The following is a 72,089-nucleotide window of genomic DNA, read 5'->3' as shown; positions in this document are numbered from 1 at the left end:
ATGACAACGTAACCTTTGCAGTATTGCTAATGACGATTATGTTATCAGAGAGAAAGCAGCACCCAGGCCAGCCATAACCTCAGATATTCCCTCGTCTAATATCAAACGTAAAGAAATTACTAGATTATTAGATCGACATGCTCACCCTCCCCCCTCACAAAAAAAAAAAAAAAAAATAACGAATCCAAATACATAAGATCAGACGATTGCCCCTCTTCCCCAGAAAAAAAAAAACACACAGCAAGACAAGATGACCTTTCTCTCCAATACATGACGAAAATAATTATATGATGAAATGGAAGCTAAGAAAGAGGATGGGATCATTTTGAATGTTATGTAACATAGTAGTATGTGTTATATACGCTCGATATAAGAAAGTTGGCCGAATGGATAGCATTGCTTATGTGTTCGATTTCATATTCGCAAAGTGTATGTATTATATGCCTCTTTATTTCAAAATGTCGTTATCTCATGGGTTATTAAAAGTTTGGTTTATTCGGCTTGATTTAGTGTTTTACTTAACAATGTTTAACATATCTGATACACACACATAACAGAAAAGTAACTCCCTAATCAAAATGATGTCACCTTTTAACAAAAAAGGAGGTTTTACGCAAAATTATTTCGCAGGGGTATATTGCTACACTTATTGAATAACTAGCTGTGAAAAATAATAAGAGTGATCTTCATTGTCACAATCATATAGTGATCTCACATCCACGACAATGGTCACTTTTACATTTGCAGTAATAATGAGAGTTGAAAATAACCATTTTCCTCTAAAATTATGCTCTACCAAACATACAAAAAAAGGCATTGAAAAGTGTCAAAATAGATGTAAAGGGGTCAAACGATAGCTGATGAAACAACAACTCTTAATTACTATGTACAATACACAAGCAGCAGGATACTGCACCCCCTCCAAAAAAAAAATAATCTGTAATATACTTTTAAAAATTAACCATTTGCCTTTGATATGTACCCATTCAAGCACGATTCATTAAATTATTCTCATCTTTGTACTGATGTTAGTCAATACGTGCAGACATACAATTGCCATTTTATTTTTGCTCATTTTTTGTTTTCGTTACAAAAGTTATCCCATATCCTGTTTTGTGTGTCGGTAGTGGTAATAGCAACTCATTAATGAAAACATCACTAACATAATGTATGAAAACATCTAAAAATCTGTAATACAACTTTCATTTTATGAAATCATTGAAAAAATGATTTTGATAATGTACCTTAAAAAATTACGACAATTAAACCCCACACCGTCATACAATTTACCGTTTGGATATAATAATCTAAAGATGCAGGCTACCACCTATTAGAATACAAAATAAATCAATTCATGAGTAAAATAAGGGCAAATGGGCAAAAAATAATAATGATTATAAGCGGAAGTGAAGTGAAAAAGTCGATCCCGATCAACACGATTAAGAAGCACGATTAGAAGAGATTTGCTGAGTTTGGATACGATCCTAGACGATCTGATGCGATGATCACGAACAAAAACTAATCGTGTTAATCGTAGAAAATTTTTGAACCGTCCAAAATTTTCCTACGATTAACGCGATTGCCACGATTGACCTTAAGATCTGATACAATCTGATAAGACCATCACGCTTGCTGCACGATTAAGACCACGATTTCAATCGTGGCGCCAATCGTGATAGTGGGAACCCCGCTTTACGTCTTTCATGAAGCATACCACCATCGTGTTACGAATTAAACTATCATGTGTAGATAGCCAATGTCTTTCAAACTATTATTATCAACTAGTAATCATCCACTAAATTTCAAAACACCACTGTCAACATACTGTTCCTCTGGTGGCCAGCTTCCTTACCGTTTCTAGGCTGTGGTTTTCTGTGAATTTCATATTCCTATTTTCCTATTGGAACAACATGTATATCATTTGAAAAGCATAAAGTGTATGCACATAATATGAATATACAAATCACATTATACAATAGATTCTAAGTCGTTGCTGTTGAGTTGATTTACGTCTTTAAGATGGAATATATAGGATAACGTACGTCTTTGCTATTTGCCGAGTCGTGGTCGACGAACAGTAGGGCCAGTGACGACGACGTGGTGGCTATGATCATCGCGGCGTCTGCTGCGTCGCTCTCGGTGTCGCTGGAGAGAAAAGCCAATTTGTAGAAGGTGAGGGCAGCGACCATTTTATCGGTGTCCTCACGCCATCCAAGATCTGCGGCTGCCAATTTTCCCGCGGAGTCACTCGTGAGCTCCAGCAATAGTTCCTGAGCCGAGTGCGAGTTGTCGTCGTCACTATTACTACTCTCATTTCGAACATGGTTACCTTGGCCTTCAAAGCAAACACATGAAGAAACACATGTGATTATGACCTTCTATCACAATGCCATGGAGGAGATTCGCGGTGACCTTATGGGAAAGCATGATGAGGTATTACTTCCTCCCCTCCGTTGATTTCATTTGCGGCATTTATTCTTCTGGGATCAACTGTGAAAGTTACGTATAGTATGTACCTATAATTTCGTAATTCTCTCATTACGCGATGTGTGTGATGAATGTATGGTGAATTCATCGTATCTGCTTCATCAAACGAGTGTATTTCGATTTGCTTGACGCATGGGAGAGTTGAGCCTCTGCGTATAGGTTCCGAAAGATCCACATATAAATAGAACTGTCAATATCGAATGCTTGAGGTTTCTTCCAACTGACACTGATTTTTGCCCTGTGAAAATCTTCCATATTGTTGTTGAGTAAATCCAAGGATCCACCCAACATTTTCTTCATACAGAATAGGATAAAAAGAAATGTTTATAGTTATTGTCTCCTTCAAAAAATAAAAGCTATGCCTATTCAACTGGGTTAGCCATACTTATCCTTATCCATACGTCATCCTTTTCGTCTTTGTTGCAAGCACTGGTTTGACTTCATTCATATTTCTTTGTTTTTTCTTCTTTTCTTTTTGTCGCAATTCATCGTTAAAGCACATTTGATTAGGGCAATCCAGAGCTTGCATTCATTGTCATTTTATAGTCACCTCTGAATTCTACTAAAAGTCACATTTAAAGGATTTGACAGCTGGATTTTTTAAATGGGGCATTTCGATACCATACCTATTGTGTCGTCATCTGTGTCTTCCGTGCTTTGATTATCTTTGGTGACGTCATCAGTTACCGCAATCTGAGGACAGTGCACGTCCCTTACGTCATTGTCAGCAGACTTCGGAGAGATGGTTTGAGTCAGGAGTGGATCTTTATTAGGAAAGACAATGAAAACAAGGAGAGAACACAACGCTGATCTCAACATCATCACCAACAGTTCTTGTGTAGTAAAAATAACGTTGCTACTGATGACGATTACACAACGAACTCTATATTTTATTAATGATTTATTCCACATTGCTGGAGGTCGGCAAAAAAGAAGAGAACCTCAAGCAATCGGTGTGTGTTAATATTCATTGTTATTTTTCCATGAGGCAGAATAAAATAAATATATTTCAGTCGAACCCTGAATACAGTTCACTGCACAATTGTTTCACGTGCAGAATTTTCAAAAGCCTAAAGTGCTATAAATTCATAACTAATTTATAAATTGGCAACACTTCAGAATACTAGAGGTCTTGTCTATTTCTTTTACCAGGATAGCGTTTTACAAGTCTTTCTCTGATTTTGAACGTTTGTAATGAATTCAACTAGTTCCATGAAATAGTTCTCCAAAATGGACTATACAGTGAAACTCAGAGGTGCCATTCAAACAATGAAAAGGGCTTGATGAGTTGATTAATGCTGTTCAAACAGAGCAACTTTACTCCAAATTTGTAGCAGATTCAGGTACAAAAAGTATTATTGTCAAGAACGGTACATGATAACCCACTTATTGAACTTCATGCAAATTGAAAGTAGCATTTCTATTTTAGAGAAAGAGAGAGAGATCGAGAGATCGAGAGAAAGAAAGAGAGAGAAACCTAATGCGTTCTATATATATCGCAATTCATCTTGCTCGTCTGCCAGGTTATTACGGTATAACATGTATATAAATGGCATTATATTAGAATCTTAAACCATTCTACACGCGAGTACACGCAAAGACATGCAATATTGTGTATGTTTTATCTTTCTTTCGCGCGGAAATCTCAACAGGGCGAGATAGACATTACCACTGGCGATGTTTTCATCTTGTTCCGTGGCGTAGCCATGCAATGTCACGTGACCCCCAGCAGGTATATCCACTTGGTCATGTGATAAACTGAAGTCTGTGAATCCTTCTCTGATCAACGCAGGGCTGCCTGTCTCTATCACGTGACTTTCAGGGGAGCCTGCGAAGAAATTGAAAACTTTATGAGTTCACCTATTGGAAAGCTCGAAAGGTTTTATTTTGTTGCTGGAACACACATGGTCTAACCGAAACTGTAGTTTGATTTCTAATGTTGGTGTAGGAACACTATAACTTCGGTAGACGTTGTCATTAAATGGGCAATGCCGTTCTAGTGACGACATCACAGAAAGAGTAGAGAATGGATTTTATTATACTGTGTCACTATAAAGGAAGATACTGAGTTAAGAATATCTAAAAAGTGGGAGCTGCCAGAACAATCGTTTAAATGTTTCCTAAAGTGAGACGAGATAAAGTGTCCTTATTCATGTTTTTTTTTTCAGTATGTTTGCTTTCCTTTATTCATTATGTTCATTTACTTTTTTCTTTCTGGCTATTTGTGTGTGTGTGTGTGTGTGTGTGTGTGTGATTGTTTGTCAGTGTGATGTAATCATTAATTTCTGCTGCACTTTTGGGCTCTCGAATCACCCTAGAAATGAGTGGTTTCGATTTTAGATTCAGCAAGAATGTACACGTTCATTTCAATTCTAACTATCATTCTCAGTGGATGTGGACCTCTTTGGCAGTGCGCAACGTAATACACTTTGTAGTTCTACCTGAAGAGTCAGATTATGTAAAAGTTCAAAGGTGGGACACAAAGTATCTCATTGTTGATTCATCACATGAAGGATTGAAATATTCAAGAAAAGATACACTGTAGCTTAAGTTCATGGTAATTGTGCGAATATTTGTACTGTGTGCATGTAACTGTCAGTAGTCCTTACGCATGAAGTCATCTTTGGCTAAATCCTGATGATCTTTACCCCCATCACACTCCGAGTCTTCTTCCAGCCTCTCGTATGACGTTGAATTTCGATGACCTGTGAGATGTTGGCGAAAAAAAAAGCAAATGTTGATATGACGTTATGATAAAATAACGAGATAGTTCAATTACCAGACTGTCAATGCTTGAAGTATCTAGGGCCTACTCTAGCCCGATGCTTCTTTCGACATGTTATAGGCTAATAGCATAATGCAGATATTGCATAATGTAGATTTTGGCAAAAAGACCCCCAAAACAAGAGTGACAAAAAATCCCGCAAGACAGAATAACATTAACTTAGATTCATGAATACACAATGATGAAATTTTAGCACTTCAAAAACGTGGAACATATCTATTTTTACATGAATTCGAGAAAAAGGAAAACCGCAATGGCGAGAGATTTAAAGAGAAAGAGCATGAGAGAATTGAGTTTAGCTGTTTGACGATCAATGATTCAACGGAATTCTCCACTGGATCCGTGCCGCATTTACCCTTAAATACGTATGCCTGTGGTATTCATTTTTATTGTTTAACTACGAGTACCTTCATTTAAATTTGCAAGATCTTCATCAGAGCTACCGGTGAAGTCCTCTTGCAGTCTTTTGTATGAAGTAGAGCATTCTGTATCTGACTGGGCTGTGGAAAATTCGGAAAAAACACGATAATTATAACAAAATGTCGACGCCCACGAGAAAATTTACAGATACCCATTCCTTGTCAGAAATAGTTATTACTGGATGAAAAATCATCAGTTAATCAACATAATCCAACTTGTTATATATTGTAAAAAGTTTACTCCTTATTTTAACACAAAAAGCTAGACGTGTTTGCGACATGCATGTTAGGCTTCGATTAGCTCGTCATTGCACCAACCAATATCGACTCCATGTCGACTGGTTATTGAACATGGAGAATTATCGACAGATGTCTTCTGGTGAAGTTTTATTACTTCGACAACATCTTTTGGTTTATATCACAAATCTGTCTGTTAAAAGCAGGCATAAAGTCAACACGATGGCTCGTGTGTATTGGCCATCTGTAAAGCAGTGAAACAGGTGTGTTTATAATTATGTTCATTGGCGCATTTTACACACAAATACACACACACACACACGCTACAGCAGCAATTCATTTGGATGGAAATAAGGTATTTATATGAATTCATGTCATCATGTGTGTGTGTGTGTGTGTGTGTGTGTGTGTGTGAGCGAGAGAGAGAGAGAGAGAGAGAGAGAGAGAGAGAGGGAGGGAGAGAATGCATGTTTGTACAAATAGCCACACTCTATTCACTCACGTCAGTGTTCTATGCACATTAAACATCTATGTAGGCAGTAGCCCTTAGCAACATAATGCTGTTTTAGGTCTACAGCAGTAATCAAGCGCAATTATCAGTGTCGCCACAGTGAGTGAATTGTTACCTGAGCTTTTCCACGGGTTGTATGTGCTGTTAAATGGGTCTGCTATAGCACTGCAATGATCACGCTCTTTGGACGATGGGTCCAGACAGCTACCAACCTCTGGCTCATCTTCCAGCGTGGTGTACGATATGCCCCGTACAGTATCGTCGTCGTGTGCGCTGTCGCCAGCGACATGCTTTCTGCCCAGGGGTCGGTTGGCGACTCGTAGTTTGCTCTTCGTATTGCCCATAACACAGCAGGCAACCAATATGCCCGCCTGTCACTCACCTCGATCACAAAGCCATGCTAAGACAATTATTGCATTGGCCGTATATCCTGCATCTGGAACGTCCAAGCATGACTGTATACACTGTAACGTCGAGTATTTGAGTATAGTACATATACACCTACAAGGTAGTGCGAGACTGATATTGATTATGCGCTGGCAAGCTTTGACGGGAGTGATCATGCTTTTATGCTGCTTACAAAGGAAAGCGACACACACCAGCAATGAGATGAAATGCACAGAGCTGTGCGTTATTGTCATCGGTCTTGCACTATCACTACTGACGCCTCGATGCTCAAAATAGCGTTTTACGTCAGCACCCTTTTTATCAGCCATGGAACTGTGGTCGTTCTTCTTCGCAGGCTTTGAGCCGCACGTGTCTGTTTTATTCTGTTCTTTCGTATTGTTTATTGGATGGAGTGGGACAGAGAATTCCTTTAACGAGTGCAGTTTGTGTATTAATAAATGCTTATCATCACTTGGCGAAGCCCTCGCCATCTTTCGCTGTTTCAAGAAAGAAAAGGAAAAAGAAGAAGAAAAAGAAAAGAAAAATACAAACAGAGAAGTTCGTATTATCAATAGTTATCCTAGCTGTTCTTGTGAATGCGAGAGGGAGGGGCGAATGTTTATTTGTGCTTTATTGACCCCTTGATTAGGATTTGGGGAGAAAACAAAGCCTGAAAACAATTTGGATAAACACCTCTGCTTTCCTTCATTTTTCTTTATCATCAAAATATGCCAGGAAGGAGGTATGCAGAATTTAGTCAGTTATTCTTCATATAAAGCAAACAATAATCGCACTGATTCGATATCTTTCGAAGGGATGGAATAGTATTGGTTGAGGTAAAGATTCAACTTAACTTTTTGTGAGACACTTAAAGACCACTTTGATTATGAAATGTTCCAGAGCATACAATTCTACGAGGAATTCAAAGATAATTTGACGAAAATCGGTTTTGAAATGGCCGAGATATCCACAAAACAAAGTAAAGCAAAGCAATCCTAGCAAAAGGAAGGTTGGTCCCACTTTTCATATTACGATCTTTTTGTATTTCAGACATTTCAAAACCAATCTATATCAAATAAACTTTGAATCCCTATATGAATTGTATGCACTATAATCATAGGAAGTTTTGTCACTACAATAAAACACCATCAAACGAAAAGTTGAAGCCCCATCTCAACCGAAACTGTATATAGGCCCTACCATCCCTTAAGAGTTCGTCAGAGTAAAATAGCGTACCGGTATGTAAATCAGCATTGCATCATTCCATGAAACAATGCTTTTCACTGCATATATAGAGTATCACATTCTATTTCATCTTATTGCGGTATCGAAATCCATGCACCTTAGGCCTACAGCAGATCTCCTCAAACAAGAGGCCGTTCTCTTATCCTTATGTGGCTATAGCCACTTGGCAGATGAATGAAGTTGCTTGTTGTCTACAATGCCCAGTGCAATTATGATCGCGGTATCTGGTCTAAACAAGGAGGTTCAAGAGATGGAGTTTTTACAAGTGGCTATAATAAATTTTCATTCAAAATGTATACCGCAGTTTTCTTTTGATGCGCAAGAGGATTTCACAGGAACATTGCTGTGCCTTAGATGATTGGGGTTTGATGTCATCATCTTTCTGAGCAAGCGGAAGATTATTATTACTTGAACGCTATCATTCATTAATATCGGGTACACTTTGCTTGTTTATCAAATGAAATGAAATTTTTCCCATTGATAAAGCATGGGCTCAAAAACTGAAGTCAATCACGTCCCAAAATGTGTGTAAAAGTATCAACCTGAGCAATATGCTGTACATATGTATATGGGCAATTCCATGGGAATGTGGACATGGCACTAAAATTTCAACTTTATCATATTGCATAAGAATTACTCATTATGTATTACCCATATATTGAAGTTAAAGAAACTCAAAGAATTATATCAATCGGTCAAATATTTCCCGAGAAACAGCTACAAATGTTGAAGATAATTTTTCAGTCATCCAAATTGCTAAAATGCATGCTTAACTTGATATAATCTTTTAATAGAAAAATTCTGCTAGCACTTCAATTAATTTATTTTAAAGAAGCAAATTGGTTCTACTTCAGTCTCCCATGAGGAAATTTTTATGCCACCTTCAAAAAATTATAATCACCACGTGAAAGTTCAGCCCTTGAGCCATGTAACGCGAGTTACCGAAACAAGAAATATTTTTCATTCTGAAGGAAGCAGCGGAGGTAATTTGTTGGGAATCATAATTTTCTAAATTCATCACACCATGATACTGTACACAGGATGTTGACTTGAATAAACACTGTTATCACATTAAAAAATGTCAATGAAAAGTGTAACGCGAGTTACCATGTAACGCGAGTTACCGGCGTGTAACGCGAGTTACCAACTATAAACACAAGTTTCCCCCCAACATAAGCAAATTTTAGGACTTAATCGAGCTAGATTGTGGTGAAAACAATCAAATGCAGTGCTATATAGTCTGGGTGCCAAAGCCACTTTTTGGGCCTGACCTTGTTTTACCGTCCACCCAATGTTTTTTGATGGTTCTACCCTATTTCGGGGGTGCTGATTCCGAATCTGGATGATGCAACTCTTGCATCCTTGAGGGTTTTGAGATATTCAAGATGGCCGCCAAAATGGCCGCCCAAACCGGAAATTCCCATGTATTTCCTTCTAGATGGTGAGAAATTGAAAACAATTGATGGTTTTACCCTATTTCGAGGGTGCCGAATCCGAATCTGGATGATGCAACTGTTGCATCCTTGAAGATTTTGAGATATTCAAGATGGCCGCCAAAATGGCTGCCGAAACCGGAAATTCCTATATATTTCCTTCTAAATGGTGAGAAATTGAAAACAATTAATGGTTTTACCCTAGCTCGGTGGTGCTAAATCCGAATCAGGATGATGTAACTCCTGCATCCTTGAGGGTTGTGAGATATTCAAGATGGCCGCCAAAATGGCCGTCAAAACTGGAAATTCCCATGTATTTCCTTCTAAATGGTGAGAAATTGAAAACAATTGATGGTTCTACCCTATTTCAAGGGTGCTGAATCCGAATCTGGATGATGCAACCCTTGCATCCTTGAGAGTATTGAGATATTCAAGATGGCCGCCAAAATGGCAGCCAAAATGGCCGCCAATTAAAACCGGAAATTTCTATGAATTAGCTTTTAAATGATGAGAAATAGAAAACAATTGATGGTTTTACCCTGTTTCGAGGATGCTGAATCCGAATCTGGATGATTCACCTTGAGATATTCAAGATGGCTGCGAAAATGGCCGCCAAAACGGAAATTCTTATGTATTTCCTTCTTATAAATGGTGAGAAATTGATAACAATTGATGGTTTTACCCTATCTTAGTTTTGACTGAAAGATTTCAGGTTTTCGTCAATGGAACAGTTTGAAATTGCTGTATCAGTGAAACCAGCTCTACCGGATATCTTTGAGTTGGTACGATACAAGTGTGCAAGCGGTTCATCTAAATCATATTGTTATAGTGATGTAGAGAAGTTTACTGAAATTACCCAACATTACCTGTCTTAATCCATGAGCAGTTCAAATCTCTTCATCCATGAACACTCAAATTGGTTAATTGGTTTATATTGGTGGTCTTGATGACATTATTGGAGACACGAGTTGGACATTTTTATAGTTATGCTTCATTATTTTTTCGGCAATATGATGTTACATTATATATATATATATATATATATATATATATATACATATATATATATATATGTATATATATGTGTATATATATATATATATATATATATATAATATAATATATTACAAACACACAAGAGGGGATGGACAAATCACAGGTAACGCGTTGTTTAAAAAACTGAATAAAAAACCAAACAACAACATGTAAGGTAATAGTTGATAATCCAGGTTATACTTACGAATATCATAATCGCGCAGAGTGCTTTTGAAATTACCCTTATTGATATCTACTAATCAAAAGTGGTCATGGATGCAACCATTTCCAATGACGCAATCAAAATATGAGACAAGTTTCATAAAAATACGAGGCGAGACTCGTCAGAATACAAGACAAGTTTCAATACCAAATACCAGCATGCTATAATTCAATTTTACTCTATTGATAGCCGAAAAGGATTAACTTCACATCTGTTAAGCCATATTGGCGACCACAAGCATTATCTTATAACAATTATGCATAATGGAATTTTCAGTCGTATCTTTGTGTTTGTACGTTTCAGTATGATGTCAATATCACTTTTTTTCCAGTACGTGTTAAAGTTCCGTTTGAGACATATCGGAATATCTCAGTATATCACAGTATCATTGTGACAGTCATTTTGGATGCCAAAAACTTTTGGCTGATTTGACAAATCCGCTCAACTGAGTTGAATGTAAGAATACGAATTATTGCTTTTCACCCTGGGTTTAATCCCCCGCTTCGCGTTAGAGCACAAGACTTCACCATTTAAGTATAAGAAAATCATCAATTTATTTTAAAATGTTCACCATTAAGAAAAAATATATTAACATTGGAATTTCTGCCACTTATTTTGGCTGTCATCTTGGACGTCTAAAAACCGTAAAGAATGGACAAATTTAAACAACCAAGTTTCGAGGGTCACGGTGCTGAATAGGGTCTAAAATTTTCCAATTTTTGACAGTTATTTTGGTGGTCATCTTGGACATCTCAAAACCCTAAAAAAGAACACGAAAGTTGCATCAACCAGGTTCGGATTCAGCACCTTCAAAATAGAGTAAAACAGTCAATTGTTTTCAATTTTACACCATTTAGAAGGTAATATAGGGCTTACATGGAAAATTTCGTTTTTGACGGCCATTTGGGGGCCATTATGGCGGCCATCTTTATTATCTCGAAACCCTCAAGGAAGCAAGAGCTGTATCCTGGAGCTTCAAATTCAGCAAACTCAAAATAGGGTAAAACCACCAACTACTTTATATTTTACACTATTTAGAAGGACATAGGGGGTCTACCTATGAATTTCCGTTTTTGGCGGTCATTTTTGGCGACCATCTTTACCATCTCTAAACCGTTAGGGATGCAAAAGTTGTATCCTGCAGCTTCGGATTCAGCACACTCAAAATAAGATAAAAACCACCAATTGCTTTCAAATTGTCACCATTTAGAAGGAAATACATGGGAACTTCCGTTTTGGGCGACCATTTTAACGGCCATCTTGAATATCTCAAAATCTTCAACAATGCAGGAGTTGCATCATTCAGATTCGGATTCAGCACCCTCGAATTAGGGTTGAACCATCAATTGTTTTCAATTTCTCACCATTTAGAAGGAAATACATGTGAATTTCCGGTTTAAATTGGTGGCCATTTTGGCGGCCATCTTGAATATCTCAAAATCTTCAACAATGCAGGAGTTGCATCATGCAGATTCGGATTCAGCACCCTCGAAATAGGGTGGAACCATAAATTGTTTCCAATTTCTCCCCATTTGGAAGGAAATACATGGGAATTTCCGGTGTTAATTGGCGGCCATTTTGGCGGCTATCTTGAATATCTCAAAAACTTCATGGATGCAAGAGTTGCATCATCCAGATTCGGATTCAGCACCCTGGCAATAGGGTAGAACCGTAAATTGTTTCCAATTTCTCGCCATTTAGAAGGAAACACATGGGAATTTCCTGTTTTAATTGGCGGCCATTTTGGCGGCCATCTTGAATATTTCAAAAACTTCATGGATGCAAGAGTAGCATCATCCAGATTCGGATTCAGCACCCTCGAAATAGAGTAGAACCATCAATTGTTTCCAATTTCTCACCATTTGGAAGGAAATACATGGGAATTTCCGGTTCTAATTGGCGGCCATTTTGGCGGCCATCTTGAATATCTCAAAACCCTCAAGGATGCAAGAGTTGCACCATCCAGATTCGGATTCAGTACCCTCGAATTAGGGTTGAACCATCAATTGTTTTCAATTTCTCACCATTTAGAAGGAAATACATGGGAATTTCCGGTTTTAATTGGCGGCCATTTTGGCGGCCATCTTGAATATTTCAAAAACTTCATGGTGCAAGAGTTGCATCATCCATATTCGGATTCAGCACCCTCGAAATAGGGTAGAATCATCATTCATTTTCAATTTCACACCATTGAGAAGGAAATACGTGGGAATTTTCGGTTTTGGCGGCCATTTTGGGGGCCATCTTGAATATCTAAAAATCCTCAAGGATGCAAGAGTTGCATCATCCAGATTCGGATTCAGCACCCTTGAAATAGGATAAAACCATCAATTGTTTTCAATTTCTCACCATTTAGAAGGAAATACATGGGAATTTCCGGTTTGGGCGGCCATATTGGCGGCCATCTTGAATATCTCAAAACCCTCAAGGATGCAAGAGTTGCATCATCCAGATTCGGATTCAGCACCCCCAAAATAGGTTAAAACCATCAAAAAACATTGGGTGGACGGTAAAACAAGGTTCAGCCTCTGGCACCCAGACTAATACACACTATGCTGGACTGAAACAAAGGAGGGCAGCCTATTGTGATTAGCATCAAGGCCACTGATCACATGCCACATTGAAGAGTCTAGCCTGGCTTTCACTGCATGTGTACATGTATCCAGCAGTGAATGAGACCATTAAATTTATCTTTTGAATTTCCTGCATCAGTATTACAGAATTTTTATTTCAGAATGCTACATTGTATAAAGCACAGCAAGTGTTGGTTCTAATCCTTGTTCAGTGGTCTATACTGAAGATGACACCTGTCCGGAGATCAGGAGGTTGTGGGTTCGAATCCTGCTCGAGTATGTATACCCATGATATTTTATCATGGCTACTTAATAAAACACTGATCAATTCAGTGAGCTTACTAACGTTGATGTAGGGCAATTTGTCAATCAGTTGCAATGAAAACATCTCAACGGAAGAATTTCTTGAATTTGAATGATTACGCAGTACCCACTGCATGTTATAAGGATTAGAACCGGCACTTGCTGTCGGGCGAAAGCACGGTGGTCTAGTGGAGATGACGCCTGTTCGGTGATCAGGAGGTCGTAAGTTTGAATACTGGTTGAGTATATATGCCCATGACTTTTTTATCATGGCTACTACTAAAACACTGATACATTCAGTGCTTATTTACGTCGATGTAGGGTAATAAGCCAGTTCGTATACACTGTAGCTCATGTACACATTGGTACAAATGACCTTTCTTTTTTCTCAGTTGGTTCAAGTTCAAGTTCAAGTTCGAATTTATTCGTTTTTCCACAATAAAATCATACAGACATAAATCTCACTTTCTTGAGTGACAGATACAATGTATGTAAATTCGTACAAAGAAACCAACAATAATGAGAAAAACTAATAGTATCAATACATTGCAATTGTTGCAGAAGTAACGAAAATGAAAGAATTGTCAATATGCACTGTGTGAAAAAACGGAGGGACCCACTAAAAAGACAATGCTTGTAGAATGTGGGCCCCTCTTGTATTAAAAACTCGATGCAAAATTTGACTAAATATAGCAACAAAGCAGCACGAAAAGTTTGGCATAAAAAGTTTAGCAGCCCACTAAGAGACAGACGGACAAACAGTTACACACAAAACAATAACAAACGAAATAATGAGCATGAGACAAGACTGGGACAGCACTTGTTTTGCACTTCACTTGTTTTCAAAGCAGCATAATGCATAAGCTTGCATGACATAACAATTTATGGAACTTCTGTTCAAAAAAAAGAATGAACTTGCATTTAGATCAGGGGATCAGAATACTCACATCAGTTTATAATTTAGCAGGCATCCATTTCATTGTTTTGTATTGAATGCAGTAACAGCTTATTTCCGTTTATATTGCAAAATACCATTCTTGCTGTCAGGCGGATGTGCTGGCAAGCATCATTTAGATAAGGATCGCATGAATAATCATCGCATCACAGATGCTTATCTCAGTGAATTTACAAACCAAAATGCCTGTTGGTACAAATGATCTTTTTTTTTTTGTTCATGCACAAAGTGGAATTACAACGAACTGGTCTTTCTGTCAATCAGTTGCAAAGAAATGTACTAGTTTTCACTCCTCACAAAGATAGGATTTGAATTTTTGAAAGATTGTAAGCTGTTTCGTCAACTTGTATAGGGTTTGATACTTTTATATTTTGTTTTAAAAAGACTTTCAACATTTTTCATCTTTACACTCTGAAACTTACAATGTAATAATACACCTAAATCATCTAGTATATATTCAAACATATTCAAGATCTCTATGAGGAGTGAAGCTCTTATTAGTCTTAAACACACTCTTCTATTGGGTTTATTAGTAAAATATTTGTTTAACATTTATTCATTTTACTATCTACACAAATAAGCATCTCTCAGAATATTCAACACAAGATTCAGTGCCATCAGAACAATTGTATGTCATCAATTTGTGTCACCCTGTGTTAGTGGACATAATGTAACGCGAGTTACCGTAACGCGAGTTACCGACATAAAGGCTCCCTACCTTTTTCCAGGTCATTGTTACTCAACTTTGATATTGTTAATTTATGAGTCCTAACCCACTATCAATTCAAGGTAGGAAAACTTTTATCAAGATTGTCTAGTATGAGGAGACTTTCCAAAAAGAGGTCTTCATAGAATTGACCATGTCCTTCTTGTGTAACGCGAGTTACCGAAATTAAATGATTCAAGAATCCCAACATGTTTGTCCTTTATTTTTCTTTTTGGATTCATTTAGTTGGTGTATGTCTACTTAACCCATGATGAAAAAAGTAACTTGTAGATCCTACCAATTACAAAGATATTGGCACATAATCCCCAAAATGTACCCATTATTTGTAACGCGAGTTACCGTGGAATTGCCCATATATATATATATATATATGTGTGTGTGTGTGTGTGTGTGTGTGTGTGTGTGTGTGTGTGTGTGTGTATGTCACGGCAATGTGAAGGTCGACAACAATTTAGATAGGAAAAAGTTATACCACGGACAATCAACGGAACAAAACGGATTTGCACACCGAAGGTCAGGTTGAAAATAGCTGTAACTGATGAGTCATTCTTCCTTTTATTCGCACCACTTGTACAGTGTCAAACATGAATGTCGAAATTAAATGAACAGTCATTCCGGACTTATCATATACCTGAAGATTGAATGCATAGGCCTATTTTGAATCTTCGAATTCTCTTACTGTAAATGAAATGTACTGGTTATTCTGCACTCAAGGACCAATGCATTGCCAAACACGCCAAACTTGGAATAGGAGTTCGCGTTTGACAGGCAAGAAAACCCTCTAAAATAAAACTCGTTTTGAACAAACACCAAAGTAAACGTTACTTCAAAAGCCTTATTCCTAATGACAACACAAACATTTCTCGTGCATCCACCTTCATAATTCACAAATTCATACAACCATCATGAAGTTCGTGTACAGTTAGATATACGATTTGCACTGAAAAAGACAACCCCTCAAAACTAAACAAAATGATTATCTTATCAGTTTGAATATATTTAAAAACCGAATAGCGAATATCAATGAGTAAATAAAACCGTACATTATTCTGGTCAGATAACGTGCAGTATGATAATGTACGGATTGGAACAAAAATATAGATGTCTATAATGTATACATGTATGTGTAATGAAACTTCATACATTAACTGATCATTATTTGTCCCGTGTCGACCTCATTGACTCGCCATAAACTTGCTGCTTCAACAGCATACGTTTACAATTCCTTACTGGCAAGACCTTTTATGCTAGTATTATACCTTTAGCTTACCATCGCATGTGAGTTTTCCTATTCTAGATGAACTGGCTATTTAGTATCATAGAACGGTTGCGACTGAAAGAGATTTCAAACATCTGGGCTTCAAAACATGGCTTGACGAACAAGACGACAACCGCTACTGCGAGTAAACTCCCGCAGGCAGACATGTTTTGAGGATATGACTATACTAACTTGACTAGCGGAAACGTAATATCAGCGACAAAAAATGCATCTTGTCTTGACGAACGCCAAAAGTTCATGATACCTGGGCAAAAGCAAAGAAAAAAAATGTCGGCTATCACACCTTGCTTAACCTGTCACTTGGTTTGTGGCACTTACCAGAGGGCTTCGCTGGGTATAAGCCGTATTATACACAAAATGTAGCACATACATCAAGTGCGTTGACAAACTGACCTACCACACGGAAAGAGCTCTGTACCTAGATTGAACACTAAATTAAATAGATCATGCGTTCAATGATAATGAGAGGGAACAATTGCAAAGACTTTTATATGAACCGGTGCTTAATAAGTATGCCTTTCACTTGTAAAGGTGCCGTCGCAGCGCTGCGCTGCCCAAGCAGTTTCCCTCAAGAAATTACGGTACATGAAAATGAATGACTCCACTTATGATATATCATAACTGCATATTTCAACTTGACCAATGTATATTCAATTATGACAGCTACCACTTACCTACAATATTTAACGATTTATTTCATTGAAGTGTAGTCATGTACGTAAATATCTCATATTCAACAGTTCTGGAAATATCATCTTCCCTTTCTGAGAAACCGACCTACTCAAAATACATAGTACTGAATCAAGCCTTTAGAATAACCCTTTCTGTTCCAGGTACTTATTTGAACATTGTGTATACCAGTTGCGGATCCAGAGGGGGGCGCAACCGGCGCACGCCCCCCCTTATTTTTCGTTAAAAACAAAAGAAATGAAAAGAAAAAAAAATGAAATGAAACCCGGAAGTGGCACAAGAAATATTAGTCACGCCCCCCTTTACAGAATTCTTGGATCCGCCCCTGTATACAATACTCAGATGGGGTTTTTCTGTGCCAATCAGCACTCGCAGCACACACAGAGGGTTAAGGAATCTCCTTAGTTCATTACATCTAAACAGAAGCTAAGAAAACACTGCACATATTCAAAGCAACACTATAAGAAAATTGGATTGATTGTCCTGAAAATGGAGTGGCGTGTTCTATTACACAGACCCCTCTTCTTTCTTAGCACACTGTATGCTCCTTCTCCTTTCCTCTTCTCTGTTGTTTGTACATGTATAACTATAATGCCATCTTGTTCTCTCTTCTCATGCTTCTTGAGATGAAAACCAAACAGTGTCACGCATTTTGTGTCTGTGTACATATTGCGTTTTAAACGTGTGTGGGCAGGTGCATGACCTGTGTGTGTATTGTGTGTGAATTTTGTATGTATGCTTTGTTTTTTTTTTACAACCATATTTTGTTGGTGCACACGGTTCAGTAAATATTGTTGAGGTGGTAACATTCATATGTTATTCCTGATCTCTATCTCCTCTGTACCTTAAAATGATTACATTATAGGCCTATTACTTATTCCTACAAGTCTATAGGCTCTACCGTCATTATTAAATTCACAGTTATTCTTTGGTTGTATGAACAGATTTTGGATTATATGTTATGTACACTTTATTCATTACATTGTATCAATGATCCACGTTTTACAAGCTCTCATTTTCTGTGGATCATTTTTTTTTTTCATTGTCATGTTTAGTATTCTGTCAACCCTTCAAGGTATATGCATTGCTTCTCATTATTATCCAATAAATCTATTTGATGTACTTGTTATAAAGAAAACACTCTACAGGGACTGTATCTTATCTCCGATCTTCGGTTCAATGAACTGAAGACCGACAGAAAGCGAAGAGAAACTGTGATCACTCAGCTTGAGAAAATCCGCTGGAGTGGGATGAAAGCTCGTCTTCAAAAATGCTAAAGGTTGGTATATGCAAGGAGGTGAGACAAAATCCTGTTACATGTAGAAGTCGTAACCTCCTGTGATATCTGCACATAACATATTTTGACTCGTACTTTATGAGATACCGTGTCAGAAACACATTTCTTACAAAAAATGGCTAAAATACTATGACGTGTGAAATGTATGCTTTGTGTCATGTCTTCACCTTTTTTGGATGCAAGTAAACTAAAAATGCAATGAGAAGTAGGTATTTCCCGTTGCTTACAATTAGTTATAACTAAATGAGTAAATGAGGTGGAGTGAGAGAGAGAGAGAGAGGGGGGGGGATTCGAGTATAAAGATCTCAAAAGAACTGTGAAGAGGAGAGTAGAATATCACTAAATGTTTAAGACGATGTTCTCCACCTGTCCTCATGTGAAATGTTTCTGTCTACATAAAAAGTATAACGTGGTGATAGTTTTCTATATTGAGATGACGTATAAAGAATAATGTATACTACTACTACTACTACTACTACTACTACTACTAATGATAATAATAATGATAATAGTAATAATAGTAATAGTAATAATAATAATAAAAATGATAACAATAATGTCTTATTTACCCAGGGTAGCCTCTTCAGTGTTGCCACTGCTCTAACAGAAGGTCCTGCTATCATTATTACCCTAGCGTTGCCAGGTTGACCCATTTAAACACCTGGGTCGAGAGGGACATGGAGGGTAAAACATCTTAGCCTTAAACATCTTAAACATCTAAGGACGTAAGCACTGGGCGGAATTCGAACTCGGGTTCTCCGATCGGGAGTCGATAGTCTTATCCACTATGTCACAGCGCCCCATCAAAGCTTTGTGGTTCATGTCGCCTCCCAATGTCATGAGTTTTATCACTTTCCCGTTTTGAGGGATCGATCTATCATGGCTGAAATCCTCTTCACGTGTGGGACAATTCCCTGAGTGTAGTTGGCCAGATCAGGTAGGCCTATAGTTCTGGTGAATCGCAATCTAGGCCAATGACAGGTCTGTTGGATATTAGGATACGTTACTGCGATTTTGCTGCATGAGGCGGTAGGAACACATTCTTGTAATACTATTTGCATTTTGCCAACTGTTTGTTGAGGCACTTCGTGACTTCGCAGCAGAAATAGTACCACTCCATCCCATGGGCCGCTTTGTCCACCTTGTCGGGATGGTAGCAGGCGATTGCTCGGAGAAGGCATTTTTTCGCTGATCCCGGTGGTTTTGTTTGGCAAATCATGGCAACGGTGCTGGATTTAGGGGGCCAAGCATCGTAGAGCATCTCAACGAACATTTCAGTGGACATCTGCAGAGAGGCCAGTAAATCGAGTTTCTTCAGTTTGGGCTTCAGAGACTCCAAGGCCCTTGTCTTCTCCTCAGCATGTTGCTTTTCCCGCTCCAGACGTCTTTGAAGTTCTACAAGAGGAAACGCATTTATCATGTTGATGTCGGAAACTTGAAACAGTTTAAGACCCAACAGTCCATGACACATTATCATTCTTTAATTCAAACCTAGAGGAAAAAACTTGTGATGTAATACACTTGAACGGTGTTGGTTAGCACAAAACATGCTAATTGTGATATACGTCATGTACATAATTATGGGATATGGAAATACACTGAGCAAGCGTAAACAAAAATCAACTTTGATATATATATATATATATATATATATATATATATATATATATATAATTACATACTTGATAAACAGTGGTGCGTGTGCGTGTGTGTGTATGTGTGTGTGTAAAGTGGATATCATTCATTTTGTACTACAATACAATACGTGGCGCGACAAGATTGCCCATTTCAAAGCACAGACCATAATATGGAAAATGATGAGTAGAAAACTAGCAATGCACGCCATTTCGGGAAGACCTGTGCCCGGTTTTATATTTAAAAGATATATGCTGCCATATTACTTATGATAGAAATCAACTACACTTGTATATGTGACCCTGCATCACAAAACCAAGTAAAAGTCGCCAGACATGGATTTTTAGCAAAGGGTAGATATTGAAAGAGCAGATTCTAAGCTTTAAATAATGTATAACTCAATTCAAATGGACTCTTCTAACCTATCTAAATATTGGAAAGAAAGCACACACTCTGGAAAGGTGTGAACTGAGCAAAGAGGCTCTGAAGTAAAGGCCCTATTCAAGCGCTTTATCTTTACAAACCGTGCTGGCTGTGCGATGAATGGGACAAAAACAGGATGTACACTCAACCACCGTAGCAACAACAATGAAGGAATCAGTTTAAATTGAAATTGAGCATGCTCAATTAACACATTCTGTCCATAATAAATTTAAACTTTCAAGGTGGTAGCACTATCTATTCAAATTTGAAACTTCAGAGTTGAAACTGAAGGGTGTGTAAAGGATTTTAGAGAAATGAAAAGGGACCTCTGAAGACGTACTTAATCGTACTAGAAAAATTGTTGAAAACGCAGTTTCCAGTTCGTTTTATGACCCCAAACTTATGAATAATGTAGACGAAGAATAGCTCTTTCAGAAAGTATGAAAAACTCAAGATTGACTTGGTTGATCTGTTTCACCCTTTTGAGGTCCTCACCCAAAATCAGGGGCTGCGACTTTGTGTTCGTTTTGTGATGCATGGTCACACAGGTATGTAATGAATCCATAACTCTTCACAAAACAGGGCCCATTACTGCAAGAAGGTATCCTTCAAAATCCACTGGATATTATCTCATTGTGTCACAATTGTGAGGGAATAGGGATTATGAGGAGTCCTCTTATCAGATCCTGCCTATCAGCAGCTGATCAGCGAGAGGTGGGGCTCCCCACCTCCCTGCTCCTATCAAGTGCGTATAATTATGTAGGCCTACCGGTGTCATTTCAGTGTCACGGTATGCGTCCTTACGTACCTTCTGCCGTAGCAATGCGCTTCTTGACACTTGCCTTACAGGCATCCACATTCTGCCGAAGGGTACGCACGTTTGTCATTACATTTGCTTCTCCGCCACACTTTCTCTCGGCATCATCCAACAAAAGGGAGCATCTCTTCATGTACCTGAAACACATTGTAACATGGGTCAAGACTTTGAATAGATACCAGAAAATACATCTATCTTGTTTGTTTGTTTTTTGACAGTCATCGTTTGATATGTGTCATTTATGTCTTATATTCATTTGTGCTTAATTTAATCGCAGCTATAATAACTCTTCATAAGAAAGTGACGATCATCATTAGATCCAAAATCTCTCACTTATCTGAAAATAAGCCTTTTTAATGTACACATTTTGAATACACTGTAATAACGTTCATCTAACAGTTATGCCCAAAAGTGGAAACATAATTTTTCGGCACTTTTGCCATTTTTTTTTTTTGCCATTTGCACTTCAGCAATGGCTCCTTCAAGAGGAGATGACTGGCTGTTTCATAGACCAACGATATTTTGTTCTTAAAAAGATCGCATCTTCATAGAGCAGTTAACAACAATGCAAGAATGGACGCCGATATCATCAGTCGTACTGCGTTTTGATTGTCATCGATGTCGCTTTTACGAGAAATTATTCTGCACTTACAAATTCCACAACTCCAGTATGACCGTTTTTATTATAGTTACGTAACTTTTTCATTTAATATAAATTTGAACATGGCTAGGAGTTTCCCCAGAATGATGAATTTGCCATGTAGCAGATCTCCAGTAGGGGTAAAATTGACTCCCTCTAAGTAATGCAACTTTGCGAAATAATGTCACAGTGAGGGATGGTCCACAAGTCCGACACTAAGCAAAAAAAGGCCGATGAGACCAGTGATGTAATGATTGTTGGACTCACGGGCCTTGTTTGCCTATACAAGTGGCGAGCTCGTGGGCTGTTGACTCATGTGCTGTATAACCCGTGGGTAGTGACGTGCACGCCCTGAATCGCGTGATTTCAACAATATTTTGAACCGGCACTTAAACATACACGTGTAAAGTAATACTTTCATCCGCAGTAATATCTTTTTCTTTACCCTTTGCATTGGAAATAACTTATAAACTAATGGGGATTTTATTTGATACATGGGATTTGAAATTCATATTTACCGTTTTACCGGACTGAATTCAATTCAATTCAAATGCATAATGTTTTCACAAATGAAACTTGACATAGCGTACCTTAGACACTCTTCGTAGTCGTCGGTTTGGGATATTTCCAGGCCAATGTTGTAAGCATATTGGGCGAGCATCACTTTACCAACCGCTTTAGAGTGACAAATCGGCAGACATTCTAGAAAATCTTCCAATTTGGAAACCTTGACTGTACGTGAGAGAACGTAATACAATGAGTGAATAGATTTTAATAGTACATCATTAACATGAACCACAATAGTTCAATCTGGCGTGTGAAAAGTTTTCTCATCATTGTAGCGTTGGGGATCTTGAGATACATTGCTATCTTCTCCGAGCGAAATATTGGGATGACAAGAGTGACATCACACTGCTTGAGTTTTAACCAATTTAGTATCAGAAACCACCTTCCTGTTACTTTCATGATTTCTTAATGATTTGATTCGATGATCTCTGCTGTTCGTTGGTGAGAGCAAAAAAAGAAGAAGAAGATTAGAATGTCTTTTGTATCAAATTACATCCCTTGTTTCTTCACACTTAGTTTAGTTGCCAGATGGTTACAAGATTTTTAAATTTCAACATAATCTCAGATAGATGCTTGGAGAATATGTCTCTCACAGAATTACGGATTTTGTAAATGTCGTTTTGATTTTGTATAGATTTGACGAAGGTAATGTAAGATATTAAGTAAAAATTCAGAAGTTCCAACCGCAGGATGATGATATTCTGAAGTAAAGTGTCCCACTTGATTAAACATGAATAATGTCTCTATAGGCTAAGGAAAAAACCCAAACAACACAGACAATGACGGTTTCAACACTATTTGACATACTTAGAGAAAGTGATGATGAGTCGTTTTGTTTCATGTATTTCGTGTAGCAGACTACCCGCCACGATTTAACAATCACAGGAATTAGTTTTCATTTGAAGATGTTGTTTTATAAAGTAAACTTCATGAAGCAAAGATATCCCAGTCCTTCAAAGATATCGTTAAATGAATACAACTTTACGTCAAAGCCACTTGATGCGAAGTATATGAAGATATATAATGACTTCTCATTCTAAATTAAACAAGAGAATACAGGGGCGGATCCAGGAATTCTGTAAAGGGGGGGGGGGGGGGCGTGACTAATATTTCTGGTGGCACTTCCGGGTTTCATTTATTTTTTTTCTTTTTATTTCTTTTGTTCTTGACGAGAAATAAAGGGGGGGGGGGGGCGTGCGCCGGTTGCGCCCCCCTCTGGATCCGCCACTGGAATAGACAAATTGCCTATTTTCTGTTCCCGTTATGTGACAGAACCCAGTAATTTGTCCGAAGTGTAAAAACTCAAATTCTTAAGCGTATAGAGTGATCAAAGAATTCAAAATGAATGTGATTAATTTCTGTTAACATTGAAAATTGGTGCTTCATTATCACTTCACTATTGATGCAGTAGGACCGACAACACGATGGCCTTCCCGAAAACTCCTGTTTGAAAGTATTCCCTCACCCTTGACCGTCATGTGAGATATCCAGGTTCGAAACTCTTGAAGACAAATGTCGATGCGTTTGCACAGGTCGCTTCTCCATGCCGTACATTGACATTTTTGCTTCGAGAATGCCCGAGCAAAATACTTTGCAGCGTCCATGAAATGATTTTCAATACCCTGCAGAAAGTGTAATGATGTTAATAATTAAGGAAGGAATGGATGTCTGTACGCAAATATCTTCACTTCCATTTTTGTAAAAATACACATGTTCAACATGAATAGCAATGTACTACGCTTTACCTATTAAAGGCAAAAAGACACCAAATAAGATAATTGGGCAGAAAAGTATGGAATATGATTTTCTTTTCCAGATATTGAAATTTGAAACCTTTTGAAGTTTAATTCTGCCCAACTTAAGGGATGTTTTGAGATTATTTTCCTTTTTTTTATTTTCCAGATTTCATGAATTTAGTATGTTTTCCGAAGTTTACTTTTTTCGTTTTTGAAATGCCAAATATCTGCTCACCCTTGTACATCTAAACTTGAAGGCTTATTTTCTTACAACGGTTGTGATGTGGCATTTTAAAAAAAAAACATACAGAGGGAATTTAAAAAATACCAATACATAGAAGGTATCATGAATAAAACATCATATATATATATAGGTGTATAACTATGCAAAAAAAAAAACAACAACAACAACCTATGCAGCCGTACTACTGTTCATCCAAGACGATATAGCGAAGAAAGAGCATAACATAAAAGTGGAGGGTTTAGAAAGACGGCTCTGTGTTAACCTACCTTATCTCCGCTTGGATGGTTGCCGTGTTCTCGGTATAGGGTGGCCAGTTTCATGGAAGTCACGGCGACGTTCTTGGCTGCCGAAACACTTTCCTCGTCGGTGCGAGCCAACTGGTCGGCCTCCTTGTAAAGTTCCAGGGCTTCTTTGAGGCAGCGGACCCTTTTTTGCGACCCAGCCTCATGGTCATCAGCTGACCTGAAACGCCCATTCCCCAAAGTTCTCTTCTGCACTGATGCCGAGACGGGACGGGGAGGGGCAGTGGCTCTGGCAGATGATCTCGTGGTTTCGCCTAAAAGCCGTATTAACGTTAGGAAGATGCCATGATTATCTTGTTTCTTCTCAATTTTCATGTTTTTTTTCATTTTCTTCTTAAAGACAGTATATATATGTATACAACTTGCAGATAAAACAAAACCCCAGCTTTATTGCTTCCAAATAGTTCCAAAATGTTAGTTAGGGATAGAAACAACCAATGTACAAATTTAAATCTGTGTAATCAATGTTAAGTTTTGTTTATACAAAATGTGAACAATAGTTATGATAAAAAATCCGTGTTTCTAGAGTAAACAGTCTACAGGTATGGTTTATTGAGAAAAAAGTGATATCTCTTTATACTTCAGCTTTATTGCGAAATTTTATGGTAGGGTGTTTTGTGATACATCTGACCTACACACATGCACAAAATGTGGTATCTTGAACATTTTTTGAATCACTGCTCCCAATGGTAAACAGTATACCTTAAACACTTAGGTATGACAGTAGTGGAAAATTGAGCAAAGAAAATGGGATTCTATCAGGATCCCATTTTCTTTGCCCAATTTCCACTAATAAATGATATTCATTTCTGGTCAGTTTCTCTTTGTTTGCGTTTAACACTTAAAATAGGAGAATTCATTCAAGGGTTAACGTATTTCCACCCTAATTAAAGTAAACACCGTCCCATGCACGACAGCTGAATATTATGACACACGAGCCGTTCATGCCGATCCGTTGAGTTTGTCACAAAATAACAGAATGTTGAATTTGGGATTCACCAACGACCCCTCCGATCAAATACTGTCCTGTGTTGTGTGTGAGTTACATTTCACTGTTAAGGTAAGCGTCGTATCTATTAAATAACCTGCTGACTTGGTCATTCGCCTCTTGACTATTTTGATGCAGGCATTCACGGCCTTCCGAAGGCGAGGTAGGGATGTTTCCTCAGCTAATCCATCGTACAAGATCTCAGCATTGTCCAGCACACTTAAGCATTTCTCCATGTATCTGAAATGCATTGTAAAAATGATCACAGATTTAAGCAGAAACTACATGAAAACTGATATTAATTGGGACTCTTTACATGTATCATCATCATCAGTGAAAACTGTTTGACGCCTATGAAACTTAAGGCTTGGCAAGTGATTCACTTTGCAATGATCTGTAGACCTTCTTTATTTTATAAGGAACAATATTCCTATGAGACAATAACATCATGATGACATAAATATGCTCCACTTAGCCTGTAGTCCAATTCGTTTTTAAGAGTCAGCACTTTGGGGAAGTTAACTTTTACAGGACCATAGAAAGACAGAGAATAAATGGAAAAATGACTAAAGGTAAGATTGTTGCGCTTATTTTTAGTATAAATTTCACTGCTAAATGGATTCCCACTGCCATTAAAGGGAAGATAAACCCAAAGACCAATGTGGATTGAGTGAAAGCAGCAACAACAGTAGAACACATCAGTGAAAGTTTGAAGAAAATCGGACAATCGATGCAAAAGTTATGAATTTTTAAAGTTTTGGTGTTGGAACCGCTGGATGAGGAGACTACTAGAGGTTATGACGTATGAGTGGACAACAATACCAAGAAAATATAAAGAAAATTCTACAAAAATCCATTTTTTATGAAAATTACAAATTCCATCCACTTGATATTGACATATGTTAAGGGTAGCAATTATTCCCTCTGCTTTCTGAAAGCGGTTGGTCCATTGCTCTTTCATAATTCTAGAAAAGTGAATTTTTGTTGAATTTCCTTTATATTTTCTTTGTATTGTTGTCCACTCATACGTCATATCCTCTAGTAGTCTCCTCATCCAGCCGTTCCAACATCAAAACTTAAAAAATTCATAACTTTTGCATCGATTGTCCGATTTTCCTCAAACTTTCACTGATGTGTTCTACTAATGTTGCTGCTTTCACTCAATCCACATTGCTCTTTGGGTTTACCTTCCCTTTAAAGGACGACCGAGAAAGTAGAAATATCGCGGCGACAACATTATTTCGTTTAAGTTTGATATTTCCTACATTTCCCTAAAGAACTATTTTTCACTCCTAGTGATGGGGAATGAATGAACACTTTTTTTCAGTTATAACACGGATTATGTTTTTAGACCCCACCCTCCGCTCCCTCCAAAAAGTGTTGATGATAGCAATACACATTTTGACAGACTATCAACAAAACTGACCAGTAAACAGTTACATGCAATTACACCTACCAGTAAACTAGTAATCACTGAGTATCACAAATATTGCTCGAACTCTGGAAATGATCATGAAGAGATTAGCATAGGACCACATACCGTAGGCATTTCTCGCCATCAGCTTCGGCTTTTTCAAAGCCGGTTTCGTACAGACCCGAAGCCAAATTGTGTTTAGCTCTTGCTTTGGCTCTACAGTTCGGCAGGCGTTCTTGAAAAGCATCCAGTCTATACGTAATGTCTGGAAGTAAAATAAGATGCAGGGAGTGAGGAGATTTCAGGTTTATATCTCTCCCAAACTTTCATGCTTGCTAAAAATACCCCTGAGCTGAATATTTTCAAAGTTGTTGCTAAATGAACCTTCTTAATATCGTGTATTAAGTTATGTGATCCGTGCTTATATCCGACCATTCAACAGGGGTATTGAATAGACCAATTTGCTGTCTTATAATTTTATATCAAATGGCAATTTGATCTGTTTATTTACAGCTTTGTGGTACATTAATATAATATGGACTGGTCTATACGACATTTATTGCCCGAACTAGAATTGTGTTGTCCGAGTCGAAGACGAGGGCAATACTATTTCTGGTGAGGGCAATAAAATTGTCGTATCCCCCGAAATTAGACAGTCCGTATTATCATAATTATCCATTTTCAGGCATTCAGGCATCTTCGAGCAGTTACTTAAATCATTACAATGTAAACTTCCCGATTTACGTAACAAAATCCACTCGGCGTCAGGTCGAACCCTACACCACTGCGCTCAACTACACCCAAATGATTGCACACGACCCCATGCACAATTCAGGTACGCCGTGCGCTCACACAGTCGCGGCGATCGTCCTCGTTTTTTACGTGCTAATGTATGGTGGTTTCCTTACCGATCAAAATACCAACTACGACTGCCCGGCAAAACTACCCATATGGGGGTTACAGCTCGTTATTCCGAAGGTTCATTATTCCGAAGGCTCTTTAGTCCGAAGATTCGTCATTCCGAAAGTTTATTGTTCCGAATTTCATTTTCAGATTAAACGAATCTTCGGAATAACGAATTTTCTGAATACCGCCACAAATGTTTGGATTAACGAACCCTTTTTCATTTTAGGATTAACGAACCACTAGGTATGGGGAATTTGTGTGTTTCGGATTATCGCCCCTTCGGAATAACGAACCTTCGGAATAGCGAACCTTAGGAATAACGAAAAGCACCCCATATGGGTAATAATAAAATTTAACACACTTGATGCATTCCGTATCGTGTCAATCAAACATACTTATATCATTATAAATGTCAGGGTGAGTCAACTTGGTCAACTTGCTAAGCTTTCAAAGTGTTGATGCAATAAGCCATCTCACAATAAGCTCATGTGCACAAACTGAAGCCGTTTCTGTTTTAATGTTATACATGTATAGCTTAGGTATACTTTACTCGTTTTCAAAGAGGCATGAAGCATCGTAAGGTAAGCTCGCCCGATGTAAATCTATAAAATTCATGTTCAAACAAAGAATGAATATGCATAATTATAGACACTGCGGCAGGCACGTTTTTCATTGTTTTGTATTTAATGCAATGATAACCCTTTTCTACCTGATATTGCCATGCGCTTGCAAGCATCATTGAGGATAAGGCCTTCATGAATACTCATTACATGACGGATGCTTATCACAGGGAATATGAAAACCAACATATATGATAGACAACTCACGAAATATTTTCATTCAACTCATTCCTGTACCTTTAAGTTTAATCTGAGTATGATTCAGATCCAAATATTCACTAACGCAGCTTTCTAAGCATTCGTCTAGATGGTTGCCCCATGCCGGGCTTTTGCAGTTTTTCTTGGAATATGCCTTTGCGAAGTACTCAGCAGCCTCCATGAAATGATCGTCAATAACCTGGAGAAAGTATCGAGATACAAATAGGCAAAGAATTAATGTATACACTGAAAATATCTTTTAGTCAATTGACAAATTAAAGTTAGTCATACAGGTGGTCTTATTTGACAAATTAATAACTTGTTAAGTAATTTGTCATGCATGTGGCCTTACTTGACAAATTTGTGTGACAAGTTTTAATTCGTAGTGTAATGGGTCTTATTTGACAAATTTTCATCTAGTCATGACAAATATTTATTTGTCGTGAAAAGTGGTCTTATTTGACAAATTTTAATTTGTCATTTGTCATGCAAGAAATTTAATTTGTAGTGCACCAAAATTAATTTGTAGAGCGCAAAAATTAATTTGTCATGCATAAAAATTCATTTGTCATGCAAAGAATGAATGTGTAATACAATTTATTTGTCGTGCAGTAGTTTGTCGAGTATGATTATGCGTTTGTCATGCATAAACAAATAGCTACAGTAATATTACTTTATCTATACATTGTGAGAATACTGTTTGGCACAAAAATCAAGTCATACAGGAAATCAGAAATAATATCAGCAACCACTTTATTATCAGAAGAGCAGATTTCCATCAAAACAGAGCAAAACTGTAAAGATTCAATTACTTGAATTTTAATGACATTGATGAATACAAATTGTGGAAAAAAAACATCTCGTACAGATTATTTCTAGGGATGTCTAGGTATACATACTCTTAACAATCTTTCATTGCAACTGTAAAATTTATGTTCACAAATTATGCCTAATTTCAACATTTTCACATTTTGGTTAACTGCTGAAGAAGGAACAGATTGTGTCACGGGGAAATAAGGAATAACATCCTAATGTCCAACTATTAATTTGAGCAGTTTATATCATTTCATACACATTCAATTACTTGAATTTTAACAACATTGTGGAATACAAATTGTGGAAAAACATATAGTATACATTATTTTTTGGAATGTCTATCGATTTCTATGTTTTTTATTAAAAATTGTGTAACCATACCAACACAATGTTGGACATTAAGAAAAAAATGAAGTTAGCACAACAATACATAGCCATAATCCCATCACATGTGCCAAATTTCAAGCCAAATGCTAAAATGATGAGGGGCTTTGTTGAATTCACCATATAAGTGTATCAATTTCATTCCAAATACACTGTTACCATGGCAACACCTTTTCCACACTGACAAAAGATTTTTTGTGCAAATCTAGGTAATATAGAGGTAACATGTGCCGAACTTGAAGAAAAAATGCTATAAACAGAGAGAGTTACGATGAAATCAAAATGTTTGTATGATTTTCATTCAAAATGCACTGTTACCATGGCAACGCATTGTTAAACAATGATGAAGTATAAAGTTTGCATATCTCTGTACTATAATGGTTGCGTGTGCTGAATTTAAATCAAATGCTCAAAGATTAAAGGAGTTACCCGAATCCATAGTTTTCATTCAAACTTTGCTTTACCATGGCAACACAATGATCAACAATGACGAAAGGTTAAGTTTGCACATATACGTACCACAGTGGTCAGGTGTGCCGAATTTCAAGCTTAATGCTCAAAGACTGAGGGAGTTGGCTGAGTCCACAAGCTTTTTGGTGAAAAAAAATGTTGTTACCATGGCAATGCACTGTTCAACAATAATGACAGATTAAGTTTGAACATCTATATTCTATTATAGTGGTCACATGTGCCAAATTTCAAGCCAAATGCTCAAAAACTGAGGGAGTTAACTGAATCCACAATATTTTTGCATGATTTCATTCAAAATATATCCACTGTGACCATGGCAACACACTGATCAACAATGACGAAAGACTATGTGTTCTCATCTACGTACTATACTGGTCGCATGTGCCAAATTTCAAGCTAAATGCTCAAAGACCGAGGTAGTTACCTGAATCCACAATATATTTGTATGCATTTTAGTGAAAAGATGCTGTTACCATGGCAACGCATTGTTCACCACTGACGAAAGATTAAGTTTGCACATCTTTATGTTACACGTATAGTGGTTGCATGTGCCAAATTTCAAGCCAAATGCTCAAAGAGTGAGGGAGTTAACTGAATCCATATTTTTGAATGATTTTCTTTCAAAATATGTCATTACCATGGCAACACATTGATCAACAATGACAGATTACGTTTACACATCTACGTACCACAGTGGTCATGTGTGCCAAATTTCTAGCTAAATGCTCGAAGACTAAAGGAAGTTAGTTGAATCCATAATATTTTTGTATGTTTTTAGGTAAACAAAACCCTGTTACCATGGCAACCCATTGCTCACCACTGACGAAAGATTAAGTTTATACATCTATATACTATAGTGGCCATGTGTGCCAAATTTCAAGTCAAATGCTCTAAGACTGAGGGAATTAACTGAATATTTTCGTATGATTTTCATTCAAACTATGCTGTTACCATGGCAACACATTGATCAACAATGACAAAAGAGTAAATATGCACATCTACGTACCATAGTGGTCACATGTGCCAATTTCAAAGCAAAATGCTTGAAAACTGAAGGAGTTAGGCTAATCCACACAATTTTGTATGCGATTGTTTAAAAAAAACTGCTGTTGCCAGGGCAACAGATTTATCAACACACACATCAAAGGTGTTTTGCACAAATATTCATTACGTTGATCGCATATCCCAAATTCAAACTGAATTGCTACAAAACTAAGAGAGTAGTGCAATCCACAACATTTTGTAAGATTTTAACGAAAATCTTCCGTTGCCATGGCAATGCATTACGAAATACTCATGAAAAAAGGTGTCTTGCACATCTGCCTGTGATACCGGTCACACATGCCAAATTTGAAGTTAATTGCTCAAAAAATGAGAAAGTAGTTCGAGTCACAAGTGTTTATGAAATTATGCCATTGCCATGGCAACGCATTATGCGATACTAACGAAAAAGGTGTCTTGTACATTTACCTTTGATAGCGGTCACACATGCCAAATTTGGAGTCAATTGCTCAAAAAATGAGAGAATTCGATCCACAACATTTTGTAAGATTTTTTGAAAATATGCTGTTGCCATGGCAACTCATTATGCAATACTAACAAAAGAGGTGTCTAGCACATCTCCCTTTGATAGCAGTCTCACATGCTAAATTTGGGGTCAATTGCTCAAAAAATGAGAGAGGAGTTTGATCCACAAGATTTTGCAACGGACCGACTGACCGACTGGCCACCCAACCTCAAAGTGATTCCTATACCCCCCCCCCCCCATACACACTATTGGGGTGTTGCAAGAAAGTTGCAATCAATTGCAACTTGCAACTGATTGTCACTGGCCAATCAAAATCATTGTTGCATGCATGTCTTCTTAATAGGGCAGACCCTGAGCCAATCAGAATGGTTGTTTCAAAATTAGCAATTATTTGCAATTGATTGCAACTTTCTTGCAACACCCCGTATGTGTGGGTGGGGGTACAAAAACTCGAGTATCTTCTTCCATGGAATTTTTTATTTTGATTGGCTGTTGGGTATAGTTGTCATGCTAGTTACCAAGTTACCATAATTGTAACTTTTATGCAACGGGCCCCTGAACATTCCTAGTGTAATGTAAATGAAATACATAGAAACAAGCCAAGGACGACGTGGTTGCTGTGAGGATGTCACCAACTGTACAGACTGTACAGTTTTCAACTTTGACCGTAAACTCGGTGGAGTCCAGTGGGGATTCTTCATCCGTCAATATCGAGACAGGATCTACCGTGTCGTCATCCTTTAAGTAAAAGAGACAATGATGAAGCCAATTTAGTATCCAGTTTTATTATTATTATTATTATTTTACAAATAAAGCACTTTATACTCAGTAAATTACGAAATTATTTCATTTACAACAGACAATGATATTCTAACTATCATTTTATCTTTGGGGTGTATCCCCCCAAATTGTAGAATTTCAGGCATTTCATGAGTATGCAGATAATAGAGCTCAGATGACCATGCTCACCGAGTCATGTAACAGTATAACCCTGCATTCATATGCATTTAAATGAAGTCAATTTCATGGCTCAGTGAATGCATGAACCAAAAACTGTGGCTTCATGGTTCCCACTGCAATGATTTTCAAGATGACCTATAGTTTCCAGAAATAAGTGAAGGTAGTATAGTAGCAAAACTACTTAGCCAAAATCAACAATCATGGTATCAATCTACTCATCATTAGCAAAAAACCAATTAAATGAATACATGTACATAACTAGAAATGTCGCTATGGCGACTGGTATGCCTCCGCCATAATGCATGATTCTCCTAATAGGTCTAGATAGTACATGCGGACAATGTGTGATTACATTTTCACAAAACTGGCAAAATATTGAAATGACAAGTTTGTCAGAAATGTGTTGAATGTTCACCTTCCTTGAACTTGGTTTAATTGGATGAATAGGAGAGCATGTATTTGGGGATTTAAGGACTTTAACTTGACTTTGACCCATTCATACATTTATGCATTGAGTAATTTTCATGGTACCGGTATGGAGAAAAAGTGCAATTTCTGTACTGAATAGTAAATTGTTACCATGTTCATCTGGCCTTAGACCCTAGAATTCATAAGATAATCACTTTCAGGTAGAACATGCATAGATATGCAGTAAGTTTCACGATAAATTGAGCCACTTCCGAGATATGGAGGAAAAAGTTAGTTCAGCACTTTCACTTGATCTTTGACCTTTTGACCTTTGAGGAAATAAAAAAGAAAAAGAAAAAAAAACTCTCCAGAGAATTTCTATTAGGTTACACATGCATACACCAAGTGTAAAAATCCTGCTGGCATTGCATGAACATGACGGAAATAGTAAAATTTTGAAGTGTTGCACTTGACCTTTGACCCCTGACCTTTGACCCCATGAACCCTACATTCTCTAGATAATCACTGCCAGTCAGTACATGTATATATACTATGTTCCATGAAGATACCTTGAACAATTTTCCAATTTACAGAGAAAAAAAGAAGTTTTAATACTTTTACTCGACCTTTTGACCTTTGACCTTTGACCTCATGATCCAAACTTTCACCAGAGAATCTAAATTGGGTAATACATGTATACACTAAGTTTCAAGAAAATATCTTCAGGCATTGCATAGATATGGTGGAAATAGTGAAATTTTATGTATTTGACCTTGACCTTTTGACCTTTGACCTTGAGCACGTGCACCCAAAAGTTGATAGGCACAACTTCACCCCCTAATACACATACATGCCAAGTTTCATTAGGATACCTCAACAGCTTTTGATAGTTACCTTGTCCACAAAATTCATTACGGACGGACGGAAAGACGGACGGACGGACGGAAGGACGGATGGAAGGACGGACGGACGGAAGGACGGAAGGACGGACGGACGGACGGACAACCCGAAAACATAATGCCTCCGGCACCACTTCGTGGCGGAGGCATAAAAACAAAGGTTTTCTGACATATGAAATTACCATAAATTGACCATCCCTATTTTTATGGGGGCCATCAGATTATGCAGCTGTCTGGTGTTTGCAAGAAATTAGTTAGTTTATTGTGCCTTCTTGGACATGAATAATAGTGGCAAGTTTCAGATCACAGTACACAATTCACAGACTCATATCTTGCTTACTTGAATGTTACATAGAATAGGACTGATCCATTGCATGTATTGAGCAGAGTCATTAATAAATATCAAGAGAACCTCAAAAATATGTTCAGTTCTTTTTCACAAGATGGCGGGAAATTTTCCACCCTGCCCACAAATTAACTTGTGTAATAATAGAAAGTCTACTATAAATTGAAGAATCCTTTTCTTTTACCTTTTGTCTGACGAAGCTGCCACTCTCCTTCAGCAACACCGGAATGACAGTAATAGCAGCCTTTGACTCTGCATCTAAGGGGGAAAAAAAGAAAATAGGACTACACTTGATAAGTGAATTGACTGTGATCAATTTCAGACTCTTGTCTGACCATTGCAAACACAAATCAATATCATTAGTGATTAAACCAATATAAGAAATGAGGGTTATAAGAACTGAAGGAGAACACCATTCCAAGAAATCTTCAACACAAATCAGAAAATTATCTTTGGGCATTAAGAAATTATTGGGAACATCAGTTGGGGGCTGGACCCCCTCCCACACCTCTGTCTTACAAAGGTTAAAGGTTGCATTGCTAGAGACATGTGCAGCCTAGGAATTGAAATTTTATGGGTTACATCAGGAAACTGAAATCATAAATTTAGAAAAATAAGTAAAATGTATACTGCCTATGCCTGTGAATATATGCGTTCTATGAAAAAAAAAACACCTTATCATAAATTTTAAAGAATAAATAAATTAAAAAAAAATCACCTGAGAACTTTCCTTTCCTTCAATCTCCATCATCCAGTTTGATAATATCTTCAATGACTTCATCAGTCCAATTTGCTAGCGAAGTAGGTTTACCCCTCCGACTGTTGTAGCAATGCAGCTTTGCAGGATTGCTGCGGCTTGTGTCTTAAGTCCTGCATCTAACAGACTGATGATACCCTCCTCTCTACCATGTATCCGACGAAATTCAGCAAGGAGCAAAAAGATAAATCAAAATACATGTATTAGGATATAAATCTTATGATTTTTAACATTTTTCACACGAAATGTATTCATCTCTCTCTCTCTCTCTCTCTTTTTCTCTGGTCTCTCAACTCAGCTGCACTTTACAACCCCATAGTAACAGGGAATGCTGCACAGTAATAGGGCCAAATTTCGCACACACATTGAAATATATATATATATTAGGGCCTATTTAGGGAAGGACTAATCCCGGAGCCCTCCCATGACAGTGGGAGGGCCCTGAAGCGTTTGCATTGTATGTTAAGTAGCAGTATGGTAAGGGTACCACCTATCGGCAGGGTACCTTGACATCGGCACCCTGCGTATCATGGCTGTTTGTGTATAAAGGTACGTCGGGGAATAAGTGCCATAAGCTATGAAAACAATAAAAACGAAGAAATGAAAATCTAACTCAAAAACAAACTAACAAATCCGTTTCAATATTAGACATCCGCTCAGTAACGACGCATTGCTGTGAAATTCACGTGTACTACCTATGGAGGGAGGGGGTGCCGATCATTAGGTCCCCTTTTGAGCTGCGCGAAGAAAATGGAACGCATGCACTAAAATTGCGTAATTTTAAAACGGAGATTCAGAATCAACGAAAAGGTCACGACATTCAAAACTGCAGGGGAGATGGCATGTGTGAGATAAGAATTAGGTGAATTTGTTTTATACTTTTGGAATAAACAGGATACAAATCCTTAGGGTGACAATCGGATAGGTGGTACCTTCAATCATACACCTTCCTACCAGTACTAGTCCACTACTATAGTATAACTAAGTACGGTACATGCTATACAGGCGCCGAGGCCGATATTAAAAGTGCCCAATTAAAAAAGAAAAGCTGAAAATTGTGACCCAAATAGAAAACATCAATATAACATTGCGAAGCCCGTCACGTTTATTCAGTAATTGAAGCTACTTTAGTACATATTCAAATTAACATTTTCAAAACCGCAAAGAATACAGACTGTGACATCAGTATCCACAGCCCTCGCACTACAGCAGTACAGGGCTGTCGCAGTTTAGGGAAGGACTAGACCTAGCCCGACCAGACGCTGTTACAACTACAGTATGCTGTGCGAATCTACGTACATGTACACAACCTATAGTAACTGTACGTTTGCTCCGTAGCAGCAACTGGGCTGTGTATAGGGAAGGACTTGACTAGATTACTGACACCGCGATTTCAAGTCAAAATGTTTACTTTTGAAAAAAAATTTGCTTGAATTTTATAGAGAAAATATTTTGTCAATTTGGAACATTCAACTATCGAATTAGATACCTGATGTGCTTGAAAAAAAAAATGCACGGTAACGTTAAAATAGCCCCCACCATTGTTAGCATGCGTGATTTTGCGCTTGTTACTTGCAAGCGACACTACTGTACTAGACTCTTCAGACTGTACAGTACAGCGATCATAATGACATTAAGTAACAGTACTTCAAGCTACAAAGTAACACTAAATTCATTCAATTATCAAAAACACCAAATAGATCTCGTCTACTTACAAGTCACTAATATTTGGAGGTCATCATATGGACGTCAGACGTTTAGAAAAGCGATCTAAGTTAGATATCGAAGACGAAGCTGAAGCGAATGATCGACGAATACTAGTACTCGAATGCGTCGGCCGCCGGCGCGCGTCGTAGCTGTTACTGTATAGAAGTACACTGTACGTATGTGTGTGACGTGTAGGCCTACGTACGTGTGAGCTGCATGCATGCATGCAGCACGCACGTGCACAAAATCCATTCTAGCAGCTGCGCGCACTCGATCGGTACCATGGCTATGTTTATGATTTTACACAGGTTTATGTAATTTTGGCGCGTATGATGCATGACAAACCATTTTAAGATTTAGAAACCCGTTTGATTTTAATTCGTCATGAAACTGGGCGATCAGTGTTACCTGATTCGTAATGTATGACCTGAAGTTCGTAGTGTTTAAGAAGATTTGTACAGTACCACTTCGGGTGACAATGCGAATTTGTACTGAATCATTGTTAAACAAATGTAAGATTCGTCATGACATTGTCGTTTGTCACTCGGGAATTTTCATTCGTCATTACATGATAATAATTCGTAACTACATTTCAAAGAATCGTACTGCGAGTAAAAACATTTGTAGTGAGTGATGAAAAGTTGTCATACCACTCATGACAAATTACTTGACAAACTTTTGAGGATGACCTACGAATTAATTCTTTCAGTGTAGTCCACACCATTAAACGCTATTTTGTACTAAATTCTGAGTAGGTGTCGAGGACCACTAATTAATGTTGCAGCGATTTCATATTTGGAACAGAAATTGGCACGTTTAAAAATACTGTAGTCCCTAATTCGAGTAGATTTTATTTTTTTGGACTGCATGATTGCTTCCTGATCCTGTCCGATAAAATGATGGAAAAAATAGGCTATGAAATACTATTAAAGGAGACCTCCGGATGATTTTCATATTTTTACATTTGAAACACTATAAATTAGTTACACTGAGGACAGAGTTTCAGTTTTTATGATAATTGGGATGAAAAATAAGAATATTTTCGAAATTTATAACAAATTGTAATGATGATGACATGGCAGGTTTCCCATTAGAATGCATGACTTGGGGCTCTTGGAAGCAGAACAAATGAAGAAGGCATGCATAGATTATACACAGGTGAACTCGCAAGCAAGCGGTATTGTAATGGAATTACACTGCTACATTTCTGGAATATGTGAACCTCCTATGTCATTATTCTTGTTCAGTGTAATTCGCTTAAGGTTTTTCAAGTATTGTTTTTCTTCTCAAGAACCACAATAAATTCCACAAATCTATACATGGAGCAGTAGATTTATGTACTACGTGATGTGAAATTGTGAAAATCGCCTGGAATGTCCCTTTAAGTGGCATAAACACGAATTAATGAAATTAAAGGAGAGTCCCGTGAAATTAGCCCACCTTATCCCCTCTTCGACGATTGTGATGGTCTCGATATAAGGTGGCCAGTTTCAAAGAGGTCACGGCGACGTTTTTGGCAGCCGAAGCATTGTCATCATCGGTGCGAGCAAACTGGTAGGCTTCCTTGTACACCACGAGGGCTGCCTTCAAGCAGATCACCCTTTCTTGCGACTCAGCTCCACAGGCATCAGCTGTCCTGAAAAACCTGTTCCCCAAAGTCCTCTTCTCCACCGATGCCGAGACGGGAGGAGCAGAGGCTCCGGGAGGTGTTTCCGTACTTTTATCTGAGTGCCAAAATGATTCTGATAACAATACAGTCAGGCAAATACAACGATATTACATTTATCCAGGGTAGCTTTTTCAGCGTTTTCACTGGCTTCCCAAGGGAGCCCTACCATCATCATTACCAAATGCCTATTTTGTACACCTTGTGTGTGTGTGTGTGTGTGTGGGTGGGTGGGTGTGAGTGTGAAAAGGGAACATTGTCATGATTGTGGGCAAAACCTCCTGTCTAAGGATGAACGCACTATTCAGTATTCCAACCCAAGATCTTCTCATTAACAAATTCATAGCCCATCACTGTCCCCCACTCTTCACTTTTTGCCTTCCTTACAGCCCCCATATGCCGCTTCCCTCTTCAATACTCCTCTTTCTAGGCTCTTCTTCTTCCAAACAACGATCCGGTTAAGGACTACATACACATGGTGTCACCGCAAATCTTTCTCCCTAATTTACTTCACCATGCAAACCTTAAAGCAACACATAATTCATATCCTTGTTTACTCTAGGAAGACGGTAGTCTATGATCTTATTTTAATGATAATAAATGATAATGATAATATGGAAAATTTACATTGTGCTTATGACCAAAACGCTTCTAAGCGCTGAATAATTAACAACAGAGAAACAAACATATATAATCAATTTACTATATACGAGTACAAAGGATCCATAATTACAAAAGCATCGGTTCTGCTCTTAAAATAAGTGGGATTTAGTTTCTTTTTGAAAATGTCAATGGAGGTAGAGGACTGAATATGAGTATGACTGTTCAAGATCAGGGGGCGCAAACGGAGAAAGCGCGATTACCATAACACAACAGCTGTGGCTGCGAGGGCCAAGTTTAAGCTAAGCTAGATGATGACCTAACATTCATGTATGTAGCCGATTTGGGTTTATGTGACATCTGACATCAGGTCAGTTAAAGACGAAATCCATCCAATTAAAAAAAAAGAAGTAAATTCCAAAAGAAATAGGGAAAAAATTCCCTACAGAACGTTCCAAAATGACAAAAATCGGATAAGAAATAAGAAAGATAGCATTTCAAAATTTCATTTTTTTTTCGGAAAACATTTATTTTGAGCAGTCCTTATGAATACTCAAGTGAACGGGCTGAAGATGTCATGCTCTCCCAGTTTTTCATGTATTCGGAAAAAAAAAATAGGTAGCCTCCATTGGTTACAGTTCGTTATTCCGAAGTTTCGTTATTCCGAAGGTTCGTTATTACGAAGATTCTTTATTCCGCGGGATCGCTAATCCGAAAATTTAATAAGGTTTGTTATTCCGAAGGTTCATTTATTTGAAAATGAAATAAGGTTCGTTATTCCGAAGGTTCGTTACGGACCCTATTTAATTTTCGGATCAACGAACCTTGGGAATAAAGAACTCTATTTCATTTTCGGATTAACGAACCTTCGGAATAACAAATCCTGTTTAATTTTCGGATAAACGAGCCTTCGTACAATGTAATAGCGAAACCTATTTCAATTTCGGATTAACGAACCTTCAGAATACGAACCTTCGAAATAACGCCACAAATGTTCGGATCAACGAACCCTTTTTCATTTTCGGGTTGAAGAACCTCTAGGTATAGGGAATTTGTATTTCGGACTAACGAACCTTCGTAATAATGAACATCACCCGCCATTAGGCATATATTGCCATATATCAACAATCTTATATCAGTGAATTTTTGTTCTGCTTTATTTTTGGAGATTTAAAGGCAAGTTTTGCATCTATACAGCTGAAATATGACTTTTTTGTGATTTCTCTATATGAAATGAATAAAATAGTCATGAAAGAATGATATCATCAACTTGCTAACGACTTGTCAAGAAGTGTTTCCGAAAAAATTTCATAATTCAAAATGTTATATCTTATATAATGATATCTTTTTTTGGGGGGGGGGCATAGGAAAGGTAGCGAGAAGTTCATTTGTCTTTTTTTTTTCTTGCTGATATTTCACCAACTCTTGCTTGAAATGTTATTCATTATAGTGACTCAAATATGACTAGTTCCAGTATTTTGTAATTCATTGTACTCAGTATTCATCTTCGTCAGCGATTACATAATATTCTTTCAATTTGATAAACTTGACTATTACCCACAAGGCCACAATGGGCCTAAATGTAGCAAACGGAACCACGTCAAATAAGTCACCCATGCAGTTTAGCAGTGCCTGATTACAAGTTAGTGTTGATACTACTATATAACTCCAGCCCTAGTATCGAGCATGAAATCAGTCGGTGTTTGTTCACCATTCCTGTATGTGTATGAAAATAAGCATTCCAGTTTCAGTTATAATGTCTCTTTTGGGGGAAATTAGCTCTTCAAATCTATCAAAAATAAACGCAAATACTTTGTTTCTTGATTATTTTGTTCTGATAGTACTGTCAGTTCAAAGTGAATAAGAGCTATTCTTGCTACTTATGAATTATTACAGGGTTTTTATTGTACCAATACCAGCATGGTCAACGTAGTATATTAAAAAACAAACAAACAAACAACTGAATACTCTGATCTAATAGTAGGCCTTATACAGAGGATTGGAAGTTAAAGTGACAGGATACTTGTTACAGTTGTAATCAAATGAAAATCCCCGCTGGCAAAAAAGAAAAATGAAAAAGAAAAAAAGATTGCATCCAACTGCTTTCATAACTGATATTTAATAACAATATAATATTTAATAACAATTAATGTATGTGTGCATATCACACGTGTACGCACCATGCATAGAAATAACTTTATTTCTTTCATATTTCATTGATAGAATTGTCCATCCTAACATTTCTTTTGATCGCAAAATGTTCTCTCTCATTCATGCCTTCATACTGTAGTCTGGAGTCAATCTGAAAAATTCATTTTCAAATAATTTCCTATTCAGTCACTTACCGTTCGGCGTATGGCTGCAGTCCTTTTTTCCCGTTGGTGAATGAAAGTTTGTTTCAGTTTCATCTTCTTCGTCCTCCTCCTCCTCCTCCTCCTCAACCTCCTCCTCATCCTCCTCATCCTCCTCCTCTTCATCTTCGTCGTCAGAGGTCTCTACCGAGCTTAACTCCGAGGTCTCCTCATAATTGGAGCTGCAGCTCCGTTTGGAAAACTCTGAGGCCGTCGCCCATTCCTCATTATCCGTCTTGGACATCAATCTCACGCGGCGGGCAAGATACCCCCTTGGTCCGATACCCAAATCAAAGATGACCCTGTCTCCTTTTTCTGTGATGTGATGATATCTGTGCGGGTGGTCGTTGACAATATGAGAGTGGTGGAAAAAGACGTCTTTTTCAACGACTTTCTTGTCGATAGACTTGCAGTCAATGAAGCCGAAGCCGCCTCCGGCTATGAAGCGCTTTACGACACCAGTTACGTCTCTTTCTATAAATTTGTGAAAGTTACTGTTCGGATTTTGACTGTCATCCTCTTTACCTTTTGGTGAAGGGGGGCTCCGACCATAGGGATCGCCATCATTCTGGCCTTCATGTTCTTCATCGTCTTCGTCGTCATCAGCCGTTTCAGAAATCAATCTCACTCGACGGGCGGCAAACCCCTTTGATCCGATCCCCAAATCAAAGATGACCCTGTCTCCTTTTCTTATAATTTGACGATGTTTGCGCGGATGGCCGTTAACGATACGAGAGTGGTGGAAAAAGACATTTCCGTCGATGTGAATCTGGTCGACAGAATGACGGTCTATAAAGCCATATCCACGTGAAGCTATGAAGCTGTGCACAACACCTGTTACGTCCGTGTTATTAAGCTTACAATCGTCCTCATTCTTGTTCTTCCGTCGTGATTGTCCTTTTGTTTGCTGAGACATTGTCAATTCCCGACGACGTATTCCAGTGCAACGACTGGAAACAACAGAAGTCGAAACTAGCTCGGGCGGCAGGACAACTTGACACGACTGAAAAAAAAAAATGTTTCGATACGTCGAGAATCCAAACTTGCTTGGATTTTTTCTGACTGTTTCGGCGGGTGTCCTTTGAAATGTTACGTTTCACGCGACTGCTATTCATAAAAAGTTACCCTACTAGCAAGTTATAATCGTGCGAGATCATAGCGCAATAAAATTCAGTCTAGCATATCTAGCAGTGTAAGGAGAAAAAGCGCTATTCCACAAACATGCATTATGGCGCATTCACACGTCACACGTAATCTGGGGTGTCAATTGATTTGCAAGCAGTCTCGCGCACTAGCAGTTTTATTGACACGGAGTGGGTTTTCCCCACAGGCAGCTGCAGCAAATTGCGTCGTGTTTCCCAACATGCTTTGCTGATTGCGCAATCGCTCAAAAGGGCACGTACACAACGTGCTTTGCTGTTTAATACTGGATGATTCATGCTTCCTCCTATAGAATAGTGCCTGATGATTTATGTTTTTTGGACTATCTACACGAGCAAAAGACAAACATTTCAAGCAGGGATATTCAATACAAATCCAGCATGGCTAACCTTCTCTGCAAATGCCAGTGATATTGTTTTAAGGCTCGAAATGGCGTCAAAAAGCAAAAAACAAGAGCAAAAGCAAAAGCAAAAATAAAACAAAAATACACAAACAAACAAATGTTACTCAGTCATAATTACCCTACCAAATCCAACAAACAAACCAGCAAGCAAATGATGTTACTCAAAATTAATCAGATTAACACACGTGTAGAGGGCGCTCTCACATGATTAATAGAAGGCTCTGCCACAGTGAATGAAATAATACAACTGAACCAGTTATTTTGTATTAACACAATGTTGCCATATCTCTCGCCATTCATTGAGTTGCAATAAACTAGGATGTGAAAGGTCGATCCATCCTTTATCACTTAATCAATCTTCTAATCGATTTGAAAGGGGGCACGTAACAAGGTTTTGCTTCAAATTGAAGATTACACTCTTAAGCACACGACTTGAAAAAACAAACAAACAAACACGACCATTAATGCAACTTGGTGACAAAAATATTGCGGCGTGTTTGGAACACTTTAGGAGAAGGAAAGGTGCAAGTCTATAACATCTAAATAGGGTCAAGTTGATATTGTTTGTCTCTGTTTTTGTTGTTGTTTACATGCACAATTCCCCACACACGTGCACTCGCACCCAAAGGAAAATTATCATCTAGATTATTATGATTACTTGATTCAGTCTCATGTTGATTCGGCGACGTTATGACACAAGGGGAAAATGGCAATACTCACTATTGAAAAGAACAAAGCGCCATGTGGTGGCTCATAATGAAAAATAACCTATCCGTTTGTTCTTCAAGCAATTTTACATGCAATGTAAAATCTCTCTTTCAAATGGTTTCTACTGTTTACCGCTATATTTAAAAAAATACCAAAACCTCACATTTCTTCTCTTACGGTGATGTAAAGAATAACGATATGAAAGGTTTCATTTACATCTCTACACGCTGCTCTGAATTTTTCCGAGAACACATGGGCAAAAAATGTATGGGCGCTGTTCGTTTTTCCGAAGGTTCGTTATTCCGAAGGTTCGTCAATCCGAAACACTCAAACTCCCTATACCTAGAGGTTCGGATCGTTAATCCGAAAATGAAAAAGTGTTCATTAATCCGAACTTTTGTGGCGTTATTCCTGAGGTTCGTTATTCTGAAGGTTCGTTAATCCGAAAATGAAATTGGGTTCTCTGTTCAGAAGGTTCGTTGATCCGAAATGATAGCAGGGTCCGTAACGAACCTTCGGAATAACGAGCTTTGTTTTATTTTGGGATTAACGAACCTTCTGAATAACGAACTTTATTTCATTCTCGGATTAATGAACCTTCGGAATGACGAATCTTCGGACTAACGAACCTTCGGAATAACGAACATTCGGACTAAAGAACCTTCGGAATAACGAACCTTCGGAATAACGAGCTGTAACCGTATGTATTGGTCTCTTTGTTTGGTATCATGTGAGTATATAAATGAATGTATGTGCTATACAGTATGTCCCCCCAAAAAAATTCAATCGGATTTTCGCATTGATAGATGCCAAAAATTATGATAAAAGGGACCGCACAGTACTGACTCAGGTGAGGATTCAGGTTTATAACATTTTTGGCGAGATAGTGAGAAACCTCTTATGAAATATGAAAGAGCATGTAATATCAAAGAGGATTCAAAGTTTACTTGATGAAAATTGGCCTTGAAATTTCTGAGATATCAAAAAAAAAAAAGCGATCGTAATAGAATTGACAGGCCACGCACGACTTTTATCAAGATCTCCCCCCCTCCCTTGATTTTAGATATATTAGAATCTCAGATATTTCAAAACCGATTTTCATCAAATAAATTTATGATTCCATTAAGAATTGTATGCTCTTTAAAAATTAATAGAGTGGTTTCTAAATATCTCGGAAAACGTTACAAGTTGAATCCTCACCTCAACCAATATGGTTATTGAAGATATGACATTTTCGCTATACTGTGCAGTAAACCCCATTCAATTTGGTTAAGAGAATTAATGTGGATCGTTGTAAATTATGTCATGGGTCTGAGTCTTCCAAGTGAGGCACATGGATGCTCCTGGATCTGCATAACGTGCGAACACAATGATTGGACAGAACTCGGAGGGAAGGGATTCCCGACACGCTCTACCAAACTAATCATTTCTTTTTCACCACTGAAGCAAATCGGATAAGATTTTCTGTAGGATGTGGGTAATAACTTATAGTTTCATACCCTGAAAATTTGTTTGGATTGATTCACTTTTTTTAAAATAATCATTGCGGAGGGTGCCCGTTGTCATTTTTTTTTTGGTATACGTATCATACAAACATACACATATTTATATATATCATAGTACATATCATATATATATATATATATATATATATATATATGTATATATATGAGGACAGAAGATGTTGCAGGATGCCGGCTGGTGGCAGCTTTCGACCTTCAGTCTTCTTCTGTTTTATCGTCTGCTTAGCAGACAATATAGTAAAGCTGAAGAAGACCGAAGGTAGAAAGCTGCCACCAGCGAGCATCCTGCAACATCTTCTGTCCTCATTACTGTCACGATTATAATTCTTCCTCAGATGACAGAGTGTCAGCATCATCCCACTACACACACACACACACACACACACACACATATATATATATATATATATATGTATATAATTATATATATATGTATATAATTATATATATATATATATATATATATATATATATATATATATATAACGCCCGTGTTTCGTTGCAAGCGCGACAGCTAACAGCGCACTTGCTCCTATGTGTAAAGTCGTAGCCTGCTTGTTGGCAGGGAGGTGAGACACCTCCCTGTTATTGGTAAGGGGATGCAGGGGGCGTTCACTCAACAAAAAAGGGGTGACGATGCAAGAACAGGTCCCTAAACCTTGCGAGATATGACACCTGTATAGAGAGCAGGGGGAGAACACATCTAACTTGATCAACAGAGTTTTGCAAAGTCTCTATTCACATTCCAGTCAAAATACGTAATACTTCCAATTTACAACAACGCAACAATCACAATTTTCACATACAATGACAAACTACATACAACATAATTTCCAGACTACCCCTTACTACTACTATATATACAAATTACCCTATCACACTTATTATTTCCCTTTAACTTTACTTACTTCCAGTACACATTGACTGAATTCACCCCCTCTCTCTATATATACACATTACATACAGGCTCTCAAATACACTCAACTAACTAGAGAGGGGCCGTCAAAGGCGGCAGACCCACGCCTAAGTACAAAGTCGGGGTAAACATAATGTGCATTCGGTCATCTACCAGAATTCGGCCACTTAATTGCCAGTGTGCTTTATCACCAGCCAGTGAGTTCTACCAAAGATCGTACACTGAAGTGTACGATCTTTGGTTCTACAGTCACATCACACGCAAATCACATCATTACACATACGGTATTAACACTCATTCACGTACAGGAAAGTCCTTAAGTCTCCTCCAAAAATCCATCGAAAATCCCAAATTCCACCGTCAAAAGTGCAGAATCGGAACTTTTCCAAGCGCGCGCGAATTAAGTCCAGTTTTAAGAGTATTGTCTACGCGACGGGTCGCGGAAAAAGCGCTAAAAATCGAGAAATACGCCGTTTTCTTGCGGGATATTTTGATTATAGCAAGCCGAGAGTGTGATGATATCAAAGGTCGTATGAGTGTACGATCTTTGATGGTATCCACAAAAGCAAAAAAGAAAAACAAAATTTACGTACCCCCTAGGCAATTACCCCTATGATTAGTGTCTACGGGAATTATTCGTGCAAGGGTTGAATGCAAATGTCTACTGCACCAGTATTCGGCCACCAACGAGCGCCGCAACGTCCCCGGTGCAATTTTGCACCAACAGTGTAGAGCGCGATGCATTTTCAGCGGCCTTGCACACGCATTGACATTGAGCACGCATATCGTGCAGTGTGACTGCGACCGAGCAAAATGCTCCTCCAACGAAAAAAACAATCAATGTTAATTTGAAAAATCATCAAAATACGGGCCAGTTTGTGATGACGGAGAACGAACTTTCATAAATCTAGAAGGACATAGTCCCTCAAATAGGCCTAAACGTAAATTTCGGAATTCTTACGAACATTTGAGCAGCGAAGTCGGATCGTTAAGGGGTTTATGTTTTTGTATGGTAGCGGAAAATCGCAAAGTGAGAAACGGGAAATTTTCGGAATGGTCACTTTACCATGGGGTCAAAACTTCAAGGTCACACAGAATTTGCAAGGGTCAACCGATTATCACCAAAATCTAATCGATTCTTTCCTGTCATTATCCAAACATTCCCTGAACATTTCGTGCAAATCCGTTTACCCGTTCTCTTGTTATCTTGTACACAAACAAACAAACAAACAAACAAACAAACAAACAAACAAACAAACAAACAAACAAACAAACAAACATACAAACAAACAAACAAACAAACAAACAAAAAAACACACAAAAAAAACAAACAAACAAACAAACAAACATACGGAACCCTTTACATAACCCCCTGCCGATTTTCATCGGCGTGGGTAATTACATGGGAAAGACCCCGATGCAGAACCATTTGCAAGTTCACAAACTAATATAAAATCTAAGGTGAGAAGACGCTGAGCTCCCCAGCGTATAAAAAGCCAACAACGTATTCATTATAAAGGAAGCTTTAACCAGCGTGTGCACTGTACATGTACTATAAAAAGTTAGCTCTAGTTTTCGCCTCTTCCAGGCCTCTTCCAGGACATGGGGAGAGACTTCCCCCATTTAAGACTTTGAAACAAAAGAGCTACCAGCACATCTTTCCGGCCTCCGCAGAGGTAAAGAAACTTGACAATAACCCTCCGCCGTAGTGCGGTCTTTAACCCTATTAAGCCCAAGCTATTTTGACCCCTCGTATATAGGCCCAAGGGGGGGGGGGGGCACATTGTGCCCCCCCCCCTGTATAACTTTTTTATTATTTGATGTATCATCGTCATATTTGGCACGTGGGTAGAGTAACTCATACTCTACATGACCGTACATTTGAATTTTCACAAGGTCACCCATGGAGGGCGCTATTTACAAAAATATAAAGAAATACATAGGAAATATGCTAAAAACATGATTTTTTGGTATAATTTCTTTATCCCCGTTATAATGTCTTATTATTAGACCAATCATATATATATTTGCCACAAATGATAAGCAAGTGGAATTTTATTATTTGTTATGTTTGAAATTTCTCAAGGTCACCACATGGGGGCGCTATTCGTATCAACATAGTGATACATTATGAGACCTGAGATGAAATGTTTGGGATGGGTACATGTATCTAGTTATGACATTTCATATTTGTATAATAGTGGAATTTTGAGATTGCAAATTGATAATATGATAAACTAATAATATTAGAGGCATAACTTGGGTGAAGGAATCAAAATAACTCAAAATATAAGGGCAATCTGTAGAAAATATTATTGTTTTCAATTATCTCTATTATATCTATTGTTTTATGCCTTTGTCACATAAAAACAAAGGAAATGATAAGAAAAACTTTCCAGGACCATTATTACTTCAAATTTTGCTTCTTCAACAAATTTCAGCCAAGAAACACCCATTTCATACACTGTAATGCTGTTAAATGAAATGGGAACAGAAAAAAAGATGCAAAATCTGACTGACATGGTTGTCAGTTTATGGTTGCCATGGCAACCAGCAACATCAAATATAGCTAAATTATATATCAAAATGTTCGCAATAAGATTTTAGGAAAAGTCACCAAATTTGGTTGAAATTGGATTAAGGACGAAGGAGTGGCAAACGAAAATCTGGTAGGGGGGGGGGCACAATGTGCCCCCCCTTGGGCTTTATAGGGTTAAGTCGTGGTCAGCCGGACTAGTCTACTCGCGCAGACCCCACTTGCCTACCGTACTCAAATGCACATCTTGTCCACTGCATTGTGTACAAAACTTTAATAGCAATATAAGCGGGCCTTAGCAGGAAAGCTAGCGTCCTATAGATCTTATACTCTTACGTCAAATCAACTACCTCTTCTACAATGCTAGTGACTAACCTGGGGCACAGATAACACATATACGCACACACACACACACACACACACACACACACCAGCAATCACACACACACAGACACACAGACACGCACAGACACACACACCCACATACACCCACATACAAACTGATTATACACTGCAAAAAGTCCGGTGTTAAATAGTGAACACCGAACTGGTGTTTAATTTTCGGTGCTCATTTATGGTGTTAAATTAACACCTCCGGGTGTCATTTCCAAATTTTAAAATATTTTTTGAAGAGTTTCTTAGTAACTGCACTTCTTGTTGATTTTTAATCTAAACAAGACGATCAAGAATTTTACATTAAAATACTAGATTTTTGAAAAAATGTGAAAATAAATTTACACCAAAGTAACACCAGCTGGTGTGGTCTCTTATTGAAGCTGGACGGGTGTTAAACCATTGATATTAACACCAACAAATATCAAATCAACACCATGTGGTGTCATTTTTGAATTAACACCAGTACAGTGTCAAAATAACACCAGGCACAGTGTCAAATTATCACCACGAAGTGTCAGGTGAACACTTTTCAACAACATCACAGCGGCATTTTCAACACCTGTGGGTGTTGTCCTTTATTGAAGTTTGATCGGTGTTAGATTTAACACCCGTGGTGTTAAATCTAACACCGATGTTTTTACAGTGTACCCTCTATAACGTGATATAGTACACCAAGGAAAGCCATGAGTTCCTTCACATGCAATGTAAATTCTGGATTAAACGAAAAGCTATACATTATTATACAGCAGTATGGGGCACGTTCCCACAGAAAACTCTATATACATTGAATACTACGAATTGCTTATCTAATAAGATATCCATTGGCATATTAATAAATTAATTTGTCAATAATATGACAGCGTTATCACAATCGCTAACGCCTAACTAAGTAATGTATGATTTCGGCCACAGTATCTTGTTACTGAGCCAGTTAGCAAATGTGATATAAAGGTAACTACAAATCAACCCTTAACTCCTGAATATTATATCAAGTCTGTATAGAAAAATAAGAATAATGTATATGTCTCATTGCTTGTTTTCAACAGCTGGAATAAACTACTATAGCAGGGCAGCGACCAGAAGTTAACTGCAATGAATAACATAACTTTATTTTTTATAACTTGATATAACGATTTATCAACCATATCTATAAATTGGTAATCCTGTGATTATATCAAAACACAGCATACATATCAATAAGATGTTAATATGTGAAACATGCAGAGACAGCAAGAGAATATAAGAAGTAGAATAATTCTTACCTGTATAGAGAGCAGGGGGGAAACACATCTGGCTTGATCAACACAGTTCTGCAAAGTGAAGAACTTGTGCTGACCCACGCCAGATGATGTTCATTCAGCTCTCAGGTAAGAAAGGGATTTGTTTACCAAACAAACGCCGGGTACTATAGGTGGTCGCCTGGTGGCCTTTTCATCAGGAAACAAAAGAGTTTACCAAGGAGGGAACTTGAACTCAGACTAGAGCAACTGTATGTTCTCCAACATACCAATGTTACATATATATACACAGTATATCTGTATATAGTATATATATATATATATATATATATATATATATATCATATATATATATATATATATATATATATATGTGTGTGTGTGTGTGTGTGTGTGTGTGTGTGTGTGTGTGTGTGTGTATAGGTTGTTGAAATATTTTGCTCTAATATCTTTGCAAGTTGGCATAATGTTTACAGACATATCAAAATTATTTCCGCGGTCTCATCAGTGGACCTGTATTCCCCCCCCCCCCCCCAGTATCGAATTATAAAGTGCAGAGTTACATATTATATGAATATGACTTTTGTGCTCTGAACATAGTAGGGCCTACGTGCAGTCTAAGTTTGTTCTTTATTGTGAAGAAGAAAATATTGATCTATTTCCTATTAAAGAATTTAATTGATCGAATGTACAAGTAGGCGGTTTTACAGAAATAAACACGCTGCAGTCTAAGTTTGTCGAACTACAATCTCTCTAACAACAGATCGAATATACAAGAAGAGTTTTTCCCAAGAGTAAATCGAATGGTTGTAATTCCGATTACACAACCAAAAAACAAAAGAAAAAAAAAGACAAAGAAGAAAAGACAAAGGCAAAAAATAATATTAAAATGAAAGAAGCGGGTAACCTGTTGTCAGCATGTAGAATGTCACAACTTGTATACACATACATTGCAATATCAAACTTATGTGTGTGCTTTGAATGCCGAATGACACAGAAAACCCCACACAGTTATACACACTGTCCAAAGTCCATGGCATAAAAAGGGCTTGATGAATAGTGTCCTTTGATTTACCCTTTATTGAGAATTTAAAGGCCCTGTTTACCTTTGGCAACGGTGATTGAAAAAAAAATTAAGATATGACATTTAATGCATATATATGTGTAGGTCTTTTGTACCACAAAACATCCTATCATATAAAATTTTGGCGATAAAGCGTAAAAAATGTGAGGAGATATCTGAATAGATAGTCTGGAAACATTGCTATTATAACTATGCTCACATTTTGTATATTCAACAATACTTAACATCGATTTTACCGATTCACATTTTTAAAGTGGCTGTTTCTATCCCTAACTCACATCTTAGAATTATTTCAAAGCACTAATGCTGGGTTTGTGTTTCATCTACAAAAGATAAATTATGCCTTTAAAGTATCATGCAAAAACAACAAAATTCGTCTGCACGCTCATCGTTACATCCATCGTCATCATCATGTTGGCTTTTGTCGGAGACTTCCCACGAAGAATCACGACTCTGATACGATGCCAGCGACATCTCGTCAAGCTTGTCATCATCAACGTCGTCGTCGTTGATGTCCTCGCCAACGTCTGGCTCCATATATAGTTTCACGTGGTGAGCGGCAAATCCTTTTCGTCCGATCATCAAGTCGAAGACGACGGAGTTTCCTCTTTCCTTGATACGGCGATACCTGCGCGGGTCGTTCTCGGCAATCTGAGACTGGTGAAAGAAAATGTTTTCCCCTGCGTAAACGATGAATCCGTAGCCGCCTTCGTCAACGAAGCGTTTGGTAACACCTGATACGGCTGTCTTTAAGGGGATTAAAGAGTCCTCATTCTCACCCTGTCTTGATGGGTTTCTTTGCTGAGACATTGTATGGTAACACTTTCCAGTCAGTCGGAGAGAGCTAAGCAATTGAAGAAAGATGAGTCCAGACACATTTGACGCTTCTGACAAGGGAGTCCAGTAGGCCCTAATAGCATGACTATTATAGTAAATAGGGCCTAAGTATATAGTAGGTACTTCCCGATGTTATCGTAGTTGCGTTGATGGACGTGCTGGAAAAAAAAAATAGGCTTACTCTTTCGATATTCTTTTCCAAAGATATACGCCGAACACATATTATAATATAAATTGTCAGATTCGTAACTCAGGAACTGTCATTGAAATTCAATGTAATAAAATGTAGAGTTACAGGGGAAGTTTCCCCACATATACATACTGATTGAGTGAAGACAGCAAACTTTAGAACACATCAGTGAAGTTTGAGGGAAATCGAACCGTCCGTCCAAAAGTTATGATGAAATTCTTAGTTTAGTGCCGCCATCACTGCATGACAAGAATACAATGTCATGTATTACAGTAAACAATTCTGCAAAATTTAAGTGTTTTGCTGAAAATCATTCAATTCCCTCGACTTGTTACTGCCATGATGTAAGAGGCAATATCACCCCCCCCCGCTTTTCTTAAAGAAGTAAGTCAATCACTCTTTCCATATGTATGCTAGAAAAGTTGTTCTGCCGTGACGTCACGAATAAATAGTAGTCTTCTCAAAGAGGGGTAACATCACCGAAATATTAAAAATCCGAAACTAAGAACGAAATGTCCGATTTTTCTCCAACATTCACCGATATGCTCTACGAGTATTGCTGCATTCACTCAATCCACATGTATATTGTTGGAAACTTACCCATTTACTGTTCGATAATACAGGCATTCAGACATAAACAGACTTTAACCCGAGTAATAATGTGCGGAATTTACTTCATTAAAATGTAACCGCACAGCGCACTCCAGAGTCTGTTCACTTCATTATGAATACCTAGCCGCCCTTATCTTCGTTGTTGCATTTCTATAGGGCGAGCTTCCCAATTTAGCTCCGTAAACATCGATTTCTGCTGTTTTCCAGTGGGTCTCCATAATGCTCTTGCTCTCGTTCAGCAGCACAGACATAATAATACTGAGGCCCGGCTCTGCCTGTTAGTGTTGTTTGTTGCGAGGACCAATGATTCATATACAGTTGACCTTTTTTTTTTTGTGGGGTGAATACTTTACGGTAGAAATAATCATAGGTTATATTGGGAAATAAGCATTTTGATTACCCATATTCCATATTCTGTGGCGTTGCACAATCCGCTAGTCATGCTAGTTTTACTCTGTATCAATCATTAGTTATTTAGATAATATTTATTGTAGATATTAAAATGACAAACCAGCATGGAGTTCCCTGGGACAATTTATGAGTTCAACTTGCAAGTGTCTTGCCCCACCAACCAAAATTACACTGAGGCATCATAAAGCATCTTATCCTGAGCATTTGAAAACGTCTATTCTGCCCTCTTGCAACTTCGGTCAAACTTACCTCGTGTTAAGTTTTCTTGTCCAAGGTTTGCTTGGTTCCGATGACATTATTGGTGATTTTTAAGTTTGGTGCTTGTGCTGTTGTCAGTACTATCCGAACAGCCAATAACAACCAAATAACTGCGCCAACTCAAGCTCAAACTCTAAATGATGACGTAGTTCAGGCAATGGGATGGGCCCGCGTTGTTGAACGTCGTCTGCTCCGGGCCGAGCTGATACAATGTACTAGTATTCCCATTGTTGATTTGTATGCTTTTCTCGTTGGCTGACAAAAGTTCGACGGGATCATCAAAATTGTCATTTCAAGTTTGACGTCCGTATCTGTGCTATGTGCGTAGTTCTTGTGATTGCGTGCAACGATGCATAGGTGATATATTTGAATACCTAATATATATTTATATACATATAATACGCATATATAAATGTATAATATATATACAAAATATGTATAACATATACATTATATATGTAGAATATATCCTGCTAATCACTCTTATAATCCCGATATTCCTATCACCGACAAAATGATCTTAAAGCTATAATGTAAAACACACATCCGTCTTCTTCTGACAATGAACAAATTTTCGAGCATTATTTCATGCGTTCATGATAATGAGCCTGCTATATGCCTGACCTTGTATTTATTTTCACTTTTTCATTTTAGCTTTTTCCTTTTTTGTAAGCCTTATAAAATGTACTATATCTAGGATTTTTTTTTTCTTATCACTATTAGAGGTTCAGAAGCGAAGTACTATCATTCGATTATTGCTAAGAACTTGGCATCGCAAGCATGACAAAACTTTGTATACTCTTTGGCATCAAAATGGAGGGATTAAAGGAGATTAGACAATTAGAGGGAGACCAAGGTAGACAGACATAATATAACAATCAGAAACAAAAAGATTTTGTACAAATCTCAAAAATGTTCAACTATTCATTTTTGTAATGTTTCTAAACATGTGAATGAGTATGTGTGCTACAGAGTCTGTTTTGCCACCACAACAAACATTAAGCTAATATAACAAATGAAAAAAAAATGCTCCTTCACACCCGAATTGTTGAAGTGATATGGTCATTGTTCATGTTTCATCTATCTCCTGAAATGGCAGTGAATGCTAGTAATCTGAATTGAATTGAATTGAATTGAATTGAATTTGTTATGGGTTGCGCTGATTGAGACTGCGTTCTACTCCATGTTAATATCTTTTGTTTTTTTGTTCACAACATCCATAAAAAAATGTCAAAAACACCTGGGGACTATTCATTACATTCCTCTGCCCTTCCACAACCAATGAATAAGACAAACACAAATACCAAAATAGCAAAAATGAATTTAATACCAACGCACTTAAAGTACATTTAACACACAAGTCATATCAACAATTACGTGTGCTATTATTTTGTTTAACATATTATTATTTCCATCAATATATTTGCATTAAGGTATATAGTGAAAAAGACATTTACTAAACGGGATGTAGCAAGAATAAGATAAATTCTTCGAAATCTATAGGAGTACACATGAAGTAGTAACAAACTTCATAATTCTGCAAATCACCTTTTTTTGCGATAACATTCATTCTCCTGAGAATCATTTTCATAGTATGAGGTACATTACGGCACTTTATTTCCGAATTCATTGATATGAACCTCTTTTTTCTTAATGATATTTCAACACCATTGTATTCAGGTTTGATGATTTAACAAGGCGGCTGAACATTAAGATTTAAAAAAGGACGTAATAGTCCAAATAAACAGCTAATCAGTTTCCATAGCTTAAAAGACACAAGTCAAGTGTTGTTTAAAACGCTTGTTCTAAGGTTTATGTATAAAATCAAGGATCACATGTAATCAAATCAATAATTTTTGCGTTGAGTTTTTTTCTCACTACAACTAATGGACAAGTTACGTTTAATCGACGTGTTAACCAAGATTCTGAGTATGACCTCATCTGTCAATCACTTTTACAATACTAATTAGCAAAAGACCTGCACGTTTCAATACAATGTCTCTTGTAATTCATATTAGTAACATGGAAACATGCGTTATACTCAGTTAAGGTGAAGTCTTTTGTACACGTATATCAATACTTTAGCAGTAATTGACAGATGGGATCATACTAAAGAAAAATATAGGTTTGGAAGGCTTTTATTGGCATATCCATGTAGTCTGACGTAAAAAAATTGAAAAATAGTTACATGGCACGTATTTGGATATTCATATAGATACATGGCACGTATTTGGATATTCATTTAGCCACATAAGTGATTATCATAATATCATAAATCAACACAAGTAAACATGTATTTTCTTTTCATAGACCCTCTAAAAGTTAAAACTTGAAACAATATTGGTTAATTGAAAAGTTTTGAAGTACACTATGTATAACTATGTTTCTCCTCTCTTAATGAATACTTTGCTTACACACTTTCGCTTCAAAAATATGAAGATGTACACTTTCTATTCACCTATTGCATAAGACGTTTACCGCGGAGGTAAGGTGAGTCAAATATCTTGATTGCACTTCAGAGGGACGTGTTTCTCTTTGAATACCTCCAACAATTTTTATTCAAGTTCAAGGGTCGTATTACCAAAATTGCAGTACATGTATATGCAGCATGTTACCAACACACATATTTCAGGTGTATTATATAGATCTTCGCGCACATCCATTGGTACGATATACAGGAAACTCCACGATAATCGGATATACGTTGATCTTGGCAAGGTATGTAAAAGTAAACAAACACAAGAGTTAAGGATTAAATCAAAACGGAAAAATAGCAAAAGTTACAAAGAATTTTGGTATCGTAAGTATCCACACATCAGTGATAGTGGCAACAATCATTATGATACTAAATCCAGGTGATAGGAACAAATTTCGGATGTGAAAGTGGCCCATTTCACAAACGTCTGTTTAATGCTGTACAGTTATGGCTTTCTAATGAGAAAATGTAAGTTATCCATGCTTGAAAACTAGACAGCCGACAGTCAGCGTGGATTCCAGCTAAGATCTAGTAGGCAAAAACAAAACAAACCCGGTATTGTAAAGCTTGAGAATACATAATTATATATTATTGTGAAGGGCATGTGGGACACGGCTTTATTTTCGTCATTTATTTCTGTCTTTGTGCAAAATACATTTCCTGATGAATTGCACACCTTCAACATCCAGGTAATAAGATTTATTAACCCGATTTACGATTTAGAGCATAATAGAGCAAATGAACATAAATACCAGAGCTGCAGTTTTGTTTTTTGGTGATTGCATTACGGTGGAGCTAGATATAAAGACAGTTCATACCAACAGACGTACTATACACATTCATTTTCAATGTTATTGGTGAGCCTTAAGTATATTCAACCTATCGCACCAATCAAAGCATAATCATTTTGAAACATCGTACTCGAGAAATACGAAGAATTAGTTAATACTCACGTTAATCGAAAGACTCATAGTTTTGTCCTCTGCAACCACCTTTACACAATCCTACCAGGAACATGCAGCCATCCTGAAATAAACAGAAAGAAGATAGAATTTTGCAAACTGCGAATGATAGTAAAGTGTATTCACCTACCCTCAAGGTAAACTCAGTTATACTTCCACGAACAATTTGGTGTAAACCTATAAGTGAGCAAAGTGTGAAACAGTTTTTTTGTGTGTGTTCCTCTGATCGTGTTTGTTTGTTAGTTTATTTTCTTTTCTTTTTACAGTATGCATCTCTTTTCACTTTATAAGCATTACAAACTCCGTTTGTGAGGTTTTTTCCAACTCTTCCCTATCACGTACGTGCTTTGGTTTGCCGTATACTATATCAAACACACCTCTATACTTTTCAGGCATTCTACCTGTTTACCTTCATACGTACAGATGTATGTGAACTGAGAGAACGCATCAATATTGATAGAACGCATTAGTGAAAGTTTCAGGAAAATCGGACAATCCGTTCAAAATCTATTAATTTTTGAATTTCCAATATTACCATCGCTGGAATTGAATCTTTCAGAAGACAGGGGGAGGGGGGTTAATATTACCCTTAAGATACGTCAGTGACAAGTCAAGGGATGTGTACATTTGTTCCAAAAAAGAAATTTTGCGAAATTCTCGTCATATTTTCCTTCTAATATCGTCTAAGCAAGTGACATTCTATATAAACATTACTCTAATAGTCTTCTCATCCAGCAGTGACTGCACAGAAACTATATAAATTTGTAATCTTCGAACGGATCGTCTGATTTTCCTTAAACTTTCGCTGAGATGTGCACTGAAATGTGCTTTCTGAAAGTTCATTGTTTGAACACTATTCAATCCGTCCAGAAGGTCGTCTTCCAAAAACCACCTCAAAAGGTAAGAATGATATTTATTATAACTCTTGTATCATTCACTGGCTAGACAAGATGTAGCAACCTCAGGCGGCCCTAAACTATTGTACGTTAATGTCACCTACACTTGCCATTTTTGGAAACTAGACGCTATATATTATAGTGAACAGTCGTCTTCTAGAGTGTTAACCATGAGACACAAAAATGAAGTTGCTGTGATGTTCGAAGTTGCCAAATTTCACCCTCACACTGTTGAAGAGTCATATATTTGTCACTTTCATAGATCCACTATACTACATTAATTGTAATAAGCTTGTTGACTTTGCATTCACAAAACCCAAACTCCATATCCAGCAGGAGTGAACATTTCAGTTTGTACATTTCGTCTATTATGAAGAAATTCGAGCATTTTATGTATTATATGTACTACACAATGTTGGTGCATGCTAATATGTACTACACAATGTTGGTGCAAGCTATATCATGCACTATAGTGGATTCCTTAACGACAAATTCTAAATTATCCTGCACTTGTCCTGAGCACCTTTTGTTTCACCGAGGCCACAATCCGAGGTGGATAGAACTGCACGAGGGATAGTGTTTGGGTTGGAGTTTTATGATATTACCAAAGGTAAAAAAAGAAGTTATTCATATATTATTTTTCTGTCTGCACAATACTCAACAATGTGGCTATGTTGTAAGTTTAACTACATTATGTATATGGTATGGCTTTATTTCTCTTTTTATGTGCCTATTTTGAAATTTGTGATATACATGTATGTGTAGGGTCTATGAGAATAACAGTGTTTGTGTAGCCACTCAAAGAGCTACCCGATACTGAAACAAAAACAAATAAATGAATAAATGAATGAATACATAGATAAATGAATAAATAAATGAATAGATGAATAATAAATAAATGTTTATATAAAGGTGTGTGTGAGTGTAAAACCATGGAGGAAGCTCCATGGTTTTACAGTCTGAATTTGTCTTCTTTTACGCCATGTAGCAGCAACCATATACCTTGATGAGACCAGGCAAGTCAATCCAAAAGCTGTAGTTTGGCACCAATTCCCTTCCTTGGGCCCCTCTCACGAACTTCATGAATAGGACGCCACCAATGATGTAGACTACCACCAGTACAGTGAATCTGTTTGTATCATGTATTTGAAATAAAACAATAATCAAAACTGTAAATAAAAGATGCCGAAAGATGAATAGGTTCAATTCGTACTGATGAAAAGTATCAATTTTACTGCTTCACTAGAACCTTGTAGGAGCCGTTGAGGTTCAGTGGAATTGGACACGGGATCTCAATCCTGAGGTCCCCGGTTCGAAGCGACTGACAGCAGTGGCTGTGTTTTAGGCAAGGTACTTTATGCTCATTGCTAAGTCCGACAGAGGAGTCTTAGATTTGTCGGCTCCGTAATCGCTTGCTCATATTGAGTATTAAATACTTTCATACTGTATTAAATTTTAAGGTGTCTCCATTTGTGTTAGAAAATGAAAGAATCCCGACCTCCACACACGGACAATTTGAATTTACTCGGCTTAGAAAGATTAATGCTGGTCAAGTATAATCCTGGCAAACTAAGCAGAAGAAAGCGTTTAAACACCCATTAAAAATTACCCGTGAGAGAGACTTCGTTATTAAAACGCGCGCGCGCTCGCGCACACACAAAAACACACACACTCACACACACACACACACACACACACACACACACACACAATTGATATAGGGCATGCGATTATAGTTATTCATAGACGAAGTTCAGATTTTCGTGTTTGTGTATGTGCGTGTGTGTGTGTGCGTGTGGAGGGGGGGGGGGGGTGAGGATAATTTGCAAGGTTCAGCCATAACTAAAGGTTTCCTTGGGTAAATCGTGCTGGTGGGATACATTGTGGCCTTTACAAGTAAGCCTAGAAATAAAACAGCATTTACTGAAAATGATTATGATAAGCAAGCGCGTGGCAATTACTGAAAAGAAAAAAAATATAGATACCTGAACGGTCTTCAAATTTATACTTTGCAGGTTTAACATGAAAGAAGCAATTATTAAAAATACCAATAAACCTTTTTGATAAACTTTCTTTTCCATCAAAAGAGCCACTCTAAAAGAGAAATGATGTCGCATGGACTGTCTTCATGAATTCATAAATACCTGTACAGACATTCACAAATGCAAACGTACATTTTCATAATTTATCTAAGTATTAAGAATCATTACCGACTTGGAACTACAAAGGTATGTTTACCTAGGCCTACATACTTCTGCATTTCTACGTTATGGGCAGTATTCACATTTCGAACACGTTCCTATATGCTCTCTGCATGTTTTTATTGTGTATGATAAGAAAATTTGAACTGTGAAAGTTTAGATTTTTTTTTTCGATTCTTTTTGACTTGCTGTACATAAAGGCATGGATGCATGGCTGATGCAAATCACCCGGTTAATGAAAAATGGTTTAATTGTAAAATTAAAAATCAAAATGGTCACTCCTCTCACATTATACAGAGAATTCCACCCACGGTTAGCCCACCGCCTCCGCCGGAAGATGAGCCGTGACACCCTTTCACGTCGTCTAGACACGCCAAGCAGGTGTTAATCGTGAATAACTAAGAAGAAAAGAGTTGCACTTGTTTGAAATGAGTTCCACATTAATCTCTTTCTTTTTTTAATTTCTTCTATTCATCTGTTTAATCGCTTAATTCATGCGTTAGTTCAATAAACTCTTTGCATTCAGAGTCTGTGGCAGCGTTTTGTGAATAAAATTAAGGATAATGTATGGAAATGGTAAATATCTAACTTATCACAAAATGTAATTACTCATCACAACTGACAATATCGACAAAAATTGGAGTTTTTTTTTTTCGTAAGTGAGTTTCACTTGGAACATGTTGAATCATAGATTATGACTTACTCTAAACCAGAGCTTTCAATAGTCATCGTGACTTACACTTTTGTTGTATTTCTCTTAAATAACACTGGTGACATTAGCGGTGGATCATGGTATAAACGGACAGAGGTATTAGATATTCAAAGCAAACTTCCGTGATACTTACGTATGTATTATCACTTGATGTTTCGCCATTAACCACATATACGGCTTTAGTCTTCGCGGTTGCATCGCAGTGAAAGGTCACTAATGACGTCCTGAATTTGAATGAAACAGTCACTGTCACACGAAATATTGAAACACCAATGCAACGAAGCCGAGAAAATGTCCGAGTACAGTATGTGGACCCTGTTCTCCAAATATTGCATAATTAACTTCATGGTTAAAAAAACCCAAACATTATAGACAATCATCTTCATTCCTACCCTATAAAGCGGGATGTATATCCTGGGAGTTTAAACCTGACCGTATAGAACACGTATTTGACTCTCGCATAAATCATAGCACACCCTATATATAAAACACTTAGATACCCTTTGCAGAAGAGCTTGAATAATGTAATACAGTAACATACTTTCATAGGCCATTTTTCAGACGTATCTTACATGCTCGTGCCAAGTTTAAAGGGGATGGGGGAAGTTGCTCTCTGAAATTGAAATGTACTAGTCTGCGTTCAAGACTGAAAATTCTTCCGTCAAAATCTGCAAACATCAGCTGTAAGATTGTGATTCAATTTCAATGCTTTTGTCCATTCGGTTCGTTTTGTTTCCTCATTACTGTTATAAGATTTGTGAATCATGGGTATTCTTCACCCTGAGCCAATAGCTAGTGCACATTTACAAGGTCAAAATTCGATTTCTAATGTAGGTTTTTTCTGTTAGTTTATACTGGAAAAATCATGGGAAATCAAACGATTGCAATGAAAAGGACAAAGTTGTATGGCCAAAAAAAAAAAAACCAAACAAACTCCTGTATGGTTATTGTGTTTGAAAGGAAATTTGGGTAGAACAAAGTTGGTTTTAGCATTTTTAGTTTTTTTTCTCGTTTGTTTGTTTCGGGGTTTTTTTTCAGATTTGTGCAGCACCAAGTGAAGCGATCAGAAAAAAAAAATGTTTGTTTTGGATTGATTGAGAAGGAAAGAAAGCAGTAAAGTAAGAATTCAACAACTTAAATGGGAATGTTTAAACTAAGCAAATGTAAAAACTCCCCTTATGTGTCTGAAACATCACCAAAAGTGTCAATGAGAGTGAGCAGGTGTCGTTCTTACTGGAAGTTTGGGGCAGATTATACACAGACGAGGAAGAAAGGAAGTCGGGGTAAATAGGACATAAACCAAGTGCGAAGGTGGCTGTATATAGAGGGTATACCAGGGGCTGAATGTTACAATGGGCGTATCAGGGAAAGGGAGAGCTTGAAATGCGGTGTTGAAGGAGGGGGTATGGTACAGATACCTGTTATGTATTCTTTTGATAAAGTCAGATGACTATTGCCTTTTACCTTTTTATTATACAATGGTGCGTTAGACTTTCAAGTTAACTGACTTAATATTCACCTGACTTTCCATTCAATCTACATTGTATTTCGTTTTCTACCACAGAACATGATAATTATGAATACGAAAACAAATTCACAAATGATCAAAGTACATTAGAGTTGACTGTACCATGAAAATTAAAAGTAATTATGAATTTAAATCATATTTACGTAGTTATATCAACCTTGTTACATATTATATTATCGACGTTCTATTCCAAGTAGAGCGTATGCACTGTGGACAACTCATACAATCGGCTCAAACACTTTAAAAAAAAAATCGGAACAAGACAAACATTACAGAACAGATAGGATCAAGAGAACAACAACAAAAACAAAAACCCGGAAATGCAATGAGTATAGTGCTTTCAGGTTGCTATTGAAGAATCAGAACAGGGATAGTCAGGAACTTTGCTTCAATAACTATGCTGACAAAATATAGCATGCATTTAATTTATCTGAGGATGATTATAATCAAAATTGTTATGGTTTAATACAAAAACACTGCCTCAGTAGGACTCCAACAAACAAAATTACAACTTCTGTTCAAGAAATACAACGAAAGAGCGTTTTTTCGCATTTTATAATTACAAAAAAAAAATAAGGGTCTGTGTATATACGTGTATTTTGATTCTTTTGTTGAGAAGAATACATTAAAAAGGATAAAGGGTTTTCAATCCATCCTTATTGTCATTTTATTTGTAAAGATAAAATTATACAATTTTGTCACTCAGTACAAGTTAATGCCTATAACTATTTCGTTATCTAATAAATTAATGGAATATAAGTTAATAAAAAAAAATACATGGCAAGGGGTATGTCCGTGTATTGTTATTTCCGCGTATGTGCCGAAAGTAGTTTTCTCGACGTAATATTTTACAAATGGATTTGATTTACAGATAAAATGCCACAGCTCATGAAATATATGAAAGCAAAACATAGCGCCGACCTGACATCTGTTGCGTAAGTTATGACGATATCATTGTTTGTTCCCACAGTGTACCCTTTCGGGGTCGGATCGCCGAGGCTGTAATGGAGCTTGCCATCGTCTGATCGCTGGCATGCCTACAAGACAAAATATATAGGTATACATACATTTACACATATACATACATAATTATACAATACACAATAACAAAGCGATGACCAATCTTGCATTTCATTTTGGTAGTCAATTCCATTAGAAATCATTGATTTTTAGGTAGCAGTTTCATTATTACCATAATATCATCATGATTTCCTAGACCTATAACATTTATATATTTTCATGTAATTAACTGAAAACAAAAGTTACCAATAATGACATTCATTTCGTTAGTAACCATTGTGTCATCATTATGCTACAAATCAACGGCGTAAATCCGTACTGAGGAGTGGGGGGGGGGGGGATGATCGGCGATAGTCACCATCACCACTATTACAAGCCCGACTGGACCGGCGCAGCCTTGGGAGGGGGGAGAAGCTTGGTGCCCCCCCCCCCAATACACACACACATACACACACACACACACACACACACACACACACACACATACACACACACACACACACACACACACACACACACACACACACACACACACACACAGAGTGGCGTACCGTGGGTCAAGACATAAGGGGGGGCACCTCGTGGAAAAATAATTTTCAGGGTGTGTATGCTTATGCGTGCTTGCGTGTGTATGTGTGTGTGCGCGTGTGTGCGTGCGCTGTCAGTCTGCAAACTTAATGGGGACTACAATACATAACGATATGTCATACATTCCACAGCGCAGTCATTGAGCAACATTGTAAGTTTTTTAGAATGACGGTGGGAAACAACAAATTACTTGGAACAACATGTGGGCTTTCGCCCTTGGTGATTGCATCAAAATTATTTAGGATTTTCTTTCTTTCTCTCCCTCTCTCTCTCTCTCCCTCTTTCTCCTGTTTTTTGTTTCCTCTTTTCACACATTTCTTTGTTTTTTTTTCTCTCTCTATTCCCGACTTTCCCACTTTCCCGCACTCTTTGTAGTCAGTGTAAGCTTTTCACACCCTTTTTTCCCCTTTCCCTCAGAGGTACCCACATGATACAAGCCTGGTCTTTTGAGTGGGTACCTCCACTTTTTTTTTTTTTTTTTTTTTTTTGCGCAGAGTGTATTATAGAATGTATCTTGTTTTGTACTGATCATGTAGACATGAACATGTTGTTAATCCTGTCTGGTTATGTATATATTGTTATTCCCATGTTAAACTCATAATATTGTTTCTTGTACATTCTGTTGGAAAGAAAAAGTGAAAATAAAATTTGAATTTGAATTGAACATCGGGAGAATTGCATAAAAATTAAATGCGAGCGAGCGTTGAAAATTTTGACATTTTACAGTACAAAAAACTGCCGTTTGCAGCTATATTTTTTCGCTTTCGAAATTAAGGGGGTTGCGCACCGGGCTCAACTGCTGGCAATTAGCGGCAGCAACATCAGGAGATTGGCAAAACGATTAAATGAGAGCGAACGAAGCGAGCGAGCTTGAAAATTTTGACATTTTACAGTTCAAAAACTGCCGCTTGTAACTATATTTGTTCGATTTGGATATTAAGAAGGAGGAGAGGGGCGCACCGGGCGCAACTACTGGCAATTACTGGCAGCAACATCAGGAGAATGGCATAACAATTAAATGCCATCGAGCTTGAAATTTTGACATTTTACAGTCCCAAAACTGCCGTTTATAGCTACATATTTTTCGCTTTGGAAATTAAGGGGGCGCAACGAGCGTAACTGCTGCCACTTACTGGCAGCAACATCAGGAGAATAGCATAACGATTAAATGCGAGCGAGCGAAGCGAACGAGCTTGAAGATATCGACATCTTAAAGTCCCCAAACTACCGTTTGTAGCTATACATTTTCGCTTTGGAAATTAACGGGGGGGGGGGGGGGGGGGGCACCGGGCCCAACTGCTGGCGATTACTGGCAGCAACATCGGGAGAATAGCATAGCGATTAAATGCGAGCGAGCGAAGCGAGCGAGATTGAAAATTTTGACATTTTACTGTCCAAAAACTACCGTTTGTAGCTTAATTTTTCGCTTTGGAAATTAAGGGGGCGCACCGGGTGCAACTGCGGGTAATTACTGGCAGCAACATCGGGAGAATAGAATTGCAATTAAATGCGAGCGAGCGAGCGAGCTTAAAAATTTTGACATTTTACAGTACAAAAACTGCCGTTTGTAGCTATATTTTTTCTCCTTTGAAATTAAGGGGGGGGGGGCAACGGGCGCAACTGCTGTCAGTTACTGGCAGTATCAGGAGAATAATGCGAGCGAGAGCAGCTAGGGAGCTTGGAAATTTTGACATTTTACAGTCCAAAAACTGCCATTTGTAGCTATTTTTTTTTCGAGTTGGAAATTAAGGGGGAGGGGGGCGCAACGGGCGCAACTGCTGACATTTACTGGCAGCAACATCAGGATTTTTTTTTTTTTTTTTGGGGGGGGGGGCGACCCTCCGTTAATTGAAGGTAACTAGATATCTCCACCAACGGAACTTTTGCATTTTTTTTTTAAACTGAAATAACAGACCTGGTGCACACTTTAGATTAAACATTTAAAAATATGTTAATCTAAAGTGTATTTAGTAGAAATTACACGGACTGAACGGGGAGGGTATAGGAGGCATTGGATAGGCCTAACTCCCTCTTACACGAGGGAGATTTGTATTATTTTGCAGAACTGAAATTCAGCCATCTTTGGATGAAATATTTAAACATTTCCACATCTCGGGAGTTACGAGGAGCAAAATGATATGTTTGTCCCCAATACTTTTATGGGGTACCATCCCCCCCCCCCCCCCATCGACTCCTCTGCATACGAGGGAGCTTTTGTAAGTGAAAGATCTGCTGCACGCTCTTTGATAAAATACTAGGAAATACGTCAATCTCAAAAGTGTTCAAAGTCTATCGAAAGGGATCCAGTAGCGGAGCTTTTGAATGCTTATGATTGCAATTCAACGATCTTGTGCATAGTTCTGGCGGTATTTGGACAATTTTCCACAAAGAAAATTCAAGATTTGTCCTCATCTCGGGAATTGATTGGGGGACAAATGATTTGTCTGCCCCAACACTTCCGCAGGGGTGGGGCAAATTCCTCTTTGCCCCCCCCCCCCCCCCCCCCCCCCGAGATAGATTCGACGCCCCTGATCATCCCTGGGTATATATGCCCATAGATCATGTATCAGAGTCATCATCGTTTCAGGAATGATTCAGGAAAATGGAGGGGGGTTCAATTATGGCGGTATGGTTTTTGTTATTGTTTGTTTTCGTACATAATTTGCAGATGGCCCCGAGTTGCTCTCGTCATAGCATGTTTACATGTAAGCCTATGCTATTTGACGTTGTCAACGTCTGGACCATAAACCTTACACCTATGTCGATATTACTTTCTTCGCGAGCGAGCGCTTGAGAAAATTATGTATACATTATCCTACAAGATGGAATACTATTCAGATCTGTTACCTCTCTGAAGGTGGGTGTACGAACGTCGTGCAATAAAAATATGTAAAAATTGATAAAAGAACATTTCTGCAACCTCCATTTTCCCCCTCAAATTTCAGGGGGGGGGGGGATGATTGTACAGGCCATCCCCCTCCTCCATTTCAGGGGGGGGGGGATATATCCCCCCATCCCCCCCCCCCCCCCGGGATTAACGCCCATGCTACAAATCGGGAATAGACGAGAGTTATTATTTTTTTAAGTAAGGCTTTTTAAAACGACACTAAGAATGGTGTGGTCCCACTCACACACGCCTGTGTTTCCGCATCGGTTTCAGTGCCCTCACTGAATTCTCGTATATAATTAACCTTATATGTAACCTAAAGTAACCTTATATGAGGAGTTCAGCTCAACCTTGAAATTACGTAGGCTTTGATAAATCAAGGCTTTGATAAATCAGAGTTGATCCATTCATATACTAAATCATTGGAGTTTCATCGAAATCACACATGAATTCGGAAAGTAATGAGACTTAAGGTATTTCCCACGTTTTCATCAAACTTTAATACTAGTTGCAACTATGCATTGCACTATACCCAAATAGATAGAGCAATCCTAATCGTGACCTCACAAGGCCCCCAACGATCTGGACTCAAACAGCAACTAAATTTCATTTCTTTTATGAAACGAAATCAACAGAGAAAGATTTTTATGGTTTGTTTTTTTGCCTGACCATAAATTGTCTATGTTTTTCTCTGACTTAAATTGTCCATTCAGAAATATTAAACATGAATAATATTTCATGAAATTGCAAATAACGTTTAAGCCAGCCTCAATTATTATAATTCCCGACCTCACGGAAAACATTTTGAGCGACATAAATGTCATTCCCCTTTCTATTTCGAAAACCTACCGAAACTTGTCCAACATGTCTGATATTTGTGACCTCATTGAATGGAATTAGCAAGCAAAAGCAAATCACAGACAGTGTTCAGGTTCAAAGGTGAGGGTTATTATTCTTTTCATATGTAGCCGGGATAAATGCCATACCAATGCAGAGTGAATCTGACATTTTTCCGTGTCATTTGAATGAACTGCTTTAAAAGCATCAACAGTATCGATAATCTTTCAAATAGAAAGTAAAATTCCACGTCTCTCATGCACTGCTTGTCCGCCCGAACTTTTCGGCAAATAAGCTGCGTTTGCTTGGCCTTTTGCTTCTGTTGAGTTATGCATTCAGCCGCACTGCCACGCCGGATGGTTTGCTGCTCATTTACATTCACCATTGTTAGACGGGATTTTCAAACTTAAAAATTAGATGGCCCTTGTATACAAAAGTCTTAAATTCCGGTGATGGTCTCTAATCTTGGCTCTGGTAAGGTAGCGTTCTGTGCCACCTAATATTAAAATAAGCATAACTCAAAGTATTTTAACCTCTTCTTCAGCACCAATGAATGTACTTGTATGATTTGTGTTTTAGCTTTGACATGTCGTCTGCTGTAATCGATTTTATGACACTTGTAAAAACTTTCCCCGAATTCAACCGAAGTGCTTCCACTACCGCAGCCATGGTGATATGAATATTCTCTGTGCTGTTATTGCATTCCCCACTGTCGAATAAGCAAAAACTCAAGGACATTCAGTGCTCTCCAAGGTTCTGAAATAAACACAGCATATAAATTTGTGCGAATAGTGACTTTCTTTGAATGTTCAATTTAAGGTGACTTTAAGATTTGGAAACAGCTCACAACAGCTGTCGACTTACAGCAACATCCTGACATTCCGTACTGTCCTGGTCAGTGAAGGGAACGCAGGGGTTGTAAGCATACTCGAAACCGTCGGGATCCGTAGGCCGTTGATAGGGAAATCTGCAAAATGCATGCCAGTTAAATTCAGTTAGTCTGCATGGTCCCATGTGTTTCGTGTAAACGGCATGCGAAGATGATACTTAGTTTCCATCGCACTATAAACCGGTGAAACTGCTTTCATCTATACAAAATGAATTCCATGTCGCCTTACAGTGCCAGTCATGACAGTATTGGGTTAAAGTTGAATTGATACCTCAAACGTGTACGTGAAGTCAGAATAACCATAACGAAATGAATATGATGAGAGTATGAATATGAGTTTACTGCTTGTCACGTCTATGAAAAGTAGGCCTTTATAAATCCGTCTTTGAACTTGCTATTTTATACTGACACCTATGTCAAGGATAATATCATTCCCCTTCCCTTCTGAAGGAGATATGGCAAAGGCTTTGTGATTATGCTATGAAATTTATTCTTTTATAGATTTGTTCGGGGAAACAACTAAATCAGCACAAATCTATCACTTTGACAAACCCACTCTCTTTATATACAGAGCAATACGTTGTGAGGAAATATGTGAGGAAATATTTTAAAGTAGGGCCTACCCAAGGAATTTGACTAAAATGTTGTATGATTATTGTAGCCATAACTGTGAATTCAGGAAGATTGGGCGTCTATAGATATGGCATCAGCCCTTCGCCGGATCCTGGATACCGCAGACCTTGAAATAGTAATTATACTACCGACAGAATAAGGGAAGTAATATTGAAGTCACTATAAATGGACTCAAATATCGTGAACCTCAATCCTGTCATGCTTCGATCATCAAAAGTTTCAGGTTACAAAATAGCTTTGAGTTTGTATCAGGCAATGTGGTACATTTTAGGTATGGGTAACAATTAATTGATATGCACAGCTAGATATAGGCCTGTGGTATTGGTGAGGAAGAGAGAGAACTAACGGTTCAAGATATACAGGATCTTGTCTGTACTTACGCCGGTTCACCTGTCTTGCTTCCCAACGCATTGAAATTGAATGTCTTTATAGTGCCTGTTTTGGGGTTAGAGTATCTGCATGAACACTTGCTTCCTAAAACCGAATCACACGTTGCCTGTCCTCTTACTTGATGGAGAAACATCACCGCGCAAAGAAAGTGGAGGAAATACATCATGATTTCGAGGGATCCGACGGAGCTGTTGGAGGTGCAAAACTCTTCTTCCAAGGCACTTTGTTACACCAATATAGGTGGCGAGTTTCTAGCAAGTGCTACAAGGGGGCGGATCCTGAACTCCCTTTGCAAAGGGAGTGGGTTGTGAGAGGGTGGAACGGGTACTCCTTAATGGCTTAAAAAGCTCTTTACAGGTTATCGATGATACGTTGAGGTTTCATTTCTTTTCAGGATAGCGTCAGTCAGCAAAAAGAACAAAGAAAGAATTCCAGACACTACAAAGACCATTGGCATTGTCAGCATCACAGAATTATGTTTTCCACTATACGCTTTCTTCATGAGCTATGGATATAAAGACGTCACTGCTACGGCACGTATCATATCATTCCAAGGTATATAAGAAATGGTGTGCAGAATTCGCGTGGAGGTTCGATCGCAAGTCATTCGTCCCGAAAAGAAACCTAAAGGTGCTACAATTAGCCACATACAACGCTACGGTAATACTATATCCTTAAAGACGTACGATTTACCAGGAATCGACATATCACACACCTTACACGAATAAGAACCATGTCACATGATAATAAGGTGAGCTAATAATCTTTTCCATATCTCAAGCATATTTTACCTCGTGATCATTACTCGTAAAGGGGCTTTGTTGGCTATATCAACAAAGTCGATCCAAAGTTCACTTGCATTGATAGCGCGCCTGGCAAAGAAACCATAATAACACCAAAGTTGTTATTTTATTGGGTGCTGTTCGTTATTCCGAAGGTTCGTTATTCCGACGGTTCGTTTATCCGAAACATACAAATTCCCGTTAATCCGAAAATGAAAAAGGGTTCGTTAATCCGAACATTTGTGGCGTTATTCTGAAGGTTCGTTATTCCGAATGTTCGTTAATCCGAAAATGTGATATGGTTTGTTATTCCGAAGGTTCATTAATCCGAAAATGAAAGAAGGTTCTATATTCCGAAGGTTCGTTAATCCGAAAATGAAACAAAGCTCGTTATTCCGAAGGTTCGTTACGGATCAACGAACCTTCGGAATAGCGAACCCTATTCCACTTTCGGATTAACGAACCTTAGGAATAACGAACCCTATTTCATTTTAGGATAAACGAGCCTTCGGAATAACAAACCCTATTTCATTTTCGGATTAACGAACATTCGGAGTAACGAACCTTCGGAATAACGAACCTTCGGAGTAAAGAACCTTTGGAATAACGAGCCTTCGGAATAACGAACTGTAACCATTTTATTGTAGTCGTCTATACGTTTGGAACTCGGTCATTACATATTCGGTCAATCAATTACACTTTTGTTGTTCTGCTGCTGTATTTCTACCTTGATAGCACCCCCCCCCCCCCTCCTCCCCAATTTTCGGGTGCCCATCACAAGATCGACACTCACGAGTTATACAGCTTACACGATTCATACAGCCCATTAGTCTGACTCAAAGTCAACGGGGCCCGCGAGACCGACACATTCCCGTGTTGCTGTATCTGTCGAACTCGTGGGCTGTTTTTACCTTGTGTCGAACTCACGGGCTGTATGACTCGTGAGCTGTATGACTCATGGACCTGTTTCAATGTCGAACTCGTGGGATGTATGACTCGTGGGTGTCGGTCTAGCAGGATGACCCCAATTTTCACCTGCCATAAGG

At 37.9% G+C, this 72,089-nt stretch overlaps 3 protein-coding genes across 3 annotated transcripts; all 3 read right to left on the bottom strand.

The window, feature by feature from the left end:
- Window positions 1-19,171: 19,171 nt before the first annotated feature.
- Window positions 19,172-29,278, bottom strand: LOC139720906 (uncharacterized). The gene is made up of 8 exons (XM_071632232.1): window positions 29,116-29,278; window positions 27,479-27,617; window positions 26,036-26,178; window positions 24,915-25,204; window positions 24,134-24,290; window positions 22,692-22,833; window positions 21,453-21,598; window positions 19,172-19,981 (listed from the first exon to the last, which is right to left on the bottom strand). The coding sequence occupies exons 1-8, from the start codon at window positions 29,255-29,257 to the stop codon at window positions 19,638-19,640; spliced, it is 1,503 nt and encodes a 500-aa protein (XP_071488333.1). The 5' UTR covers window positions 29,258-29,278; the 3' UTR covers window positions 19,172-19,637.
- Window positions 29,279-38,783: 9,505 nt separating this feature from the next.
- Window positions 38,784-43,112, bottom strand: LOC139720856 (uncharacterized). The gene is made up of 2 exons (XM_071632191.1): window positions 41,964-43,112; window positions 38,784-39,094 (listed from the first exon to the last, which is right to left on the bottom strand). Exons 1-2 carry the CDS (start codon window positions 42,883-42,885, stop codon window positions 38,784-38,786), a joined length of 1,233 nt encoding a protein of 410 aa, XP_071488292.1. The 5' UTR covers window positions 42,886-43,112.
- Window positions 43,113-55,661: 12,549 nt separating this feature from the next.
- On the bottom strand, window positions 55,662-70,984 carry LOC139720905 (uncharacterized). The gene is made up of 8 exons (XM_071632231.1): window positions 70,252-70,984; window positions 69,214-69,316; window positions 63,939-64,054; window positions 61,623-61,713; window positions 61,066-61,175; window positions 59,579-59,705; window positions 57,672-57,744; window positions 55,662-57,246 (listed from the first exon to the last, which is right to left on the bottom strand). Exons 1-7 carry the CDS (start codon window positions 70,425-70,427, stop codon window positions 57,673-57,675), a joined length of 795 nt encoding a protein of 264 aa, XP_071488332.1. The 5' UTR covers window positions 70,428-70,984; the 3' UTR covers window positions 55,662-57,246; window position 57,672.
- Window positions 70,985-72,089: the final 1,105 nt, after the last annotated feature.

The sequence above is a fragment of the Diadema antillarum genome, unplaced genomic scaffold, assembly GCF_040938485.1.
Source record: "Diadema antillarum isolate AM-2024a unplaced genomic scaffold, OU_Dant_1.0 scf00000134, whole genome shotgun sequence".
Taxonomy (NCBI): Eukaryota; Metazoa; Echinodermata; class Echinoidea; order Diadematoida; family Diadematidae; genus Diadema; species Diadema antillarum.
This window is presented reverse-complemented; position numbering and strand designations above follow the sequence as displayed.

What these genes read in the sequence shown, in the direction of transcription:
- LOC139720906 (XM_071632232.1), bottom strand. Translation starts at nt 29,257, where the DNA reads ATGGAGGCTGCTGAGTACTTCGCAAAGGCATATTCCAAGAAAAACTGC. An exon ending in GATGGCGAGAAATGCCTACG is followed by an intron (nt 26,179 to 27,478) that starts GTATGTGGTCCT and finishes AATGCATTTCAG; the next exon opens with ATACATGGAGAAATGCTTAA. An exon ending in GACTACGAAGAGTGTCTAAG is followed by an intron (nt 21,599 to 22,691) that starts GTACGCTATGTC and finishes AATGTGTTTCAG; the next exon opens with GTACATGAAGAGATGCTCCC.
- LOC139720856 (XM_071632191.1), bottom strand. Translation starts at nt 42,885, where the DNA reads ATGTCTCAGCAAACAAAAGGACAATCACGACGGAAGAACAAGAATGAG. An exon ending in CTGCAGCCATACGCCGAACG is followed by an intron (nt 39,095 to 41,963) that starts GTAAGTGACTGA and finishes TATTGTTATCAG; the next exon opens with AATCATTTTGGCACTCAGAT.
- LOC139720905 (XM_071632231.1), bottom strand. Translation starts at nt 70,427, where the DNA reads ATGATGTATTTCCTCCACTTTCTTTGCGCGGTGATGTTTCTCCATCAA. An exon ending in CGGAATGTCAGGATGTTGCT is followed by an intron (nt 64,055 to 69,213) that starts GTAAGTCGACAG and finishes TTTGTCTTGTAG; the next exon opens with GCATGCCAGCGATCAGACGA. An exon ending in ACTTGCCTGGTCTCATCAAG is followed by an intron (nt 57,745 to 59,578) that starts GTATATGGTTGC and finishes TGTTTATTTCAG; the next exon opens with GATGGCTGCATGTTCCTGGT.